This window comes from Saimiri boliviensis, chromosome 6 (assembly GCF_048565385.1).
Source record: "Saimiri boliviensis isolate mSaiBol1 chromosome 6, mSaiBol1.pri, whole genome shotgun sequence".
Classification (NCBI taxonomy): domain Eukaryota; kingdom Metazoa; phylum Chordata; class Mammalia; order Primates; family Cebidae; genus Saimiri; species Saimiri boliviensis.
The window spans coordinates 30,436,721-30,508,809 of NC_133454.1; the positions used below are offsets into that span (position 1 = coordinate 30,436,721).

General features: G+C 43.8%; 1 pseudogene; it reads right to left on the reverse strand.

Moving 5' to 3' along the window:
* Window positions 1-29,829: 29,829 nt before the first annotated feature.
* Window positions 29,830-38,394, reverse strand: LOC141584936 (serine/threonine-protein kinase PAK 4-like; annotated as a pseudogene).
* Between the last annotated feature and the right edge of the window lie 33,695 nt (window positions 38,395-72,089).

Consider the following 72,089-nt stretch of genomic DNA (forward strand, 5'->3'; position numbering starts at 1 on the left):
CATATAAGAAAACTTCCTGAAATTGTCATGACATTTGCAAACTGTCATGGCACTGGTGGAAGTGTCTCTTAGCATGCTAATAATGCATTATAATTAGCGTACAGTGAGCAGTGAGGATCACCAGAGGTCACTTTTATCGCCATCCTGATTTTGGTGAGATGTGGCAGCTTCTTTGCTTCATCCTGTTTTAACAGCAGGGACTTTCTGACCTGTATCTTGTGATACCTATCCTGCCAACCTCCTGTCTCATCCTGTGACTAAGAATGGCTGGGACAGTAGCAGTGGCTCATGTCTGTAATTTCAACACTTTAGGAAGCTGAGGTAGGCAGATCACTTGCGGTCAGGAGTTCGAGACCAGTCTGGCCAACATGGTGGAACCCCGTCTCTAAATACTAAAACTCGGTTGAGTGTGGTGGTGCATGCCTGTAGTCCCAGCTACTTGGAATGCTGAGGCAGGAGAATGGCTTGAACCCGGGAGGTGGAGAGTGCAATGAGCTGAGATTGTGCCACTGCACTCCAGCCTGGTGACAGAGTGAGATTATGTCTTAAAAAAAAAAAAAAAAGAATTTCTCACCTCCTGGAAATGTGGCCCAGCAGGATTCAGCCTCATTTTACCCAGACCCTATTCAAGATGGAGTTGCTCTGGTTCTAACCTCTCTGACAAAATTGCCTTTGCAAAATTGAGACAGTTGCAGAAATCAGAAATTTAGTTCATAGTTTAAATAATAAAGCCCTTCCCCATGTTACCCCTCTAAAACTAATAAAAGACTTACAAGTTAGGAGGGTGAGAGTGGCCTGAATTCATCCATTATTCCAGAGGTCACAAGATTTGCAACTTCCCCAATCACTCTGTAAGTAACATCACATTGCAGAACCTGAGATTGGCCTTTGGAGGTGTTTTTTCAGGCTTTTGCTTTTTTTTTTTTTTTTTTTTTTTTTTTTTGAGCCAGTGTCTTGCTCTGTCACCCAGGCTGGAATGCAGTGGCATCCTCTTGCCTCATTGAATCCTCAGAAAGTCAACACTGGGCCCAGAAGGGCCACTGGGAGGTACTGGCTTGGCCTAAAGAGGCCAGTGGGAGGCCGGGGCTGGGCCTGTGGATACAGGTTGCCACAAAGGCAATAGCTGGGCCTGACTCTGACCCTGACTCTGTCTTGGGTGCTAGGGACAAAGAGAAGAGTTGGGTGCACTCCTGGCCCTCAGAGAGACAACAGCAGGCAAAGGGCATCAAGTTCCCAATGTGTCGGCCAGGCATGGTGGCTCACACCTGTAATTCCAGCACTTTGGGAGGCTGAGGCAGGCAGATCACAAGGTCAGGAGTTTGAGACCAGCCTGACCAACACGGCGAAACCTCTTCTGTACTAAAGATACAAAAATTAGCTGGTTGTGGTGGTGTGCACCTGTAATCCCAGCTACTCAGGAGGCTAAGGCAGAAGAATTGCTTGAACTCAGGAGGTGGGGGTTGCAGTGAGCTGAGGCTTCTTGCACTCCAGCCTGGGCACAGAGCAAGACTCCGACTCTAAAAAAGTTCCCAATGTGTCGTAGAGAGGGAACCATCAGGGTACCCAGGCCTACCTGGCCGAGGCTGGGCACCCAAAGGCTTCCTGGAGGAGGTGACTCCCAACATGAGTCTCAAAGGACAATTAGAAATTTGTCCCTAAAATGTGAAAACTGTGCCAAGCAGAGGGCACAGCACAGGTAAAGCCAGGGAGGTGGGAAACAGTGGTTGTCATGTGGGACTTGCATGTGAGGTCAACAGAGGTTCTTCTGGGACCGATAGGTGGTTCCCTTTATGGGCAATCTGGTTTTTGTTTGTTTGTTTTTTTTTGTGTTTTTTTTTTTTTGAGGAGATCTCATTCTGTCACCCAGGCTAGAGTGCAGTGGTATCATAGCTCACTGCAGCCTCAACCTTCTGGGCTCAAGTAATTCTTCCCCCTCAGCCTCCAAGTAGCTAAGACCACAGGTGTGTGGTTAATTTTAAATTTGTGTGTGTGTGTGTGTGTGTGTGTTTGTGTGTGTGTGTGTGTGTGAAATGGTGTTTTGCTCTTATTGTCCAGGCTGGAGTGCAATGGCGCGAACTTAACTCACTGCACCCTCTGCCTCCTGGGTTCAAGAGATTCTCCTGCCTCAGCCCCCTGAGTAGCTGGGACTACAGGCACCCATCATCTCTCTCTCTCTCTCTCTCTCTCTGTGTCTCTCTCTCTCTTTCCCTCTTTCTCTCTTTCTTTCTTTCCTTCCTTCCTTTCTCTCTCTCTCTCTCTCTCCCTCTCTCTTTCTCTCTCTCTCTCTCTCTCTCTCTCGCTCTCTCTCTCGACAATCTCACTGCCATCAGGCTCTGGAGTACAGTGGTGGATCTCAGCTCACTGCAACCTCTGCCTCCTGGTTTCAAGTGACTCTCATGCCTCAGCCTCCTGAGTAGCTGGGATTACAGGCATGCACCTCTACACCTGGCTAATTTTTGTATTTTTAGTACAGAGAGGGTTTTGCTATGTTGGCCAGGCTGTTCTCAAACTCTGGACCTCAGGTGATCTGCCACCTCAGCCTCCCAAAGTGATAGGATTACAGGCATGAGCCACTGTGCATGGCCAAAAGTCCTTATTTCTTAAGGACTCAAACTCTGGACCTCAGGTGATCTGCCACCTCAGCCTCCCAAAGTGATGGGATTACAGGCATGAGCTACTGTGCATGGCCAAAAGTCCTTATTTCTTAAGGACTTCACTCTTTTGGAGGTTTATTTTCTTCTCTCTCTCTCTCTCTCTCTCTCTCTCTCTCTCTCTCTCTCTCTCTTTCTCTCTTTTTGAGAGGGTTATAGTTTCTATTCTTCTCTCTCTCTCATTTTGTTTTTTTTTTCTGTCACCCAGGCTGGAGTGCAGTGATGTAATCATACCTCATTGCAGCTTCAATCTCCTGGACCCAAGTGATCCTCCAGCCTCAGCCTCCCAAGTAGCTGGGACTACGGGTGCCTGCCACCACACTGGCTCACTTAAAAATCTTGTTAGCATCATTGCCTCACTATAATGCCCAGGATGGTTTTGAACTCCTGGTCTCAGGCCGTACTCCTGCCTTGGCCTCCGAAAATTTGCTGGGATTACAGGTATGAGCCACCGCACCCAGCCAGAGGTTTCTTTCATCTGCAGCTAAAAGCATCATACTTAAGCCAGTCTTTACCAGTTGTAAAGTCACCCATTTGTTTTTTACTCCAGGTCTATTTTATAATTCCCTTTTCAACTGCAGCTAAGGAGACTTCATCCAATTTTGACACCCAGAGCAAGACTCCAGGATTCCGAGTGTGCTACAATTCTCTATTTTGAGACAGGGTCTTGCCCTGTTCTGTCTAGGCTGGAGTGCAGGGGTGTAATCATAGCTCATTGCAGCCTCTAACTCCTGGGCTCAGACAATCTTCCTGCCTCAGCATCCTGAGTAGCTGGGACCAGAGTGTGTGTCTCCACACTTGGCTAAGTTTTTCTGTTTACTTTTTAGAGATAGGGTCTCACTATGTTGCCAGGCTGATCTCAAACTCCTGGCTTCAAGTGATCTTCTCACCTTAGGCTCCCAAAGTGCTGCATTATCGGAGTTAGCCACTGCACCCAGCTAATTTTACGTTTTATGCTGAGAGCTCCATCTTCCATCCCACCACTATTCTACTGTGATTTTAAAGAAGCGCAATATTCCCCAAAAATAGAAGTGATGGAAACAAAATGGAAAATTTAAAGAGAATAAAATATAAGTAATTCTTTTAAAAGCTATCCTCGCCAGGAGCGGTGGCCTGTAATCCCAGCACTTTGGGAGGCCGAGGCGGGTGGATCACAAGGTCGAGAGATCGAGACCATCCTAGTCAACATGATGAAACCCCGTCTCTACTAAAAATACAAAAAACTAGCTGGGTGTGGTGGCGCGTGCCTGTAATCCCAGCTACTCAGGAGGCTGAGGCAGGAGAATTGCCTGAACCCAGAAGGCGGAGGTTGCGGTGAGCCGAGATCGCGCCATTGCACTCCAGCCTGGAAAGAGCGAAACTCCATCTCAAAAAAAAAAAAAAAAAAAAGCTATCCTCTATATTTCTAAAACATCTTTGTTAGTTTAAAATATAAAAATGCATTATGGATTCTCTAATTTGGTTTTTTTTGTTTGTTTGTTTTTTGAGACGGAGTTTCGCTCTTGTTGCCCAGGCTGGAGTCCAATGGCACGGTCTCGGCTCACCGCAACCTCCGCCTCCTGAGTTCAGGCAATTCTCCTGCCTCAGCCTCCTGAGTAGCTGAGATTACAGGCACGCGCCACCATGCCCAGCTAATTTTTTGTATTTTTAGTAGAGACGGGGTTTCACCATGTTGACCAGGATGGTCTCGATCTCTTGACCTCGTAATCCACCCGCCTCGGCCTCCCAAAGTGCTGGGATTACAGGCTTGAGCCACTGCGCCCGGCCTCGGATTCTCTAATTTGTATGGGTCAAGATGAACTGGCCCTTTCTACTTCCAAGCTTTTAACAGATAATCATCATATTTGACAGAATTCCCAGAGTGAATTGCTTATGTTGTTAGTAACTTCATTACCCCCAGCTGGGATAAGTAAGCCGTATTGTTATGACAACTTTGCTGTTTCACCTACATAAGTCTTTTTATCAGAGGGCTCTATTCACAGTAAACACCAAGGTTTCCATGTCTTGAGGTCAGTTTCATTGTCTTTTGAAAAGTGCATACTTCATTGAACAATTCAATCAGCAGCAGATGGACTTTCAGTGACTTAAAATAAAATTTTGATTCCCCCCCAAAAAAAGTGGAAACGACTGACTAGAGAAAAAAGGGTTAGAAAATGCTATATACGGGCCGGGCACGGTGGCTCAAGCCTGTAATCACAGCACTTTGGGAGGCTGAGGCAGGTGGATCACGAGGTTGAGAGATCGAGACCATCCTGGTCAACATGGTGAAACCCCGTCTCTACTAAAAATACAAAAAATTAGCTGGGCATGGTGGCACATGCCTGTAATCCCAGCTACTCAGGAGGCTGAGCCAGGAGAATTGCCTGAACCCAGGAGGCAGAGGTTGCGGTGAGCCAAGATCACGCCATTGCACTCCAGCCGGGCTAACAAGAGCAAAACTCCGTCTCAAAAAAAAAAAAAAAAAAGAAAGAAAGAAAATGCTATATACAGGGCTGGGCATGGTGGCTCATGCCTGTAATCCAAGCACTTTGGAGGCCAAGGCAGGTGGATAACCTGAGTTTGGGAGTTCAAGACCAGGATGACCAACATGGTGAAACCCCATCTTTAAAAAAATATATTTAAAAAATGCATTATGGAGCCAGGCACAGTGGTGTGTGCCTGTAGTTCCAGCTCCTCGGGAGGCTGAGGCTGCTGTACCATCAACTGCTAGGTCTTAATCTTTCTTTCTATTATTTTGTACCCATGCAGTGAACATTTTCCTCGAAAGGGCATGTTGGTGCTCAAAATGTTTTCACATTTTGGGCTCGGTGCGATGGCTCACACCTGTAATCTCTGCATTTTGGGAGGCTGAGGTGGGCACATCACAAGATCAGGAGTTCAAGGCCAGTCTGGTCAACATGGTGAAACTCTGTCTCTACTAAAAATACAAAAATTAGCTGGGCATGGTGGCATGTGCCTGTAATCACAGCTACTTAAGAGGCTGAGGCAGGAGAATCTCTTGAACCAGGGAGTTGGAGATTGCAGTGAGCCAAGATGGTGCCACTGCACTCCAGCCTGGCAGCAGAGCAAGAATCTGTCTCAGAAAAAATAAAAAATGTTTTCACCTTTTGGTGCATTTCAGAGTTCAGATTTTCTTTTCATTAGTGATGTTCACTCTGTACTAAAATACCTGAGAAAGGTGTAAAAGAGCATCCTTGACCTACCTACCCTCCTTCCTTCCTTCCCTCCTTCCTTCCTTCCTCCCTCCCTCCCTCTGTCCCTCCTTTCCTTCCTTCCTTTTGAGACAGAGTCTTGCTCTGTTGCCCAGGATGCAGAGACTTGATCTTGGCTCACTACAACCTCTGCCTCCCAGGTTTGAGCAATTCTCCCATATCAGCCTCCCAAGTAGATGGGATTACGGGCACCCGTCATCACACCCAGCTGATTTTTTTTTTTTTTTTTTTGAGACGGAGTTTCGCTCTTGTTACCCAGGCTGGAGTGCAATGGCGCGATCTCGGCTCACCACAACCTCCGCCTCCCGGGTTCAGGCAATTCTCCTGCCTCAGCCTCCTGAGTAGCTGGGATTACAGGCACGCGCCACCATGCCCAGCTAATTTTTTGTATTTTTAGTAGAGATGGGGTTTCACCATGTTGACCAGGATGGTCTCGATCTCTCGACCTCGTGATCCACCTGCCTTGGCCTCCCAAAGTGCTGGGATTACAGACTTGAGCCACCGCGCCCGGCCTGATTTTTGTTTTTTTTTAGTAGACACGGGGTTTCACCATGTTGACCAGGCTGGTCTTGAACTCCTGACCTCAGGTGATCCACCCATATCGACCTCCCAAAGTGCTGGGATTATAGGCATGAGCCACCGTGCCTGGCTGTCCTTGACATTTAGCAGTAACTGCCAATTGGCAGGGCCGGGAGTAGTGGTTCTCTTGCATGTGACTGAATAGAAAGATTTCCGTGGATCTTGGAATAATGGTGGAGGAAGGCGATGGTATTTTCCTTGAGGGTAGGTGACAGACGAGGTGGGCTCTTAGCAAAGGAACAACTTGGTCGTAACAGGAATTGAAGAGAGGCCAACTCTTTCTTTTCTATTTTCCTGGAGTTGCAAGATGTGGAACGAGTAGCTTCTGGAAAAGGAGGGGATGTCTTTAAGAATAAAAGGCAAGTCTCTCCATTCATACAGATGATAGTAGTGGAAGGTGGTGGAGAGAGGTGAGCACTGAGGCCCAGGGGAAGGAGGAGTGGAGTTTCCTCAACACAGACGGGAGATTCTGGCCAGGTGTGGTGGCTCATGCCTAAAATACCAGCACTTTGGGAGGCCCAAGGTGAGCAGATTACCTGAGATCAGGAGTTCGAGACCAGCCTGACCAAAATGGAGGAAACCCCATCGCTACTAAAAATACAAAATTAGCAGGGCATCCTTGCAGGCACTGTAATCCCCGCTACTCAGGAGGCTAAGGCAGAGAATCGCCTCAGTCTGGGAGGTAGAGGTTGTAGTGAGCCAACATCATGCCCTTGCACTCCAGCATGGGCACCAAGAGCAAAACTCTGTCTCAGAAAAAAACAAAACCAAAACATAAGGGAGATTCCGAAGGGGGCAGGATGATGGTCTACCTCATCCCCGCAGAGAAGTGATCACTTAGGGCAGTTGTTCTCCACAGTAGGGTTTGGACATAGATGGAGGAATGGGGCAGACAGATGCCACTGTAGAAAATCTCACTAGCCTGCGAGTTTCAAGCGGAATATTCAGAAGATTGTTAGTGAAAAAGAGAGCAATAAACAAACAAACCAAAAAAGATTTCAGGTTGCGCCTCAGAGCTAGAAAAGTAATTACGTAGAAACCACATTCCCCGTGTGCTCCAATTAATCTAGCGGGTTTACTTAAAAAATAAGTCCTCTGATGAATTGAAATAAATCTTACTAGTGGAAGATTAATAAAATAAATAGCGTCCGGGCGCGGTGGCTCAAGCCTGTAATCCCAGCACTTTGGGAGGCCGAGGCGGGTGGATCACGAGGTCAAGAGATCGAGACCATCCTGGTCAACATGGTGAAACTCTGTCTCTACTAAAAATACAAAAAATTAGCTGGGCATGGTGGTGCGTGCCTATAATCCCAGCTACTCAGGAGGCTGAGGCAGGAGAATTGCCTGAACTCAGGAGGCGGAGGTTGCAGTGAGCCGAGATCGCGCCATTTCACTTCAGCCTGGGTAACAAGAGCGAAACTCCGTCTCAAAATAAATAAATAAATAAAATAAAAAAGAAAAATAAATAAATAAATAAATAAAATAAAAAAGAAAAAGAAATAGCGATTGATTAGTTTTAGAGAACTTCATTCAGAAAAGGTTAGATAAATGGGCTTGCCCAAGCCGTGGAGGTCGCTGGAGTGACACATTGGTTAAATCTGGTGACCGTTTTTTACCAGAACTTTATTGGAACTTAGCTCTAAAGACAGATGCTTATTTAGGGTCCATTTGAGTTATTATTATTATTTTAAAAACAGAAGTATTATTTGTTCTTCTTTTCCTAGCCTATGAATCGAGGCGGATTGGCCTTTTATTTATGCGCTGACAACATATACCTTTTTTGCAGCTTATGTGTTTTTTTTTTTTTTTTTTTTTTTTGAGACGGAGTTTCACTCTTGTTACCCAGGCTGGTGTGCAATGGCGCGATCTCGGCTCACCGCAACCTCTGCCTCCTGGGTTCAGGCAATTCTACTGCCTCAGCCTCCTGAGTAGCTGGGATTACAGGCACGTGCCACCGTGCCCAGCTAATTTTTTGTATTTTTAGTAGAGACGGGGTTTCACCATGTTGACCAGAATGGTCTCGATCTCTCGACCCCATGATCCACCTGCCTCGGCCTCCCAAAGTGCTGGGATTACAGGCTGAGCCACCGCACCCGGCCCTGATGTGTTTTTTAACTGGGTTCAGCATTGTCGGAAAGTTATTCACAGAGAGTTGGTGGTGAAGCCCACTCCACCCACTTCTGTTTCCTTTCTATTTTGGTGCCACTTGCAACAAAGGAAACTAAGTTTGTAAATTAGAGAAGGATTGAAGCTCTCACACATGCACTGCTTATCAGGTTGTGTAACGGATTAGACAGAGTGGGCTCACTCTTCCTGTGGCACATGAGACCCCAGGGAACATCCATAAAAACTCCATCAGGTGGCCCTGGCCAGGGGGCTCCCAGGTCTTCTGGCCAATCTGATTTAGCTGTGTTTAAACACAAACAGCTATGAAGATGTATATAGCTGTATGTCTGTAGGGTCTTATGTCCGTATATACACTTGTGTGTGTTTATATGTGCATGTATATACCTACGTATATTATATGTGTGTATAAAATTGCATTCTCAAACCAAGGGAGATCCAGTGGACAATACATCTAATTTGACTTTTGTTATCAGGGTCCCTGATGGTAATAGACGGCTTTTAATTCTCCTAGGCCTTAAGTGGACGAGAGGAGGGAGAGGAAGGCTAAGAGAACCCAGAGAGAGTAGTTGTGTGGAGAGAGCTGCCTGGCAGGTCAAAGAGGGAACCAGAACCAGAGAAATGAACACCCCATCTTCTCTGGCCTCCTGGGAAGAGAGCTCCCATTGGGTGGACAGAGAGCAGCCTTCCAGGACACAGAGCAGGGTGGGGCAGAGTGGGCAGAGCATCTGGAGAAGCAGATGAAAACCATCCAATGCATTTTGTTCTGGAAACAGCTATGCCAGGTAAGTCCCATAACTCACCGAGGTAACTCATGGGAGAGGTCAACGTGGAAAATGAATTGCTTTTCCACCAGATCTTCAGGGTGGCTACAGAGCTGATAGCTTTACAGCACTGGTTCTCAAAGAATGGTGCCCAGAATGGTAGCATCAATATCACCTGGGAACTTGCTAGAAATTCTCAGGCCCCACCTTGGACCTACGGGAGTGCAAAACTGGAGGAGGGGCCCGGCAATCTGTGTTTTACAACCCCCACTGGAGATTCTGGTGCTTGGTCAAGATGTCTGTGAGTTGCTAGAAACTCAGCATATGATGTCAGTTTGCTGTGAGGGCCTTTGTTGGCATGCTCAGAAATGCCCGCGATGAGCATGTTGTCCATATCAATCCACTGCTTGAAATTCTGCAGTTCCTCAATCCTCTCTTTTTAGGATAGACATTCTTCTATAGAAGTGGAATACTTGATTGTATTTGGGCCATGGAGGCCAATACTCAGTGCAGTTCATTTCTTTAATTTTTCAGTTCTCTCAGGCAAGTTTCAGGGCAGACTTTTGGAGGTTCTTTGTGAAAAGTAGATGCCAATGCTGTCTGTGCTGTTTTCCGGGTGCCTGGCAGGGTTTGGTAAACAACTTGATTGCTAGGTCTGGGCCTCAGGGACCCACAGCTGCTCTTTCCAGCTCCCTGCAGACTTTTGTAGGGAGCAGGGATTGCTTCAGGGAAAAATAAACAGGGGAGAACAAAACAGGAAAACATCACTTGTTTTGTTGCTGCCTCTACCTGTTTTCCTAGAGCTGTTTGGCAACCACAGGCCCTGGGATTTGGGTTCCTTTGCTTTACCAAGGCAGGCCCTGGTAGCATTCCACGCTTCTCTCTCCATGACTAGACTGTGGCATTTAGAGTAGCCACAGGACTTGGAAAGCATTGGAAAGGACCTAGTAGCCACTGCCAGAACGCATGCATGTTTAAATATGTAAATTGAAAAGGAAGAAAGCTTCATTCTTTCCAATGATCCCCAGGATGGTAATCCGGCTTTTCAAATCTCTAGGAAAACAGACTGAATATGGCACAGTCAATGTTTCAGCACTTCTAGGCTTTTCTCGGAAATATTTTAATGCACTTTTAGTTTCTTGCCCCTCTTGATTAGCAGGGTTGAGGCAGGGTTACTGCTGACTTCCTGGGCCAAGATACTCCTGGGGCTGTAGTTAAGAGGAAAGAACAAAGATTTGATAGTGTTCTTAGGTGGAGCCTCCCAGGGCTGGGCCTCTGGGGGTTCACTGAATAATTCCTTCCCCTAAAGTAGTCAGAGAGCAATGCAGTGTTCTTCAGATCTTTATCAGAGTTGTATCTGTTTGGTAGAACTGCGGATTCCTGGAACATATTTAAGAATCTCTTGACGAAGGCCGGGCGCAGTGGCTCACGCCTATAATCCCAGCACTTTGGGAGGCCGAGGTGGGTGAATCACGAGGTCAAGAGATCGAGACCATCCTGGTCAACATGGTGAAACCCCGTCTCTACTAAAAATACAAAAAATTAGCTGGGCATCGTGGCGCGTGCCTGTAGTCCCAGCTACTCAGGAGGCTGAGGCAGGAGAATTGCCTGAACCCAGGAGGCGGAGGTTGCGGTGAGCCGAGATCACGCCATTGCACTCCAGCCTGGGTAACAAGAGCGAAACTCCGTCTCAAAAAAAAAAAAAGAAAAGAAAAGAAAAAAAGAAAGGCAAATGGAAAGAGATTTTTTTTTTTTTTTTTTTTTTTGAGACAGAGTTTCGCTCTTGTTACCCAGGCTGGAGTGCAATGGTACGATCTCGGCTCACCGCAACCTCCGCCTCCTGGGTTCAGGCAATTCTCCTGCCTCAGCCTCCTGAGTAGCTGGGACTACAGGCACGCGCCACGATGCCCAGCTAATTTTTTGTATTTTTAGTAGAGACGGGGTTTCACCACATTGACCAGGATGGTCTCGATCTCTTGACCTCGTGATCCACCCACCTCAGCCTCCCAAAGTGCTGGGATTACAGGCTTGAGCCACCGCGCCCGGCAAGAGATTGTTTTGTTCGAACAAATGTTGTGCAGTTGGAGGTAGCCAAAATGATTTGCAACTACAAATATCTGATGCTACATGGTATGCATGTGGACAAGTTCAAGAACTCCGAGTATGGAGTGTAAAGGTACTCTTGACTGCAATTTAGCGGAATAATAGGATGTGTCTGATCCACAGCCTCATCCTACCCTTTTACACTGGATTATTCTACTCAAACCAGCTGGTTATCCGGCTCTTCTTCCAAGAGGTCCACTCTGTTCCAACTGAAGACCTTCACACTAACTTCTCATTTGCTTGTAGTATTCTTCCCCTAGATCTTTGCACTGATTGCTTAGTCATTTCATTCAGATTTCTGCTGAAATGTCACCAATGCGAAAAGGACTCCTCTCATCATCTTGTTACAAATAGCGACTTTTGGGGCTGGGCACGGTGGCTCACGCCTGTAATCCCAGCACCTTGGGAGGCCGAGGCGGGTGGATCACGAGGTCAAGAGATCGAGACCATCCTGGTCAACATGGTGAAACCCCGTCTCTACTAAAAATACAAAAATTAGCTGGGCATGGTGGCACGTGCCTGTAGTCCGAGCTACTCAGGAGGCTGACGCAGGAGAATTGCCTGAACCCAGGAGGCGGAGGTTGCGGTGAGCCGAGATCGCGCCATTGCACTCCAGCCTGGGTAACAAGAGCGAATCTCTGTCTCAAAAACAAAACAAAACAAAACAAAAAACAAATAGCGACTTTTGTTATTTTCTCTATTCCTTTACCGTACTTTACTAATCTAAATAGCACTTACCTCTAACCTGACGTCATGTTATGAGTGTACTTTTTGCTGTTTATAGTTTGTCTTCTCCCTTAGAATAGATGCTCTGTGAGGGCAGCAGCAAGTGTATTCCTTCTTCAGTTCTGTATCCCTAGTGCTTAGATTAGAGCTTGGCAGGTAGTGGGTATTTAATAAATATCTGTTTTATTTGTAAATAAGCCTCAGGGTCATAAGAGCTCATGTAGGTTAAATACTTGGTTTCTCTTTTAAGTACCTTTATCAAGTAAACCACAATGCTCTTAGATCTTCAGAAGCAAATATATAAAATTTCTATAGGACATCACTCTGAAGCTCAGGACCAACTTAGTGGCAGGTCAGATAGAAGAGTGCAATCTGCCCTGCGGAATACAGCATCTGTCTTTTTGTCCTTGAAGCCCATCATTTGCAGTTATTTCTTTTTTTTTTTTTTTTTTTTTTTTTTTTTTTTTTTTATTTGCAGTTATTTCTATTTAACAATTGCAGCATGCCGCAAGTTCATACAGAAAGATGGATTAAGCACTTTGGGAGGCCGAGGCGGGTGGATCACGAGGTCAAGAGATCGAGACCATCCTGGTCAACATGGTGAAACCCTGTCTCTACTAAAAATACAAAAAAATTAGCTTGGCATGGTGGCGCATTCCTGTAATCCCAGCTACTCAGGAGGCTGAGGCAGGAGAATTGCCAGAACCCAGGAGGCGGAGGTTGCGGTGAGCCGAGATCGCGCCATTGCACTCCAGCCTGGGTAACAAGAGCGAAACTCTGTCTCAAATAAATAAATAAATAAAATAAAATAAAATAAAAGTTATTGTCGGTTTTTTGGTAAAATCCCTTCTAGAAAGGATTATCAGCCCAATTTTGTGGAGAGAGAAAAATACAGTTTAACAAATAAGGCATGGAATTACAAGTCCAAGTAATTTATATACATATATAATTGCAACAATGTGATGAACAAACGCTGTGAGATTTTAGCCCAAAAAAAGTGATAGAAAGGTGGACTGATTAGGGCACATTTTAAACAGAAAAAGTCTAGCAATGTGGCCACATTACCCTGTCACTGGCATAGGTGTGCGTAAGAATCTATATGTTCTCATGGGTCTCTTGGTGAACAGATGCTCCCCTATGAATCAACTAGAGAGAGTTGATTACAAAAAGCATATAAAAATTCCCAAATATTCAACTCTGTGAAGCTAACATCAGAAAAATTCAGATATAAATATACGCTGGATTGAAATACTTTTAAAAAGCAAAACAAGTTGTGTTAAATTTTAGGTACTCCTCCCTATGCCCGTAATAAATCAACCTCTTTGAGAAGCCCTGAAGATTTTAACACATGGAATTCCATTTGTCTTTAGGAAAAGAGAATAGACTGATTATTTTGGACTACTATTTCCTGCTCATCACCTTTAGGAGCAGCATGTGCTGAGCCTTTTTGCAAACTTGGTCACATGTTGCCATGTTCTGGCAACACTAAGACACGCTCCTACGTGCTGTCCAAATGTCCACCTTTGTCCACGAGGTGGCAATAGGGGGAGAAAGAAGTAAACACTTTTTTTTTTCTTTTTCAATGTAAACCAGGCATGAGATATTACTCTTCAAGAGGGGACTTTTCTCTTGTTATAGACAGATTTTTTTTTTGCATTTAATACCTGAAAATTATTGTTACTTTTCTAGTGATAATGCAATCTTGTGAATCAAACTGCATTGTCAGGGCTATTATTTTTGCAAAGATTTTCAGGGCACTATGCTTTGAATATAACCTGAAATGTATGATTTTTATGCCCTTCAGGAAAACTTCTAACTACTTATTAATCTTGCTTCAGCAGATACACTTAACAAGTAAGCATGGCAGTGAAGGTACAAGGTATAATAGAGAAAACTAAATTGACTGAAGCAATGCAAAACACAACATTGGGCAATTCTAGTGTAGATAATGTTCTAGGCTTTCTCTAAGAGCTTTATCATCATATGCTTAGATTTTAGCTCCTGATGAGGTGGTAGAAGAAGGCAATGGGGAAATAATCTAATATTAGAAAAGAGAAGTATCTTGAGACATTTACTTAAGCTAATCTGTCCTTGATTTTTTTTTTTTTTTTTTTTTTTTGAGACGGAGTTTTGCTCTTGTTTCCCAGGCTAGAGTGCAATGGCGCGATCTCGGCTCACCGCAACCTCCGCCTCCTGGGTTCAGGCAATTCTCCTGCCTCAGCCTCCTGAGTAGCCGGGATTACAGGCACATGCCACCATGCCCAGCTAATTTTTGTATTTTTAGTAGAGACGGGGTTTCACCATGTTGACCAGGATGGTCTCAATCTCTTGACCTCGTGATCCACCCCCCTCGGCCTCCCAAAGTGCTGGGATTACAGGCTTGAGCCACCGCACCGGCCCGATATTTTTAATATATATGTAATTTGCTTTCGTTTTTGGCTGATTTTCCCTTTTAAAAGTTTTCTTTCAAAAAAGTGGAAAGCCATTTATACCTCTTTGATAAAAAGCGATTGATAAAAAGCCATTTATAAATATTTATATACAAAAATAAAAATATGTAAATATTTATATACGTAAATAAAACCATACATATTTATAAACATAAATACAAATATAGAAGTATATAAATTTATATACAGTATTTATATGTATTTGTGAAATATAAATATATTAGTATATAAATTTATATACGGTATATACTTATTGATAAGATATGTAAGTATGAAATATATATTTATATATAAATACAAGATATAAATAAAGAATTATATATATATTTATTTTATTAATAATGATTCTCCAGAGTTAGTTAACAGAAAGCACTGGAATTATAGTCTGTGCAAATTTATGTGTACATGGATTCGATACACAAAGTTTTCTGTTTCAAAAGTGGCACCATACACGTTGTTTCACTATTCAATTTTTTCACTTTACAACATTTTTTGGGACATTTTCTAAGTCAGTAAATTAAATTTTTCTGGTTATTTATTGCTGCATAACAAAAATTCATTCCAGAAGGAAGTTAGTTAACACAATAATTGATGACTGACTCTTGGAGTTATGTGGACTGAGAATTCAGATAGTGCATGGTGTCGGTGGCTGGTCCCTGCCCCACATAATCTGTGGACTCCTTTGGGAAGACACTCAACAGCAGGGGCTGGAATAGCTATGGACAGGTCCCTCAAAGCCTATCTTTCTCTTTCTCTCTCTTTTCCTCTTCGAAATCACACCTCTGCGCTTCATTCTGGACAACAGAGTGAGACTCTGTCTCGAAACAAACAAATACATAAATAAAAATTTAAAACAAAAAACTAGATTTTTTTTTTTTTTTTGAGACCGTATTTTGCTCTTGTTACCCAGGCTGGAGTGCAATGGCCTGATCTTGGCTCACCGCAACCTCCACCTCTTGGGTTCAGGCAATTCTCCTGCCTCAGCCTCTTGAGTAGCTGGGATTACAGGCATGCGCCACCATGCCCAGCTAAGTTTTTTTATTTTTAGTAGAGACGGGGTTTCACCATGTTGACCAGGATGGTCTCGATCTCTTGACCTCGTGATTCACCCGCCTTGGCCTCCCAAAGTGCTGGGATTACAGGTTTGAGCCACAGCACCCGGCCAAAAACTAGATCTTTCTTTATCTTTAGGCTCCTATGAAGCTGCTGAGTGAGGTACAGTGTCTTTAAATATGTAGAAGCTGCCAGGCATGGTGGCTGACATCAGTAATCCCAGAACTTTGGGAGGCTGAGGTGGGCAGATCACCTGAGGTCAGGAGTTGGAGAGAATAGAATGGCTAACTTGGTGAAACCCAGTTTCTACTAAAAATACAAAAAATCAGCCGGGCGTGGTGGCCTGTAATCCCAGCTACTCAGGAGGCAGAGACAGGAGAATCCCTTGAACTCAGGAGGCGGAGTTCGTAGTGAGCGGAGATGGTGCCACTGCACTCCCTCTTGGGCAAGAAGAGTGAAACTTCATCTCAAAAAAGATATGCGGAAATTCTCTTTGATATGTCCTTAAACATGTCTGAGGCCTCAGCAAAGGATGGTACAGCCCTATTCTTGAGGTCATCCTTCCCAGAGATCAGATTTTACTGCCCTAGATTTGAAGGTTTTGCATGGAGACACCAGAATGAGAAACAGCGGTCCGTTCTCACCCAGCAAATCCTGGGTCCTTGCTATTCCATCTTAATTCCACTGAGAAACCGGAATCGCTTCTTTAATTAATGTCTCTCTGCTTATCTTTGCTCATAGGCATCTTGAACAATCCAGCTGGCCTTTTCTATTTCCCACTCGGACATTGCCCTAGTCAGATCCAAGAGGTGATTAGGTATCCTAACCATCGGTAATATTGATTTCTTGTTTTTTGAAATCGAATCTCACTCTGTCACCCATGCTGGAGTGCAGTGGTGTGACCCCGGCTCACTGCAACCTCCGTCTCCTGGGTACAAGCGATTCTCCCGCCCCAGCCTCGTGAGTAGCTGAGATTATAGGCGCCTCCCACCAAGCCCAGGTGAGTTTTTGTAATGTTAGTAGAGAGATGGTTTTGCCCAGGGTAGTCACAAACTCCTGAACTCGAGTGGTCTGCCCGAGTCGGCCTCCCAAAGTGCTGGAATTTAGGCGTGAGCCACCGAGCCCAGCCCACCATTGGTCATATTGTTACAGGCAGCAATTTTGTATACCGTTCTGCTGGGACGTGACTCAGGTGTTCTCAGGTGTCAGTCTTTCTGCCACCAAGACGGGACAAGAAACTGGACACCAGGGAAAGGAGGGTGCTGTAAGGAAGGACTAGCCTGCTTCAGCCAGATTGTTCTTTTTCTTCTTTATTGGCACACCTTTGGGAGCAGCAGAGAGGGACTGGCAAACTCTAATCTGTCTACGGGACAGCCTGAGAGACCCACCTTGCTGCTTTGATTCTTTCTCGTTGTTTTTTTTTTTTTTTTTTTTTTTTTTTTTTTTTTTTGAGATGGAGTTTCGCTCTTGTTACCCAGGCTGGAGTGCAATGGCGCGATCTCGGCTCACCGCAACCTCCGCCTCCTGGGTTCAGGCAATTCTCCTGTCTCAGCCTCCTGAGTAGCTGGGATTACAGGCACGTGCCACCATGCCCAGCTAATTTTTTCTATTTTTAGTAGAGACGGGGTTTCACCTTGTTGACCAAGATGGTCTCGATCTCTTGACCTTGTGATCCACCCGCCTCGGCCTCCCAAAGTGCTGGGATTACAGGCTTGAGCCACCGCGCCCGGCCTCTTTCTCGTTTTTTTGCCAAGACAATCTTTGGTTGCACTGTGTGTTTCATCAGCTCCCAGGAGGCAGACAGACAGGGACTAGGAAAGGTGACTGCTCACTCCAAGCAAATGTGTTCCCCTTGAGACCCGGGGTAGGGGAGACAGGGGTCTGCCTGTGTGTAGACTCAGCAGAGGTCAGCACATGGCGGGCTGTGGACAGTCTGCGAATTTGTAGCTCACACCTGTGCCCAACCACCCTCTCCCTCATATCGAATCCATCTTATGACCTTGGAAGAAGTAGGTGCCACGCCACGTTATCAGGTCCTGGAGGAGAGAGATCGTGGTGGATGGCTGGTGCCCCGAGCCTGCCGTGCCTCCCCGGATGTCGCCAGGGGCAGTTGTGTTGAATCCTTCCCTCTCTCCACTGTTTCAGCGCTGGCTGTTCCCCTCGATGCCCTGCCTTCCTTCTGTACTGAGGTGTGATCCTGGCCCTGGGGTGGGGGCACTCAGGATGAAGTAATGAAGGCTGCAGGCGCTCCGGTGAGTTGTCCTGTGCCAAGGAGCACCAGTTTGCTGGAGTTATCTTGGGCAGCTTCCTTGGGAAGGAAAGGAAGGAGCACCGTTTGCCAAGCTCCTGCTCGCCTCCTCGCGTGTCTGCCTGTGTGCGCGGTGCATGTGCGTGTGTGCGTGTAGGCGCGCGCGAGTGTGAGTGCGCGTGCACCGAGGCGCTCCCCAGGTTGTGCAGCTGGAAACCGAGGAGTCATAGGAGACGTGAAGGGTGGTGTTGGGAACTCCCCGACCCTCGGCGGAGCCAGGAGGCAGGAGGTCGAGGTGAACCGAGAAGCCCTCCTCCTAAACTCGGGCGTGGGCAGAGCGGGAATGGGGCTGCGCAGGGCATCCAGGCTCCCGGGGCCCCTCGGAGAGGTGGCGAGGGGGATGAAGGGAGTTTCTAGCGCGCGAAACTCTGTTTGGCCTCGGCCACTGGGCTCCTGGGCGGGGCGAGGCAGCCGCGCAATGGGCGGATCTCACCGCGCGCTGAGAGTGGGTGGGGTCGAGGAGGGTGAGGTCCAGGGGTTGAGGGTCACTCCTCCCCAAAGAGGCGCGCACCCAGATCGCGCTTGGAGTTGACGAGGGTGCTGGCGCCGATCTGCCTGCTCCCTCCCTGCGGGCCTCGGTGATAGCATCCGGCACGGTGCAGAGGCAACTTGGTTGCAAAGCGGACCCAGCTCGAGGTAAGTGACGCCACTAGCTGCCCCGTACGCTCTCTCGGCTCCTCTTCAATGAGTCCTTGCCCTTCTCCAGGGTGCCGCAACGCCCTGGCTGTCGCGGGTCCCCGTTTTTGGAGTGGGCGAGTTATCAGCAGGCAATGCCTCCCGTACCTGCAGGCTCCAGCATCGGACACCCACCCGTCGGGCTGGGGGCCGCCCACCCCGGCCAACTTGCTCTCGGTGGAGCAGCTGGCTTGTGGCCACCTGCCTTGGGGGATGGTGTTAGGGAAGGGCTGCGGCTCACTCGGGTGTCCTGGCACAGTGCTGGCTGGAAACTGGGAACCAACCGTCTCTCCCCCAGGCACCGGTGGCTTTTAAAAATGCGCTCTTTGAATGATGAGACCCCCAAAAACAGGCTTTGTGTGAGCAACATGGCTTTATATTTACGTCGGTAGAGGTGGGCTAATGCAGAAAAGGGTGGAGGGATATCAGTCGGTTTTCTAGGTTGAGGCAAGTCTTTTGGGCCGGAGGCAGGGGTGATGTACAGGTTAAGTTCTGTAATGGTCGTGAGGCTAGGGGCAACAAATGTACATTACCATAAGTTCAGTTACAATGGCGGGTGGGTTAACATGTCAGAGTAGTTAAGACTGCAGGGTAGGGTGAGTAGAATTCACATTATCATAATAACAGTTAAGATGGCAAGGTGGGGTGAGGAGTATTCATATTACTATAATAATAGTTAAGATGGCAGGGTGGGGTGAGGGGACGCTTTTGTTCTGCTGGGAAATGAGCGATTCTGGCGAAGGCAGTACAGTGGCCACCAGGCTCTGCGCCCCTGGCCACAGGCTCCCGGGTGGTGGGGAGAGAAGGCAGGGATCCGGAACCCCACCGCAGCCCAGGTGGGAGCTCCTGGCAATAACCGGGTCTCTTGGGGAAGCCGGAGACATGGTGATTTGGGTAGGTGGGAGGCAGGGTTCTCTCCATCTCTGGCCTCAGTAGACTCCTCGCCTTCCTGGGCGCGCATGCTCCTCGCTGCCACCCACTGCGGGTCTGGGGGCCCTTGGCTGTGCAAGGGGTAAGCAGAGAGGCCTCTGCCGTCAGGCTGGGGCCTAGTGCCTGAGCTCCAAGCAACTGGATGGGTCTGGCGCCCAGGCAAACGTGGGCTCCCTCTTCCCCAGGCAGTCTCGGTTTACCGAGATTGGGGCTCCAGCCATTCTCAGGTCCTGGGCTAGTTTTCTGCAAAAACGAGACTTTCTTGGGCTCAGGGAATAGCAGCCTAGCGCTGGGTATGTGGCCAGGAAGCCTGTTTAGTGGTGATAATAACATTCTAAGGTGACCCACAGTAATTTCTGAGACAGAGTTGAGATGACCTTCCTAGAAAGAATGGGTAGATTTCTGCTCTGCGTGTGTTCAGAGAAATCCAACATTTTCGCACATATGAGAGGTCATGAGCTTCTAGGATTTTCAGATTCTGCCTCTTCAACAGCTGCCTTTTGCTAAAAAAGGAAAATTATTTTTCCATTTGGGCATCAGAGCTTTGGAAAAATAATTTAAAGCCATTTGATGTGAAATTATTTTAAGGCTAGAACTGGACGTTGGACGTTTTTCATAGAAGTTCGATTCCAGCTTGTAATCTCAGCACTTTGGGAGGCCAAGGTCAATGGATCACCCGACGATAGGAGTTTGGGAACAGCCTGGCCAACTTGGTTAAAACCATTCTCTACTAAAAATACAAAAATTAGCCGGGTGTGGTGGCAGATGCCTCTAATTGTAGCTACTGGGGAGACTGGGGCTGAAGCATCCCTTGAACCCAGGAAGCGAAGGTTGCGGTGAGTCAAGATTGCACCACTGCACTCCATCTTGGGTGACAAGAGTGAAACTCTGTCTCAGAAGAGAGAGTAACAGACAGAGAGAGAGAAATAAAAAATCATAATAAACAAAAATTAGAGCAGAAATAGATTTCATAGATATTTAAAAGACAAAAATCAGAAACAATTTACATATAAAAGCTATCCAGATTAAATGTTTTAAGAACAGTGATTTTCTTTTTTTTCTTTAAAGTTAATCAATAAAAACTCTCATTTTTATTTTCAATTTATGCTTAGAATAAGTAAGTCCAAATAATGTATTCTGAACTCGTGGACTTTGGATTTTCAGGAGGGTTTGTGTTTAGGTATCAGATGTTTGGCTTTGGGATCCTGAAACAGCATTTGTGGGGGGGAAAAAAAAAAGGCAGAATAAGAGGACTTGCTATGAAAAGCTCATAGGGCCAATCGCGGTGGCTCACTCCAGTAATACCAGCACTTTGCGTAGGCCAAGGTGGGTGGATCACCTGAAGTCAAACTTGAGACCAGCCTGGCCATCAAGGTGAAACCCCATCTCTACTAAAAATACAAAAATTAGCTGTGAGTGGTGGCACACGCCAGTAATCCCAGCTACTCGGGAGGCAGAGGCAAGAGAATCTCGAACTCGGGAGGCAGGGGGTTGCAATGAGGAGAGATCCTGCCACTGAATTCCAGCTGGGTAGCAAGAGTAAAACTTAGTCTGAAACAAACAGACAAGCAAACAAAGAAAAAACTTCTGGGTAGGGAAGAGTATACAGTTACTGGTCCAGGCAGGCGGGGTAGGTCTGACTTAGAAATGCGTGCATGCAGGCAGATGGGAGGGACGGATGACCAGGAAGCCTAGGCTAGTGGAAGAAACAGGTGACTGCTGCATATTCAAGATCGGGCTAAAAGTAAGCCGTGAATCCTCAGGGCACTTACATAGCCTGTTGGCAGAAAGCTCTAGAAGCGGAAGTTCTCGGCACGATCTCTGAAGGTGAAGCATTGTCATAGGAGGAGTGTAGCTACATCGCTGTCAGTGTGCACGTGTGTGGGTGTTCAGGAGTCACTGTACTGCAGCAGGTGAGGAGGGGAGACGCTCCTCAGGACTTCTTTCCTTGGAGTTCTCAGCTCCCTCTGCCGGTGAGACCTGGAACGACAGGACAGTTCACAGTGCAGCAGCGTGTGTGCAGGAGAGAATAGTCTCCATTCCCCCAAAGACACAGTCTCCCTCCAGCCAAGGCTGCTGTGATATCTTTGTTCTCACACCACATATAAGACGTTTGCTGAACACCAGCCAACTCTTCAACACCACTGGGTGTTGAACAACTCCATTCTCACACAATCCAGAGTCACCATAGACCCGACCACTACAGGACTCAGTTCCTCAATACCGTCCCCACTGCACAGGCCAGTGACAAGCATCAGAGGCCCCTCTATATCTCAGCCACTGTCTACACATCATGGGCTTTTATCAGTTTCTCTTTTAAGTGCAATAATTTGATAAAACTAATTACAGAACTTGGCCAAACGCTCCACCTATGTTTACCAGGTAAACATAAAGATCACGATTCAGGAAATGCCAACTGGCAAAAATGTATAGGGCACAGAAGTGGGAGAGAAAGACAGGGTGGGCAGTGAGTCCTGATGATTAGCTACAATTAAGAAAAGTCCCTAATGCTTTGTGTTCTGACAGTGATGTAGCTACACTCTTCCTACGACGACGCTTCACCTTCAGAAGTTGTGCCGAGAGAACTTCTGCTTCTAGAGTTTTCTGCCAACAGGCTATGTAGGAAGAGCTTGCTGTAAAGAAACACCCTTACCATTATGACCTATTTTAGACATGGCGTCTTTTAGATATCAGGGATTCACAGACTCTCCATTCCTATTGTTCTTCGTAAATAAATTTGTCTTCAGGGTTCAGAAGAAAACAGTTGTTAAGCAAACTTGGCTTAAGTTTCCTTCTCTCAGACTCCTGAACTCTGCTCCACATCCAGTGTGAGCAAACATACAACCCCCCTTCTTTTTTTTTTTTTGAGACGGAGTTTTGCTCTTGTTACCCAGGCTGGAGTGCAATGGGGCGATCTTGGCTCACCGCAACCTCTGCCTCCCGGGTTCAGGCAATTTAACTTTTCATCCAGCAGGCATTTGGAGTATATAAAGATCATTTTTGGCCAATCAGTTATTCAGATCATTTAAGACTGAACTTGATTCTTCAAAGACTTTTCTTTGTCCTTAATGCATGTAGTATTTCAAAGTCTTCAATGGAAACCCTGGGGTGCATATCAGTGCCCCTCGTCCCAGGGAGCTTATAGAATACAATTTCCCAAGAATTCTCCTTCTCTTTTTAGGGTGAATCCAAGCCTCCTATGAGCTGCTTGGATTCTTCCTTTTCCTTCCTTCCTTTCCCTGCCTCGCTCCCTCCCTCCCTTCTTTCTGTCATTTCTTCCTTCTCTTTTTCTTTCTTCATTTCTTTTTCTCTTTCTTTCTTTCATGTTCCCTTTCTTTCATTCCTTTCCTCTTTTTTGGGGGGGGCTGTTTTTCTTTCATTTTCTTCCTTCCCTCCATCCTATTTTCCTCCTTCCTTTCTCATTTACCTTTTTCTTTCCTTCTCTCTCTCTCTCTCTCCCCCTCTGTTTCTCTCTGTCTTACACACACAACGTTCACCATGTGTAGTTTCAAGACAAGTGAATGAATATCTGTAAGGGAAAATGGAGAAGAATGGTGCCGTCACTTTTCCAGGGTTTCCTTTTCCTTCTATGCCTGTGATACTCTGAAGATCTCTAAGATGTCACTGCCTTTTGGCATGGTGGGTTAATGCTACTTGGAAATTAGCTAACATTTAAGCGGAAAGCCAGCAGAGAAAGCAGGGTTATTCACTCAAATGCCTTTCCCTTCTCTGGTTTTCTGAGCGTATTTTTTTCTTTTCTTTTCTTTTTTTTTTTTGAGATGGAGTTTCGCTCTTGTTACCCAGGCTGGAGTGCAATGGCGCGATCTTTGCTCACCACAACCTCCGCCTCCTGGGTTTAGACAATTCTCCTGCCTCAGCCTCCCGAGTAGCTGGGATTACAGGCACGTGCCACCATGCCCAGCTAATTTTTTGTATTTTTAGTAGAGACGGGGTTTCACCATGTTGACCAGGATGGTCTCGATCTCTTGACCTCGTAATCCACCCTCCTCAGCCTCCCAAAGTGCTGGAATTACAGGCGTGAGCCACCGCGCCTGGCTTCTGAGCCTATTCTTGAAGTCATAACTTGTATTCCAGTTTTTTGGCTGGATAATGCATGCTTTTGAGAAATTTTTTTCAGACAAAACAGCCATTTACATTCGGACCTATTGCATTAGGAAAATAGCTTTCTCTTACTTTCATACTGAATATCCTAACTGAAAATATAATCCATTGCTGAATGAGACAATGTTATCCTCTAATAGTATTGATTTCTTTTGTGTGTGTGAGATCTAGTGTTTTTGAAGACAACCTTGATTTCTTTTCCCTTTGTTTATATGTTGGGTTTTTGTCTGATTTGAATTTTAGAAATTTGAAAGATTGTCAGCATATGTGTGAATATAATCTGTTTGCTAAAGATCCTGTAACAGAATAAAACCTTACTTGATTTCCTAAGGCAGTGACTGTGTTACTCTTTTTGTGAGCCTATATCACATAGTCATTGCTTTGAAAAAAAGTAAATGCAGAACATTTTTTTCATTAAAAATGAAGCAGATTTTTTTTATACATATATAAGTGGGCTTTCACCATGTTGTTCAGGCTGGTCTTGAACTCCTAACTTCAGATGGTTAACCCAGTTGGCTTCCCAAAATGCTGCCATTATAGGCAAGAGCCACTTTGCCCAGCCACCAACTTTAAATGTACTGAAAATTTTTCTGATTGGAAAATTCTTGGTATTTTTCTTTACTGTTTTTGTGAAACTTTTGGTTCAGGGGTACATGTGCAGGTTCATTATATAGGTAAGTTGAGTCTTGCAGGGGTTTACTGTACAGATTGTTTCACCACACATTAATGAACATAGTATCTGATAGCTAGTTTTTTGATCCTCAGCCTCCTCCCACACTCCACCCTCAAGTAGGACCTGGTGTGTGTTGCTCTCTTCTTTCTGTCTATGTGTACTCAGTGTTTAGCTGCCACTTATAAGTGAGAACATGTAGTATTTCATTTTCTGTCCTGCCTTAGATTGCTTAGGATAATGGCCTCCAGCTCTATTCATGTTGCTGCAGAAGACATGATCTCATTCCTTTTTTTCCAGTCTACCATTGCTGGTACTTAGGTTGATTCCATGTCTTTACTATTGTGAATAGTTTTGTGGTGGACATACGGATGCATGGGACTTTATGGCAGAAAGGTTCATATTCCTTTGGGAATATACCCAGTGGTTTGCTGGATAAAATGGTATTTCTGCTCTAAGTTCTTTGAGTAATCTCCAAACAGCTTTTCAGAGTTGAAGGATTCCCTTTTCAATCAATGTTGCTGGGATAAGTGGCTATCCAATGCAGAAGATTGAAACTGAGGCCGGGCACGGTGGCTCAAGCCTGTAATCCCAGCACTTTGGGAGGCCGAGGCGGGTGGATCACGAGGTCAAGAGATCGAGACCATCCTGGTCAACATGTGAAACCCTGTCTCTACTAAAAATACAAAAAAGTAGCTGGGCATGGAGGCCCGTGCCTGTAATCCGAGCTACTCAGGAGGCTGAGGCAGGAGAATTGCCTGAACCCAGGAAGCGGAGGTTGCGGTGAGCCGAGATCGCGCCATTGCACTCCAGCCTGGGTAATGAGCGAAACTCCGTCACATACAAAAAAAAGATTGAAACTGGACCCCTTCCCTTTACCATATGCAAAAATCAACTTAAGATGGATTCAAGGCTTAAACCTAAAACCCACAGTGTTCTTGGGGCTATAAAAACTAGTGAAGCAAACCTAGAAGATACCGTTGTGGACATAGGTCCCGCAAAGATTTCATGACAAAGATGCCCAAAGCAATGATAAGAAAAACATATTGACAGATGGGACCTAATTAAAAACTAAAGCGCGTCTGCAAAGTGAAAGGAACTAACAAAGTCAACAAACAACCTACAAAATGGGAGAAAATACTTGCAAACCATGCACCTATCAAAGATCCGATATTGAGAATCTATAGGGAACTTAGGTGAAGTCTTGCAGCAGCTGTTATTCTAGAGCTGGTTTCTTCCTGCTGCCAGGAAGGTGCCATCTGTGTGCTTGCTTGTACTCCCCAGGTGTTCAATGAGTTTTCTCACTCAGGATCCTCAGAACTTGTCTATGTTCCTGTTCTTTCTTACATCCAGAAATTGTTGGACTTACACCTCTCCACTAACTGCTCTCCTCCTAGCTGCATGAGATTGTGGTCTTTTTATGCACATCTTAGTTGTCAGCTAGGAACTTAAAGAAATCTTTATGAAAAATTGCTAGCTTTTTATCTGTATGCCCCTTGCCTCTCCAGTTCTCTGCCCCCCAAAATGTAGCTACCTAAGCCTCCATGAGCTCTGATCCCTCAATTACTGAGAACACTGTGTTCTGTTTGGTTTCCTTCTCCTTTACAGTGATGCTGAAAATATCTCCAGGTCGAAAGCTGGATAGTCTCAGGACACATGTAATTTATTCTCTTCTCACATGGATCACAGCCCTGTACTATCTGTTGTCCAATTACAGGAAACACTTATTTTGTACATTTGTTTAGTTTCCAATTGTTAATAGTGGGAGGGAAACTGACTTCTTATGTTGTTTGGTGCAAACATAATTGAGGTTTTTGAAATTACCTATTTTATTTTTTTTATTTTTTTTTATTTTTGAGGTGGAGTCTTGCTCTGTTGCCAGGGTGGAGTGATCTCAGCTCATGGCAACCTCCACCTCCCAGTTTTAAGCAAGTCTCCTGTCTCAGCCTGCCAAGTAGCTGGGATTACAGGCACCCGCCACCCATGCCTGGCCCATTTTTGCATTTTTAGTTAAGACAGAGTCTCAGCATGTTGGCCAGGGTGGTCTGAAACTCTTAACCTCTTGTTCCAAGCGATCCACTTGTTTTGGCCTCCTAAGTGCTGAGATTACAGGCACGAGTCACTGTGTTCTACTTCCATTACTTTCAGTGGCAAAAACTGGAATTACTTTTGCACCAACCTCACAACATGGAAGCAAAAATTGCTCAGTTTTGATTTTAGTGGGCATGTTCTCTGCATTCAGAATTTAGTGGATAGCTCTTTGATTTTAGTGCACCAAAGATGATGCCAATCATTGTAAGTTGTACTAGGTTTTTAAATTTTTGTTGACATGTTGTCTGTCAGGTGAATTATTCCTTTCAGAGATGTATGTGTGTATGAAAGAAAGGGGACCTGGCTGCTTTTAATATTTAGTCTTTGGGTTTAAGAAATGTAATGTTGGCTGGGTGCGGTGGCTCATACCTGTAATCCCAGCACTTTGGGAGGCCGCGGCGGGTGGATCACGAGGTCAAGAGATCGAGACCATCCTGGTCAACATGGTGAAACCCCGTCTGGATAGCTCACCTCACAACTGCCAGCGGCTCTTCTAGGCAGCACTGGCAAGGTCAGCCAGCAAGTCCGGAACTGCTTGTCAGAAAGGGGGCTGGGACTCTGAAAGGGGTTCCCAGCTAATTACAAACAATGCAGAGAGGACAGGGTGTAAAGCCTGTCACTTATCTGGGCTATTTTCTTTTTCTTTTTCCTTTTTTTTTTTTTTTTTTGAAAAAGTCTCACTCAGTGGCCAAGGTTGGAGTGCAGTGATGTGATCACAGCTCACTGCAGCCTCCAATGTCTGGGCTTCAGCAACCCGCCTGCCTCAGCCTCCTGAGTAGTTGGGACAATCGGCATGTGCCACCATACCTGGCTCATTTTCTTTCTTTGAGACAGAGTCTCACTCTGTTGCCTAGGCTGGAGTGCAATGGCATAATCTTGGCTCACTGCAACCTCCGCCTCTCGGGTTCAAGCAATTCTCCTGCCCCAGCCTCCCGAGTAGCTGGGATTACAGGCATCTACCACTACATACAGCTAATTTTTGTATTTTTAGTAGAGACTGGGTTTCACCATGTTGGCCAGGCTAATCTGGAACTCCTGACCTCAGGAGATTCACCCACCTTGGCTTCCCAAAGTGCTTGGATTACAGGCATGAGCCACTGCACCCGGCCAATTAGTTTTATTTTTTTGTAGAGACAGGGTCTCGCTATGTTGCCCAGGCTGGTCTTCAACCAGTCCTCCAGTTTCAGCCTCCCAAAGCATTGGGATTACAGGTGTGAGCCACCACGCCCAGCCTCTGAACCATTCTCATAAATCCAGGGAACAAAACCCTTAGTCAGATGTGCCTCCAAGGAGGCAGTAGACATGCAGAAGCACAGACAAACACAGCTCTGTAGGAGGGTTTGCAAGGTGAGTGACGGAGCCAATGCAGGGCACTGGAGGCGTGCAGATAACACAGCCCAACCTGTGCCCCTTAGTACCATGGTCTTTGGCCGCCGCTCCACGTCCACCATGTCAAGCAGGGGGAAGGCCATCTGCAGTTCATCCATGGTAAGAACATTCTGGAATCCCAGTCTGGAGCGAGCTCAGGGAAGTAATGCTGGACAGTTTTGGGGGAAGATGCCTTTCTGAATGCATCACATCAGAAGTGAAGGGAACACAACCCAGTCCTGATCAAGCCAGGCAGGAGGGCAGCAAGCAGAGCCCAGCAAGGATGGCACAAATCCTGCAGGTGCTGGCGAGCAGGCTGCAACTGCACAGGTAAAGAGGGCAGCTCCTGGGCAACCTACCAACAGTCACCAGGCACATGACAGGTACCAGGTCCTATGCCATACATGGCCCAGAGGGCAAAAGCACATAAAAATTTCTGTCCCCAGCTGAGTGCAGTGGCTCACACCTGAAATCCCAGCACTTTGGGAGGCTGAGGTGGGAGAATTGATGGAGTCCAGGAGTTCCAGGTCATTCTGGGCAACATAGTGAAACCCTGTCTCTACAAATAAAACAGTCAGCTACACATGGTGGCATATGCCTGTAGTCTACTCAGGAGGCTTCTCAAGAGGCTGGGGCAGGAGGATCAGTTGAGCCCGGGAGGTCAAGGCTACCATGAGCTACGATTGCACCACTGTACCCCAGCCTGGGCAACAGAGTGAGACCCTTTCTCAAAAAAAAAAAAAAGAAAAGAAAAGAAAAAAAAGAGAAAAAAACTGTCCCGAGGAGCCCAGCACATTCAGAGCCCATCAAAACCAGTGTTCTGAGAACAGTGCTGCCAGTCAGTGCTGAGTTCAGAAGAGACTCCTCAGTGGGCTGGGGAGTCCACCAGAGGGAGGAGGGCTGGAGCTAAAATCTTGTAAGATGAACGTGAATCAGCAAGGAAGAAGAGACCCTGGGGAGGACCAAGCCAGCTTCAGTCTATCTCCTCTAAGATCTGCCTCCATCTGCCTGTCCTCAATTCCAACTCGCAGTGTTAACTGGATGTGGTTTTGGATTAATCTCAAAATGAATTTTCCCCAAATCCTGATTCTATCAGATTGCCCCATCAGCAATAAAGCCTGCCCTGCCCTCCACTGCCCTGAGACTCCTCAAGTTCACTTGCAAGGTCCCAGACACCCTGGCACCACCCCTCCTGTTCTCATTCCTCTTCCTATCCCATTCCAATCTCCTATTTCCCCTGCCTGGGAAACCTTAGCTATATGCTGGGCTCCACTGTACCCCTCCAAGAAGCCAAGGCAATTCCTGACCCAGGGATACTCCACTGCCCCCCCCCAATACCTGTGGCACATTCCTGTGAGCTTATGAGCCTTTAATCATACGCCTTGGTAAACGCTCCTTTATTGCACATGGTGTTATTCTTGCCTCCTCAGGCACAAGTCCCTGATTCATTCGTAAGCCCTGCGCCTCATCCTGGTCCTTGTCCTGTTCAGTGTGTGGCACACTTCTGGTACAGAGGACAGGCTCAGCACGACCCAGCTGCTTGAGAACAGGGGCCTGGTATTCTGCAGGCTCCCAAAGACAAGCTCCCTGTAACTGCTTCACTACCACTGGCTAATAAGCTGACTGAGCACCCCAAGGAAGAGACTAGAGAAGGGGTTCCCAAACCTAGTTACAGAACCACTAGGAGAGGTATTTTGGTTTTTTAAAAATACAGATTCCTGAGTTTTACCCTAGACCTAGTCAACCAAGGCTCCAGCGCAGAGACCCTGGAATCTGCATTTTATGTTCCCCAAAGGATTCTGATGCAGGGGTAAGAAGACTGGCTTTTGGAAACCACCAGACATGAGGACCGACCACACTCAGGAGCTGTCCTCCCACCCCTCAGCCCGCAGCATCACCCATGCACCCCAGCACCCAGCATCCCTCACTACAGTCCCCACTCAGCTGAGGGAGGCAAGGCTCCAGCCCTGCCCCTTCCCTTCAGACAGAGTAAGACCAAAAGGTTACCCCCGGGCATTCTCCACCACAGGCCCCTGCCCAGACACCAGCCTCTGCTTCTCATGGTACTTTGAGAAGAGCTTCACGGGGCTGTGAGACAGAATAACCTGATCTGCATCCACCTGTGGGACAGCCAGGACAGGGGAGGGCAGAGGAAGACAGAACCATTGAGGGAAATAATGAGACAGGTGACAGGCCCTTTAGCCTAGGGAAGGGAAAACCCACTCAGAAAAAGAACAGACACAAAGCCCTCTCTAGCACCCAGCAGCACTTCTAAAGTGCACTTTTCCAGATGTGAGAAGAACCCGTCTCATTTGGTTCTTGCCACACAAAACAAGAGGCCAGAAATGTCACAGATGTGGGTTCCGGCCACTTGCCACCTCGTCAGGTGGAGTTATATTTCCCAGGCCCCCACCTGGAAGCCACAGGGCTCACCTGTGCTCCCTGTCACTGTCACAGAAATCGGTGTTTTACTTTCTATTTTCAGACATGATGTGCAGCCCAGAGGTCAGAGCTGGGCTCCAGAGCCAGACCACTGGGGAGCTCTACCACCTCCCAGTGGGGACTCCTGAGTGAGTCACCTCCCACAGGATCCCCCCATCTCCCACCCTCATGGCCTCTAGGGCTCTTGGGGGCAGTGGCCTGAGTACCGCAGACAGCAAAGGTCAGGCGGGACTGGGAACCGGTGGCCCTGAAAGCCTGTGCCCTGGGGCCCTGCTGCCCAGGAGCATTTGGGTTGGATTGGAGAGGAAGGCAGCCCTGCTCTGGGGCTGTGAGGGGCCACAGCCTACCTCTACAACAACCAGGCCCCCCACACCTTCTTAGGAACTGTAGACCCCTTTATGTTTTTTTTTTGTTTTTTTGTTTTTTGTTTTCCGGATAGAGTCTTGCTCTGTAGCCCAAGCTGGAGTGCAATGGTGCAATCTTGGCTCACTGCAGCCTCCACCTTCCAGGTTCAAGCAATTCTGCCTCAGCCTCCCAAGTAGCTGGGATTACAGATGACTGCCACCATGCCCAGCTAATTTTCTGTATTTTTACTAGAGACAGCGTTTCACTATGTTTGTCAGGTTGGTCTCGAACCCCTGTCCTCGTGATTCCCCCACCTCGGCCTCACAAAGTGCTGGGATTACAGGTGTAAACCACTACACCTGACCCACTTTCTGAATTTTGAGGATCTCTATGGGTCTTCTTGTCTCCAGTGAACCCTCCCCCCACAACCATGGGAGGACAATTTCAGGTGGCCTACAGTTGTCGCCCCCAAAATATATCTGCAGACATCCTGAGATTTCCACGGACTGTCAGTGAAACAGCTCTCTCTGCCTCTGCCTAGACTGACAGTGCAGTTTTATTTTCCTTGGGGGAAGGGATGGAGTCATCCAGTTCTGCAGAAATTTCGTTGGAGTCAAGGGCCCTTTCCTACAGAAAGTCATGTCCACCCTGCATTATCAGTGTCACAGCCTGGGGTTCAGAATCTCAGTCCAAAGAATGAGAGATAGGGCTGTGTTCATACCCCAACCTGGGTGCTGGGCAGGCAGTGGCTTTTCAGTGGAGGGAGAAGCCTGTGGTGAAAGCTGCGCTGTCTGCCCAGAACCCTGCCCCTGGGCCCAGCATCCAGTGCTAACGGAATAGCCCCCACCAGCCTGTGCCCTCCCACTTCACAGAGCCCTGACCAGCCTGTGTCCTCCCACTGCACAGAGCCCCCACCAGCCTGTGTCCTTCCACTGCAGAGCGCCCACCAGCCTGTTTTCTCCCACTGCAGAGCCCCCACCAGCCTGTGCCCTCCCACTGCACAGTCTCCACTGGCCTGTGTCCTCCCAGTGCAGAGTCCCCACCGGCCCGTGTCCTCCCACTGCAGAGCCCCCACCAGCCCGTGTCCTCCCAGTGCACAGAGCCTCCACCAACCTGTGTCCTGCCACTGCACAGAGCCTCCACTGGCCTGTGTTCTGCCACCGCAGAGCCCCCAGCATCCTGTGTCCTCCTACTGCACAAACCATCCACTATCCTGTGTCCTCCCCCTGCAGAGTCCCCACCGGCCTGTGTCCTCCCCCTGCTGAGCCACCACAGGCCTGTGTCCTCCCACTGCAAAGAGCCTTCACCGGCCTGTGTCTTCCCACTGCAGAGTCCCCATCAGCCTGTCCCCTCCCACTGCAGAGTCCCCACTGGCCTGTGTCCTTTCCCTGCAGAGACCCCTCCAGGTTGTAACCTCCCACTGCAGAGAGCCCCCACCAGCCTGTCCTCTCACTGCACAGAGCCCCCTCCAGCTTGTGACCTCCCACGAGCCTGCATCCTCCCACTACAGAGCCCCCAACAGCCTGTGCCCTCCCACTGCAGAGCACCCACCAGCCTGCGTCCTCCCACTACAGAGCCCCCACCAGCCTGTGCCCTCCCACTGCAGAGCCCCCAGCAGCCTGTGTCCTCCCACTGCACAGAGCCCCCAAAGTGCTGGATCCCAGCTCTGGGCTGCATCAGGGACGAAGTCCCGGATCTTCGACACAGCCCTAGAGGGTCAAGCCCACCTACCTTCAAAAGGGGTGGGGAGAGACAGGGAAGCCCCACCATGAGAACCCTGACCCCCCCACAGCCCATCACCTGTCCCCTCACCCTGCTGTCATGGGTTAGCAGGATTGAGTCACTCTTGATGTCCAGTTGGATGACATCCTGGTTGTGGAGCAGCAACAGGGCCTGGAGCACAGCCAGGCATGGCCAAGATCTGCTCCTCATTCATCCTGCGGGTGGGGGTGAGCAGGTGGGTGGACAGCTCCCCAGGGGCAGAGGGGAATGAAGCCCTGCCTTGGGCTGGGAGGAACCTGAGACAGCTTGACCCCACTCTGAAGCTGGAGGAATGGAAGACATGACCCCATGCCCAGGGGGTAAAGGGGGACACCGCACAGCTGGTTTGGAGATGTGGCCCCACCCCAAGTGGTCTGCAGGGGATCTGGTCATGTCACAGGAGGAGTCTGTGGCCCCAGCAGTACCTGGTGTGGGTGACAATGTTGGTGAGAGAGTCTCCTTCCAGAAACTCCATGACCATCCAGAGCTTGTCCCCCACCAGGCAGCTGTAGTACATCACCATGTTCTCATGCTCATAGTCCCACATGATCACCACCTGTGCAGGGGCCGGGGCAGCGGTGAAGGTGGCCAGAGTGGAGCAGAAAGGGGCAGGAGGGCTGCCCAGGCCTGCCTCACACCCAGCCACTGCCTCCCCTTGGGTCCCCTCACAGTAGTTCTACATCGAGCCTGTGCCCATGGGGCCACCTGGCCTGCCCTCCCCTAGTACTGCCCCAGCCACATGGCCCTCAGAGGCAGCCTAAAGCCCACACCTCCCTTCTGAGTGCTCCCCTGGGACAATGCCCATCTCAGGTCAGTCCTGGGTTGGTGCTGAAGGGAGGTGGGAAGAGCATTTGAACTCAGGGCTGAGACCCTGGACAAGCAAGTATTGGGCAAGGATGAAAGAAGAGGCGTGCACGTGAGGGCAAATGAGGAACCTAGGCTGGGGAGCTCCTGGTGCAGCTGGGTGCTGTGACACATGGCACGGTGAGAGGGGCCTCATACACCAGGCAAAATGGGTGCAGGCTTCCTCTTGTCAGGATGCTGCAGGCCACTGCCAGGGTCTAAGGTGGAATGGGGGTGGGGTGGGCCTGAATGTGAGAAACTTCCTTTTGGTGGTTGTGTGGGCTGTGCTGAGGACTTGGTGGTTGCGTGGAGCCTGGGGCGGGGCCTGGAGTGGGAGACAATGGACTGTGCAGACATAGGGAGAAGTTGCCGGCCCAGGACTGGGGTGGGACACGGGGAACCCAGGAGGGGCAGGTCTGGAGGACACTACCCTGGAGTCCAGGTGGGCCTCAATGGGTCTGAGGGGGCTGGACGACACTGGGTGGGTAGTCAGTGGGCCGAGGAACCCTGGGTCAGAGGTTCAGGGACAGCGATGTGGGTGAGGATGCTGTGAGGACAGGCAGGGACCTACCCGGGGTGGAGATGGCCTGGGGGTGGGAAGCAGTGAGGGGAGCAGGGGGGCCTGGCGCAGCACAGAGGAGTGCAGGGAGAGGAGGGAGGGCAGGGTGGGAGCACAGCAGGGAGAGGAGGTAGAGCGGGCGCAGGGGGAAGCAGGGAGGGAGGATGGCAGGAGAAAAGGAAGGGCAGGGCAGGAGGTTGGCAGGGAGAGGGTACAGCAGGGCAGCAGCTCTCGCACCTCTCTGAAGAGCAGCTCACGCATCTGCTGCTTGCACAAGTCCATCTCCTTGATGGTCAGCAGGTTGCCCGAGCTGCACACGGTGGCAATGCACATAATGACTGTGGAGCCGTCGCCTATTTTGAAGTTGTCCATGTAGGATCAGGGGTCGCCTGGGTCCACCACCAGCTGCAGGGCAGCCCGGAAATGCTCATGGGATATGTGCTGTGGCTCCCGCTGTGGCAAGCGGGTGCCAGGGGGCCCAGGAAGAGCAGGGGTGATGAGAGCGGCAGGGTCTCGGGCTGGAGGGACCAGCTGGGTCTCTGAGGCATGGGGGTCTAGCACTCCAGTGCTGGGGGTACCTTGGGCTCAGGCGGGAGGCCAGGAGGAGGAGGAGAAGTGCTGGTCGGCCAGGCCACCTGTTGATGGCCCATTAGGGGCCACGTCTTGAGGCTCTACATGAAACAGAAAACAGAGGTAACTGTCAGTGAAGGGTGCCTGGGCCAGCTCTGCTCCCTAAGTAGGGGGGAGGCCCAGTGATGAGACAGACACATTGGTGGTCAGGATTAGATGCACAATGGGTCTGGCAGGGCTGGAAGGTGGCGATGGGAGAGCAACAGTTAGGGGACCTTGGAGGCCCTGGGGTGGGGGATGGGTTACCCTTGCACCCCGGCATGGGTGGTTGGTGTCAGCCCTCTCATAGGTGTTTAAGGGCCAGCCAGCTGCCAATTTCACCCCACTGGCCAGACCAACAGGCTGAGGGGTGCCGATGTCATGCCCAGAGAAAGGGGGTCCCCTGAGCCCTCCCTGGAAGACTTGGACCTTTTCTCTGGCCCCGCTTGTCGCCTGTCACCACTATCGCCATCTGCCTCACTGTGACTGGTGATCCAGCCTAGACTGCCTGCCTTCCCCAGGACCACTCTGGCCGTGGTGGCCAGCTCCTCCATTATTCCATTTTCCTGGCGGGCACAGGCGGGCGCTGGAGGGCTGTCTCTCTGAAGAGAGTTGGAGCGTGTCACAGACATGTTCTCAAACTCGCCCAGAAGCAGCATGAGGGCCCCATTCTTGGTACCTTTGCTGCCCCACATGATGGTCTGGGGTCCCGGGCAATGGTGGGTGGGGGTGCAGCAAGAAGTCGGGGACACAGAATGGGCATCCAACACAGGGACATGATGGCATGACACACACAGAGATAAGAGAGAGACAAAATGAGATACTGTGGAGTAAGGATGGCATGGGCAGTGGCCCATCCCCCTCTGGGATGCCGCTGCAGGGTCAGAGGAGTATGGCTACGGCTAGGTGGGATCCCAGAGAGGCACCCCTTGTTTTTCTCCTGTTCCCCAGATGGGCGGCACAGTCGTGCCCTGTGGGGTGGAAGGGAAGGAGGGCAGAAGCTGACTCACCCCATAATCAGGCTGAAGGCTACAAATTACAGGATGCTGTGGCCAGGCCTGGGCTGGCACTTCCTCCCCTGTGGGAGCCAGTGTTCATGAGCCCCAAAACCACACTCTCTGCTCCCACAAAGGACAAGGGGTGGAGGACAGGGAGAGTCACAAAGGCCTGGCCCCAAAGTAGAGGTCAATGGGGTTCCAGGAGCCGGGTGCCAAATACAAACCCATGTGGAAACCAGGCAGGGCGTCCAGTGCATTCCAAGTCTCTACCGTCCCCACTCTCCATGGTCTGAGTTGTGTCATACACGCCCACTCTGCCCTTGCTCTATTCCCACGCACACACGTGTTCTTGCTGCTCCGCCCCCTCCTGCCCTGTTGGCTGCTCCTTCTGCTTGGAACATCAACTCCCAGGGTCCCTGTGGCTCTCTCCGTCCACTCTTTCAGGTCTTTGCTCAAGCTTCCACTGGCCACCCATCTAAAATGCCAGCCCCTGCCCTGCCTGTGTTCCACCTAGATCACCTGACAGCGGCTGACATGGAGCACGCAGGCATCTGTCTGCTCCTGCCTCTGTCCAGTGCATGCTCCTGGGGGCAGGGATTGTTTTTTACTGTCTCCTTCGGGTCCCACTATATCTCAGCACCTATAAGCATCTGGCGCACAGCAGGGGCTAAGTGAACTTTTGCTAAACCACGGATTGATGAGGTGGTTGTGCAAGGGCCACAGTGAGCTGAGAACAGTGGTCCTGCTGACAGGGACCTTCCCCAGGCTGCCAGGCATCTGTAGCTGGACGCCTGCCTCTAATATGCAGGAAACACTGATCCCCCAAAACCTGTGGCCTTCTGCTGCCCCGTCTCTCCTGGCCATGGCTGTCTGTTGGAACCCGGATCCTACCCAGCGGCCCCAGAAAAGCAAAGTGGACACAAGGCCAGACTTTGCTGTTAGAACAGGGGGTTGAGGCTGGGTACGATGGCTCAACCCTATAATCGCAACACCTCTGGGGGGCTGAGGTGAGAGGACCACCTGAAGTCAGGGTTCAAGACCATCCTGGCCAACATTGTGAAAAAGTCTCCACTAAAAATAGCTGGGCATGGTGGTGGGTACCTGTAATCCCAGCACTTTGGGAGGCCTAAGGCAGGAGGATCACCTGAGGTCAGCAGTTCCAGACCAGTCTGGCCAACATGATGAAACCCCTGTCTCCACTAAAAATACAAAAATTAGCTGGCCATGGTGGTAGGCACCTGTAATCCCTTGGGAGTTACTCCAGATGCTGAGCCAGGAAGGAGGCTGAGACAGCAGAATTGCCTGAACCTGGGAGGCGAAGGTTGCAGTGAGCTGACATCGCAGTGGCACCGCACTCCAGCCTGGGAGATAGAGCAGAACTCTGTCTTAAAATGAAACAAAACAAAAGCCAGGGGGTGGAGAGGGCCCTGGGAGACCTGGGTCCTGGCCAAGGGCAGCAAACACAAGCACCCATGGGGCTCCAGGTCAGCACTGGCCACGAGGCACTGTGTGTGAATTCAGGTGTCCTATTTCCTGGTGGACAGTCACAGCCAGGCCTCTCATCTGGCGAGCCAAGCAGGGGCTGGGATTTTGGAGACACATGCCAGTGGCCACAGAGCCAGGCAGGTCCTGGAGTAGAGGGGGTCGCGTGTGGCCTGTGGCCCACAAGAGCCAGGGCCACACCTGTGGAGGCAGCTGCCACTCAGCTCCAGCTGGTCTGTCACCAGAATCCAACAGCTTTGAAAAGTGAAGTCTGTCACTTTTTAAGTGGTGGCAAAGAAGTCAAGGCATTCAAAAGCGCCCTGCGTGGGCCACACGGGCCCTTCCATGGGCCTCCAAATCGAGGCTGTACTTGTGTCTATGGCCAACTTGTGGGTCTTGGCACTCCTCCCTGCCAGGCTGGGCTGGGCACCGGGAGAGGCGAGTCCAGGCACATCCATCTACACCCCCTGGAAACAAACCTGGCGAGCTCCCCCTGGCCTGCAACCCTTCCCAGTCCCCACCGACCATGGGAGAGAGTCCAGGCTGTGAGGCTGCTTTCCCGAGGTCCAGCACAGTTTCCTGCCAGGCCAGCCTCATGCCGCCCACAGCCAGACACTGGCTTTGCAACTCTTATAATTTCACATGGAGGCAGGAGAGGGATTAAGAGCATGGGGCTTGGAAACAGAAGTTGGTTCAAATCCCAACCTTGCCATTTTGCTCTAGATGGCAGGAAAAAAAAAAACCAAAACCAAAAAGTCCGCAGTGTTCCGCAGGGGTGATTTCCTACATGAAAGCTCAGCTTCCCCTCAATCTGCTGCCATTCCGCCTCCTCCTCCTCCTCCTCCTCCTCCTCAGCCACTGTGTCCCCTCCTCCCAGAAGCTTGCCTGGACCCCTGGTCTGGTTCAGTTACCTCCTCCAGGCTCCTCGATCCAAGTCCTCAGCACTAGGGACTGTCACCCTGTGGGAATGGGTCCGTTCGCCACTGCCAGGAGCTCTGGGAAGGCTCAAGGGTGGGATGGGTGTGGTCCAGGGACAGGAGCATACTGCCCAGGGTATGAGGCTCAGGTTGGAGGCTGGTGTGGGGACTGTCAGACAGGTCAGGGAAGCCTCAGGTTGGGTGGCATGGGGTTCTCAGAACTTGGAGGCAGTGGGTGGAGGGTTGGAGAAGGGCCAGCCTGGGACCCAGGATCAGGGTGGAAGCTGGGATTACATCTCCGTTTCCATGTAATTGAGAAGGTGTTGGTTATAGGGTCGAGTGTGGGGTGAGGGCCAGGCCACTCGGGGTGGGGGGCGAGATGGGGGAGGTGGTGGTGGGTGCCACATACCCTGGGGGCCATGGGCTGGATGGAGGTGATGCAGGTAGGGTTGATGAGGTGCTTGGGCTGGCGAGCCGACTCCTCCATCAGCCTCTGCCACTGGCGTGCAGCCCAGTGAGCTTCTGCTCATGGTGATCGAAGCCCATGTGCACGCAGTGCTCAAAGTTGGATGGTGCACAGATTGCCACCTGCTTCTTCCTCTTCTGAAACATGGTTCCCGGGTCTCAGTGCGGACTGCACGAGAGAATCATGGTGGCTGGGTGGCAGCAGTGAGCCTGCCCACATCTTCCTCCTCTGCCCCTAACCTGTCCCTTCCACTCTCATGTTCCGCCGGGATCCACAGGAGACAGCAGCCTCCTTCCGGTCTCCCTGCTCACCCCCTACCCCATCTGCATGGCAGACGCAGCCAGAGGGCACTTTTGATGGCAGACGCAGTGAGAGGGGCCATGTCCCCTTCCTCAGAACATTACTGCCTGTGTCTTACGGGCCCACAAAGCTCCATCGCCTCTCTGTTCACATCCCCTGGAGGCCTCAGGGCCTTTGCAGGGACTGGTCCCTCTGCCTGGAGGTCACTTTCTAGTGTCTGCACAGGGCTGCCCCTCCCCTCCTTCAGGTCTCAGAGCAGCAAGGACTCCTTTCCTGACCACCCAAACTTCGAGACCAGCGTGGTCAGCATGGTGAAACCCTAGCTCTACTAAAAATATAAAAATTAGCGGGGTATGATGGGATGCACCTGTAATCCCAGCTACCTGGGAGGCTGAGGCAGGGAAATTGCTTGAACTGGGGAAGTGGAGGTTGCAGTGAGCTGAGATTGAGCCACTGCACACTCCAGCCTGGGCGACATAGTGACTCCATCTCAAAACAAAACACAAAGGGGCGAAGGGGAGATATGCTGGTCGAGGCGTCACACAGAGAGCCGGGAGAAAGATGGGACGGGGAGCCAGGCAGCCAGAGTTTCACTCTCCACCACATGCTACCGTGACCTTGGGCAAGTAACCACCTCTCTGTGCTGTGGATGAACCACCACAGGGCTGCTGTGAGGGGTAGTGGGTGACTGGGAGCAAAGAACTCAGGGTGAAGCTGGGCATATGTGGGGGGCCTGTCTGTGGGGGCCGCTGTGATGGCTGGGGCGGTCCGCGCAGTGCCTGTGGAGGAGGGGCCCCGGTCCTGCTCTCCTGGAAACCCCCATCCCAGCTGTTCCAGGCCTGGGCTCTGGGGTTGCACATACCTGGTCTGATGCTGGTGAGATAGAAGTGCCCTCAGGCAGGTGACCTCTTCTCTGGGGGTGTCAGGTTACTTATCTGTAAAATGAGAAGAATGCATCTATTCACTCATTCGTTCATTCATTCAGTAATCAGTCAGCAATGGGCTTCCTCTGTGGCCACTGTAGTCACCCAGCCAGCCTTTGACCTCATGGGAAGTTCTCGTGGGGCACAGACCTGTCCCCATGCAGCAGTAGCCCAGAGTGGTCAGGGCTGAGTGGTGGGAGCATGGGACCCTGGAGGGATGTCAGGGTGGGCAGCAGGGAGGCTTCCTGGATGAGGGGAAGCGTGGACAGCGATGGATGAGGGCATACGCAGATGTAGTTTCTGTGTTGTTCTCAGCTGGCTACCCCGCACCTGGCATGGCACCCAGCCCTATGCCTCTAGTGAGAGGATGGAGGATGTGCAGATCCATGTGGCCCCTCCACACCTGCTCCTTCTCCTGGCTCAGGCTGCTTTCCTGGTAGCAGCTGGGAAGGTGAGGCCCTGAGAAAGGACCATCGATGGGAGCCAGCCAGGGGAACTGGTTTGGCAGCGGGAGCCCCAATGGAGGCAGGTGGGGACCCAGCAGCCAACCTGTCTCAATTGGTCCCAAGTGACCAGTGGGTGGTCAGAGCCAGGCCTGACCAGGGCCCCTGGGGTTGGCCCAGTTTCCCTGCTTCTCCTGGGGCTTGGGATGGAGGGTAGGCAGGGGGGAGGGGCTCCTTTGTCTCCGCCCAGCCTTTTCTCTGAGCCCAATGCCAGTGCCCTCACAGTCTTCTAGGTGTGCCCACACCCTGGTGGCCCTAACCTATTCTCTTACTATTTTCCAGGCCCAGCTCCTAGGGTCATCCACACACCCCGAGTGTCCCCATCTCTCCACTCTGCCTGCTGTCACTCCAGATCTGCATCCTCTGTCCTCCGGCCACTCTGTCCTCCCATAGGTCTCTCCACTCCCTTTGTCCCCCATGACCTTCATCATGAACTTGTGGCCGTGCCCATCCTGCTCCCTCCTCCACTTTGGGGCACTAGGCAGTTCCCATAGCCACAGGAACAGGATCAGCCTTGTGACCCTTCAATAAACCCATAGGGTGGAGAGTGGGGCAGATCCAGAGGCTCAGGATGCCTGGGACTGATGGGAGCAGCTTGGAGGGTGGGCGGCCAACCCAGTAAGCAGCACAGGTGCCCGGGATGTCCTCTGAAGCTTGGGCTCCTGCCCTCCCACCCATATACCCCCAAGGGAAGGGGGCAAGGGACACACTTCCGGATGTTTGCCTGGCGCCACCCCTTCCCTCTGGGCACTGCACAGAGGGGAGGATAAATAGAGGAACTGACTGTGTTTATTAATGACCAGGCAGGGGTCCCACCCCGGCCCCTTCTGGGCAGCTCCGAGCCCTGCTAGCTCCCCCAGCAGGCGCTCCCTTCCTACCCTAAGCTCCTGACCTCCCGTGGGCCCACAGAGGCAGTGCTGGGCCTGGGAGGAGCAAGAAGAGCTGAGTAGAAAGGCTGTAAAACAAAAACAAGGCTATATCTAGCAGAATGGTTGTCAATGTGTGCATTCAACTTGCAGAGTTAAACTGATGTGTGTTTGCAGCAGTTCAGAAACCCTTTCTTGGAGAATGTAGAAACAGCCATTTCCAGCCCTATAGTGGCATATAAGAGTTAGCAGTAAGAATGCATTTAAAACACAGAAGACCCGCGTCTTAACAAACTGATCTGCTGTGTGTTGGTTCCTTTTAGGAAGTTGCATCTATGTTTAGATTCAGCGAGTGAGAAACATGTTTCTTCCAAAAGCTGTGTTTGGACATTCCAGAGTGGATGGGAGTACAGGCTGTAATGAGAAATATGTGGCTGTAAAACAAAAACAAAGCCATCTAGCAGAATGGTTGTCAATGTGTGCATTCAACTTACAGAGTTAAACTGATGTGTGTTTGCAGCAGTTCAGAAACCCTTTCTTTGGAGAATGTAGAAACAGTCATTTCCAGTCCTAAAGAGGCATATAAGAGTTAGCAGTAAGAATGCGTTTGAAACACGGAAGACCCGCTTCTTGCAAACTGATCTCCTGTGTGTTGGTTCCTTTTAGGAAGTTGCATTTATGTTTAGATTCAGCGAGTTAGCAAAACGTTTCTTCTAAAAGCTGCGTTTGGACATTCCAGAGTGAATGGGACTATAGGCTGTAATGAGAAATATCTGGCTCTAAAACAAAAACGGAGCTATCTAGCATGATTGATTTTCAAAGTTTACATTCAACTTACAGAGTTAAACTGATATGTGTTTGAAGCGTTTCAGAAACTCTTTCTTTGGATAGTCTAGAAATAGATGTTTCCAGTCGTATACTGCCATATGAGAATTAGCAGTAAGACTTCGTTTTACACATAGAGGAAAAGTTTCTCTCAAATTGCACTGCTGTGAGTTCGTTCACCTTCGAGATCTGCATCTGTGTTTAGATTCAGTGAGTTAGTAACACATTTCTTCTAAAAGCTGCATTTGGATATTCAAGAGTGAATGGGACTATAGGCTGTAATGAGAAATAACTTGCTCCAAAACAAAAACGGAGCTGTCTAGCAGATTGGTTTTCAAAGTCTACATTCAACTTACAGAGTTAAACTGATGTGTGTATGAAGTGTTTCAGAAACCCTTTCTTTGGAGAGTCTAGAAATAGATGTTTCTAGTCGTATACTGCCACATGAGAATTAGCAGTAAGACTGCCTTTTAAACACAGAGGAAACGTTTTTCTCAAATAGCTCCACTGTGAGTTCATTCACCTTAGGAAGCTGGATCTATGTTTAGATTCGGTGAGTTAGTAACACGTTTCTTTCAAAAGCTGCGTTTGGATGTTCCAGAGTGAATGGGACTCTAGGCAGTAATGAGAAGTATCTGGGTGAAAAAAAAAAAAAAAACGGAGCTATCTAGCAGATAGGTTGTCAAAGTGTACATTCAACTTACAGAGTAATGCTTCATACACTGAAGTGTGTATGAAGCGTTTCAGAAACCCTTTCTTTGAAGAGTCTAGAAATAGATGTTTCCAGCCGTATACTGCCGTATGAGAATTAGCAGTAAGACTGTGTTTTAAACACAGAGAAAACGTTTCTCTGAAATTGCTCTGCTGTGATTTCGTTCACGTTAGGAAGCTGCATCTATGTTTAGATTCAGTGAGTTAGTCACACGTTTCTTCTAAAAGCTGCGTTTGGATATTCCAGAGTGAATGGGACTGTAGGCTGTAATGAGAACTATCTGGCTCCAAAACAAAAACGGAGCTATCTAGCAGATTGCTTGTCAAAGTGTACATTCAACTTACAGAGTTAGACTGATGTGCGTATGAAGCATTTCAGAAACCCTTTCTTTGAAGATTGTAGAAATAGATGTTTCCAGCCATATACTGCCATATGAGAATTAGCAGTAAGACTGCGTTTTAAACACAGAGGAAAACTTTCTCTCAAATTGCTCTGCTGTGAGTTCGTTCACCTTAGGAAGCTGCATCTATGTTTAGATTCAGTGAGTTAGTAACATGTTTCTTTTAAAAACTGTGTTTATATATTTCAGAGTGAATGGGACTATAGGCTCTAATGAGAAATATCTGGCTCTAAAACAAAAACGAATCTATCTAGCAGATTGGTTGTCAAAATGTACATTCAACTTACAGAGTTAAACTGATGTGTGTATGAAGCGTTTCAGAAACCCTTTCGTTGGAGAGTCTAGAAACAGATGTTTGCAGCCGTATACTGCCATATGAGAATTAGCAGTAAGTCTGTGTTTTAAACACCGAGGAAACATTTCTCTCAAATTGCTCTGCTGTGAGTTCATTCACCTTAGGAAGCTGCATGTATGTTGAGATTCAGTGAGTTAGTAACACGTTTCTTCTAAAAGTTGCGTTTGGATATTCCAGAGTGAAAAGGACTATAGGCTGTAATGAGAAATATCTTGCTCTAAAACAAAAACGGAGCTATCTATCAGATTGGTTGTCAAAGTGTATATTCAACTTACAGAGTTTAACTGATGTGTGTATGAAGCATTTCAGAAACCCTTTCTTTGTAGAGTCTAGAAATAGATGTTTCCAGCCGTATACTGCTATATGAGAATTAGCAGTAAGACTGCGTTTTAAACACAGAGGAAATGTTTCTCTCAAATTGCTCTGCTGTGAGTTCGTTCAACTTCAGAAGCTGCGTTTTGTTTAGATTCAGTGAGTTAGTAACACATTTCTTCTAAAAGCTGCGTTTGGATATTACAGAGTGAATGGGACTATAGGCTGTAATGAGAAATATCTGGCTCTAAAACAAAAACGGAGCTGTCTAGCAGATTGGTTGTCAAAACATACATTCAATTTATAGAGTTAAACTGATGTGTGTGTGAAGCGTTTCAGAAACATTTTCTTTGGAGAGTCTAGAAATAGGTTTTTTCAGCCGTATACTACCATGTGCGAATTAGCAGTAAGACTGTGTTTTAAGCACAGAGGAAACATTTCTTCTAAAAGCTGCGTTTGCATATTCCAGAGTGAATGGGATTATGGGCTGTAATGAGAAATATCTGGCTCTAAAACAAAAAGGGATGTATCTAACAGAATGGTTGTCAATGTGTACATTTAAATTAAATAGTTACGCTGATGTGTGTATGAAGCGTTTCAGACACCATTTCATTGGAGTGTCTAGAAATAGGTGTTTGTAGCCATATACACTCGTGTCAGAATGAGCAGGAAGAATGCATTTAAAAAACAGAAGAAACGTTTCTCTCAAATGGCTCTGCTGTGAGTTCATTCACATTAGGAAGCTGCATCTATGTTTAGATAATGCGAGTTTAGTAATACGTTTCTTCTAAAAGCTGTGTTTGGATATTCCAGAGTGAATGGGACTATAGGCTGTAAAGAGAAATATCTGGGTCTAAAACAAAAAGGGAGCTGTATAACAGAATAGTTGTCAAAGTGTACATTGAATGTAAAGAGTTACACTGATGTGTGTTTGAAGCGTTTCAGAAACCCTTTCATTGGAGAGTCTAGAAATAGTTGTTTGCAGCTGTATATAGCCATATGAGAATTAGCAGTAAGAATGCGCTTAAAACCCAGAAGAAATGTTACTCTCAAATGGTTCTACTGTGAGTTCGTGCACTTTGGAAGCTGCATCTAAGTGTAGATTCAGCGACTTAGTAACACATTTCTTCTGAAAGCTACATTTGAATATTCTAGAGTGAAGGGGACTATAGGCTATAATGAGAAATATCTGGCTCTAAAACAAAAACTGAGCTATCTAGCAGAATGGTTGTCAAAGTGTACATTGAACTTACAGAGTTAAACTGATGTGTGTTTGAAGCTTTTGAGAAACTCTTTCTTTGGAAAGTCTAGAAATAGATGTTTCCAGATGCATTGAGTCATATGAGAATTAGCAGCAAGACTGCATTTAAAACAGAGAAGAAAGGTTTCTCTCTAATTACTCCCCTGTGATTTCGTTCACCTTAGGAAGCTGCATCTATATTTACATAAAGCGAATTAGGTATACGATTCTTCTAAAGGCTGCGTTTGGATATTCCAGGGTGAATGAGACTACAGGCTGTAAAGAGAAATATCTGGCTCTAAAAAAAAAAAAAAACAACAACAACAGAGCTAACTAACAGAATAGTTGTCAAAGTGTACATTGAACTTGCAGTGCTAAACAAACTTTTGTATGAAGTGTTTCAGAAACCCTTTCTTTGGAGAGTCTAGAAATAGATGTTTCCAGCCATATACAGCCGTATGAGAATTTGTGGTAAGACTGCGTTGAAAACACAGAAGAAACGTTTCTCTCAAATTGCTCTGCTGTGAGTTCGTTCACCTAAGGAAGCTGCATCTATGTTTAGATAAAGTGAATTAGTAATATGATTCATCTAAAAGCTGCTTTTGGATATTCCAGAGTCAATTGGACTACAGAGTGTAATGAGAAATATCTGGCTCTAAAACAAAAATGCAGCTATCTAACAGAATTGTTGTCAAAGTATACATGGAACTTACAGAGTTAAACTGATTTGTGGATGAAGCTTTTCAGAAACCCTTTCTTTGGAGAGTCCAGAAATAGATGTTTACAGCCGATAACAGTCATATAAGATTTAGTAGTAACACTGAGTTTAAAACAAAGAAACGTTTCTCTCAAATTGCTCTGCTGTCAATTCGTTCACATGAGGAAGCTGCATTTATGTTTAGATTCAGCGAGTTACTAACATGTCTCTTCTAAAAGCTGACTTTAGATATTCCAGAGTGAGTGCAACTATAGGCTTCAATGAGCAATATTTTATTCTAAAACAAAACGGAGGTCTCTAAGATTGTCAAAGCGTTGTCAAAGTGTACATTCAATGTAGAGTGTTAAACTGATGTGTGGATGAAGCGTTTCAGAAACCCTTTCTTTGGAAAGAGTAGAAATAGATGTTTGCAGCTGTAAAAAGCCATATGAGAATTACCAGTAAGACTTTGGTTAAAACACAGAAAAACCTTTTCTCTTAAATTGCTCTGCTGTGAGTTTATTCACCTTAGGAAGCTGCACCTTTGTTTAGATTCTGCGAGTTAGTAACACGTTTCTTCTAAAAGGTGCATTTGGATATTACGGAGTGAATGCGACTACAGGTTGTAATGAGAAATATCTGGCTCTAAAACAAAAATGGAGCTATCTAGCAGAATGGATGTCAAAGTATACATTCAACTTACAGAGATAAACTGATGTGTGTATCAAGTGTTTCAGAAACCCTTTCTTTGTAGAGTCAAGAAATAGATGTTTCCAGCCCTATACGTCCAGAAGAGAATTAGCAGTAAGACTGCATTGATAACACAGAAAAAACGTTTCTCTCAAATTACTCTGCTGTGAGGTCGATCACCTTAGGAAGTTGCACCTATGTTTAGATTCAGCGAGTTAGTAACACGTTTCTTCTAAAAGCTGCGTTTGGTTCTCCAGAGTGAATGGGACTATAGGCTGTAATGAGAAATATCTGACTCTAAAATAAAAACGGAGCTCTCTAGCAGAATGGTTCTCAACGGGTAGGTACATTCAACTTACAGAGTTAAACTGATGTGTGTATGAAGCATTTCAGAAACCCTTTCTTTGGAGAATCTAGAAATAGATGATTGCAGCTGTATACAGCCAGATGAGAATTAGCAGTAAGACTGCTTCTTAAACACAGAAGAAACGATTCTCTCAAATTGCTCTGCTGTGAATTCCTTCACCTTAGTAGGCTGCATCTATGTTTAGATTCAGGAGTTAGTAACACGTTTCTTCTAAAAGCTGCATTTGGATATTCCCGAGTCAATGGGACTATAGGCGGTAATGAAAATTCTCTGGCTCTAAAACAATAACGGAGCTACCTAGCTGAATGGTTGTCAAAGAGTACACTCAACCTACAAAGGTAAACTGATATGTGTATGAAGAGATTTAAAATCCCTCTCTTCGGAAAGTCTACAAATGGATGTTTCCAGTCCTATACAGCAATATGAAAGTTAGCAGAAAGAATCCGTTTAAAACACAGAAGAAATGTTTCACTGAAATAGCACTGTTCTGAGGTCGGTCACCTTAGGAAGCTGCATCTGTGTTTAGATTCAGCGAGTTAGGAACTAGTTTCTCCTAAAAGCTGCGTTTGGATATTCCAGAGTGAATGGTACTACAGGCTGTAGTGAGAAATATCTGGCTCTAAAACAAAAACGGAATTATCTAGCAGAATGATTATCAAAGCGTACATTGAACTTACAAAGTTGAACTGATGTTTATATTAAGCATTTCACAAACCCTTTCTTTGGACAGTCTAGAAATAGATGTTTCCAGCCGCTTAGAGTCATATGACAGTTAGCAGCAAGACTGCATTTAAAACACCGAAGAAAAGTTTCTCTCAAAATGCTCTGCTGTGAGTTCGTATGCTTTAGGAAGCTGCATCTAAGTTTAGATTCAGCGAGTTAGTTACAAGTTTCTTCTAAAAGCTTCGTTCATATATTCCAGAGTGAATGGGACTATAGGCTGTAAAGAGAAACATGTGGCTCTAAAACAAAAGGGAGTTATATAACAGAATGTTTGTCAAAGTGTACATTGAACTTACAGAGTTAAACAGATGTTTGTATAAAGCTTTTCAGAAACCCTTTCTTTGGAGAGTCTAGTAATAGAGGTTTCCAGCCATATGCAGCCATAGGAGAATTAGTAGTAAATCTACTTTTAAAACACAGAATAATCGTTTCTCTCAAATTGCTCTGCTGTGAGTTCATTCACATTAGGAAGAAACATATATGTTTAGATTCAGGACTTAGTAACACGTTTCTTCTAAAAGCTGGGTTTGGATATTCCAGAGTGAATGCAACTATAGGATGTAAGGAGAAATATCTGGCTCTAACACAAAAACAGAGCTATCTGGCAGAATGGTTGTCAAAACATACATTCAACCTAGAGAGTTACACTGATGTGTGTTTGAAGCATTTCAGAAACCCTTTCGTTGGAGAGTCTAGAAATAGGTGTTTGCAGCCGTATACAGCCATATGAGAATTAGCAGTAAGACTGCGTTTAAAACCCAGAAGAAACGTTTCTCTCAAATTGCTCTGCGGTGAGTTCGTTGACTTTGGAAGCTGCATCTATGTTTAGTTTCAACGAGTTAGTAACACGTTCCTTCTAAAAGCTGCATTTGAGTATTCCAGAATTAATGGGACTATAGGCTGTAATGAGAAATATCTGGCTCTTAAACAAAAACGGAGCTATCTCGCAGAATTGTTTTTAAAGTGTGCATTCAACTTACAGAGTAACACTGATGTGTGTATGAAGCATTGCAGATACCCTTTCTTTGGAGAGTCTAGAAATAGATGTTTTCAAGCGTATACAGGCATATGGGAATTACCAGTAAGACTTCGATTAAAACACAGACGAAAACTTTCTCTTAAATTGCGCTGCTGTGAGTTCGTTCACCTTGGGAAGCTGCATCTATGTTTAGATTCAGCGAGTTAGTGACACGTTTTTCTAAATGATGCGTTTGGATACTCCAGAGTAAATTGGACTATAGAATGTAACGAGAAATATCTGGCTCTAAAACAGAAATGCAGCTATCTAACAGAAAGGTTCTCAAAGTATACATGGAACTTACAGAATTAGACTGATTTGTGTATGAAGCTTTTCTGAAACCTTTTCTTTGGAGAGTTCAGAAATAGATGTTTACAGTCAACAACAGTCATATGAGATTTAGCAGTAACACTGAGTTTAAAACAAAGAAATGTTTCTCTCAAATTGCTCTGCTGTCACATCGTTCACGTTAGGAAGCTGCCTTTATGTTTAGATTCAGCGAGTTACTAAGATGTCTCTTCTAAAAGCTGACTTTAGATATTCCAGAGTGAAAGCAACTATAGGCTTCAATGAGAAATATTTTGCTCTAAAACAAAAACGGAGCTCTCTATGGTTGTCAAAAGGGTTGTCAAATTGTACATTCAACGTAGAGTGTTAAACTGATGTGTGTATGAAGCTTTCAGAAACCCTTTCTTTGGAAAGGGTATAAATAGATGTTTGCAGCCATAAAAAGCCATATGAGAATTAGCAGTAAGACTGCGGTTAAAACACAGAAAAAACTTTTCTCTTTAATTGCTCTGCTGTGAGTTTGTTCACCTTAGGAAGCTGCACCTTTGTTTAATTCTGCAAGTTAGTAAAACATTTCTTCTAAAAGTTGCATTTGGATATTCCAGAGTGAATGGGACTATAGGTTGTAATGAGAAATATTTGGCTCTAAAACAAAAACGGAGCTATCTAGCAGAATGGATGTCAAAGTATACATTCAACTTACAGAGTTAAACTGATGTGTGTATGAAGTGTTTCAGAAATCCTTTCTTCGTAGAGTCGAGAAATAGATGTTTCCAGTCGTATACAGTCAGATGAGAATTAGCAGTAAGACTGCGTTGATAACACAGAAAAAAACGTTTCTCTCAAATTACTCTGCTGTGAGGTCAATCACCTTAGGAAGTTGCACTTATGTTTAGATTCAGCAAGTTAGTAACACGTTTCTTCTAAAAGCTGTGTTTGGTTCTCCAGAGTGAATGGGACTATAGGCTGTAATGAGAAATATCTGGCTCTAAAACAAAAACGGAGCTATGTAGCAGAATGGTTGTCAAAGGTGTATATTCAACGTACAGAGTTTAACCGATGTTTGTAGGAAGGGTTTCAGAAACTCTGACTTTGGAGAGTCTAGAAATAGATGTTTCCAGCCATATATAGTCATTTGAAAATTAGCAGTAAGACTGCGTTGAAAACACCAAAGAAGTGTTTACCTCAGATTGTTCTGCTGTGAGTTTGTTCACCTTAAAAAGCTGCATCTATATGTAGATGAAGCGAGTTACCAATACTTTTCTAGTAAAAGCTGCGTTTGGATATTCCAGAGTGAATCGGACTATAGCCTGTAAGTAGAAATATCTGGCTCTAAAACAAAAATGGAGCTATCTAGCAGAATGGTTGTCAAAACGTATATTCAACTTACAGAGTTAAACTAATATTTGTATGAAGCGTTTCAGAAACCCTTTCTTTAGCAAGTCTAGAAATAGATGTTTCCAGCCATATGCAGCCATATGAGAATTAGCAGTGACACTAGGTTTAAAACACAGAAGAAACGTTTCTCAAATTTCTCTGCTGTGAGTTCAGTCACCTTAGGAAGCTGTATCTATGTTTAGAGTCAGCAGGTTAGTAACACGTTTCTTCTAAAAGCTTCGTATGGATATTCCAGAGTGAATGGGATTATTGGCTGTAAGGAGAAATATCTGGCTCTAAAGCAAAAAGGGAGCTATATAGCAAAATGGTTGTCAAAGTGTACATTCATCCTACAGAGATAAACTGATGTGTATATGAAGCATTTCAGAAACCCTTTCTTTGGAGAGTCTAGAAATAGATGTTTTCAGCCTTATACAGCCATATGAGTATTAGCAGTTACACTGCGTTGAAAACAAAGAAGAAACGTTTCTCTCAAATTGCTGTGCGGTGAGAATGATCACCTTAGGATGCTGCACCTATGTTTTAATTCAGCTAGTTAATAACACATTTCTTCTAAAAGCTACATTTGGATATTCCAGAGTGAATGGGACTATAGGCTCTAATGAGAAATATCTGGCTCTAAAATAAAAACGGAGCTCTCTAGCAGAATGGTTCTCAATGAGTAGGTACATTCAACTTACAGAGTTAAACTGATGTGTGTATGAAGCGTTTCAGAAACCCTTTCTTTGGAGAACCTAGAAATAGATGATTGCAGCCATATACAGCCAGATGAGAATTAGCAGTAAGACTGTGTATTAAACACAGAAGAAACGATTCTCTCAAATTGCTCTGCTGTGAGTTCCTTCACCTTAGTAGGCTGCATCTATGTTTAGATTCAGCGAGTTAGTAACACGTTTCTTCTAAAAGCTGCGTTTGGATATTCCAGAGTGAATGGGACCATAGGCTGTAATGAAAATTATCTGGCTCTAAAACAAAAATGGAGCTACCTAGCAGAATGGTTGTCAAAGAGTACATTCAACCTACAAAAGTAAACTGATATGTGTATGAAGAGATTTAAAATCCCTCTCTTTGGAGAGTCTACAAATAGATGTTTCCAGCCCTATATAGCAATATGAAAATTAGCAGAAATAATCCGTTTAAAAGGCAGAAAAAATGTTTCACTGAAATAGCACAGCTCTGAGGTCCCTCACCTTAGAAAGCTGCATCTATGTTTAGATTCAGTGAGTTAGTAATACGTTTCTTCTAAAAGCTGCGTTTGGATATATCAGAGTGAATGGTACTAACGGCTGTAGTGAGAAATAGCTGGCACTAAAACAAAAACGGAGTTATCTAGCAGAATGATTATCAAAGCGTACATTGAACTTACAAATTTAAACTGATGTGTATATTAAGCATTTCATAAACCCTTTCTTTGGACAGTCTAGAAACTGATGTTTCCAGCCACTTAGAGTTATATGAGAGTTAGCAGCAAGACCGCATTTAAAACACTGAAGAAAGGTTTCTCTCCAAATGCTCTGCTGTGAGTTCGTTCACTTTAGGAAGCTGCATCTATATGAGATAAAGCGAGTTAGTAATAGGTTTCTTCTAAAAGCTGTGTTTGGATATTCCAGAGTCACTGGGACTACAGGCTGTAAAGAGAAACATCTGGCTCTAAAACAAAAGGGATCATATAACAGAATGTTTGTCAAAGTGTACATTGAACTTACAAGTTAAACGGGTATTTGTATAAAGCTTTTCAGGAACTCTTTCTTTGGAGAGTCTAGTAATAGATGTTGCCAGTCGTATGCAGCCATAGGAGAATTAGTAGTAAATCTACTCTTAAAACACAGAAGAAACGTTTCTCTCAAATTGCTCTGCTGTGAGTTCGTTCACATTAGGAAGCAGCATGTATATTTAGATTCAGGTTGTGTGTTTGAAGCATTTCAGAAACCCTTTCATTGGAGAGTCTAGAAATAGGTGTTTGCAGCTGTATACAGCCATATGAGAATTAGCAGTAAGACTGCGTTTAAAACCCAGAAGAAACATTTCTCTCAAATTGCTTTGCTGTGAGTTCGTTGACTTTGGAAGCTGCATCTATGTTTAGTTTCAGCGACTTAGTAACACGTTCCTTCTAAAAGCTGCATTTGGATATTCCAGAATTAATGGGACTATAAGCTGTAATGAGAAATATCTGGCTCTTAAACAAACGGAGCTATCTAGCGGAATTGTTTTTAAAGTGTACATTCAACTTACAGAGTAAAACTGATGTGTGTATGAAGCATTGCAGATACCCTTTCTTTGGAGAGTCTAGAAATAGTTGTTTCCAGCCGTATACAGCCATAAGGGAATTATCAGCAAGACTCCGATTAAAACACAGAAGAAAAGTTTCTCTTAAATTGTGCTGCTGTGAGTTCGTTCATCTTGGGAAGCTGCATCTATGTTTAGATTTAGCGAGTTAGTGACACCTTTTTCTAAAAGATGCGTTTGGATATTCCATAGTGAATGGGTCTTTAGGCTGTAATGTGAAATATCTGGCTCTAAAACAAAAACGGAGCTGTGTAGCAGAATAGTTGTCAAAGAGTACATTCAACTTACTGAGTTAAGCTAATGTGTGTATGAAGCGTTTTAGAAATCCTTTTTTTGGAGAGTCTAGGAATAAATATTTCCAGGCGTATACAGTCATATGACAATTAATAGTAAGATTGCATTTAAATCACAAAAGAAACGTTTATCTCAAATTGCTCTGCAGTCAAGTCGATCACCTTAGGAAGCTGCATCTAAGTTTAGATTCAGCAAGTTAGTAACAAGTTTCTTCTAAAAGCTGCGTTCGGATATTCCAGAGTGAATTGGACTATAAGGTGTAATGGGAAATGTCTGGCTCTAAAACAAAAACGAAGCTATCTAGCAGAGTGCTTGTCAAAGCGTACATTCAACTTACAGAGCAAAACTGATGTGTATGAAGCATTGCTAAAACTCTTCCTTTGGAGAGTCCAGAAATAGATGTTTAAATCCGCATACAGCCATATGAGAATTAGTAGGAAGAATGCATTTAAAACACAGAAGAAACGATTCTCTCATATTGCTCTGCTGTGAGTTTGTTCACATTAGGAAGCTGCATCTATATTTAGATAAAGCGAGTTAGTAATACGTTTCTTCTAAAAGCTGCGTTTGGACATTCTAGAGTGAATGAAATTATGTGCTGTAATGAGAGATATCTGGCTCTAAAACAAAAAGGGAACTATCTAACAGAATTGTTGTCAAAGTGTACATTCAACGTAGAGTGTTAAACTGATATTTGTATGAAGCGCTTCAGAAACCCTTTCTTTGGAGAGGTTAGAATTAGATGTTTGCAGCCCTATACAGTCATATGAGAATTAGCAGTAAGACTGCGGTTAAAACACAGAGAAAACTTTTCTCTTAAATTGCTCTGCTGTGAGTTTGGTCACCTTAGAAAGCTGCACCTTTGTTTAAATTCTCCGAGTTAGTAAAACATTTCTTCTAAAAGCAGCATTTGGATATCACAGAGTGAATGGGACTATAGGTTGTAATGAGAAACATCTGGCTCTAAAACAAAAACGGAGCCATCTAGCAGAATGGTTTTCATAGTGTACATTCAACGTACTGATGTGTGTATGAAGGATTTCAGAAACCCTTTCTTTTGAGAGTCTAATAATAAATGTTGCCAGCGGTATACAGTCAGATGAGAATAACCAGTAAGACTGCGTTTACATGTTCTCACTCATAGGCAGATGTTGAACAATGAGAACACATGGATACAGGGAGGGGAGCACTACACACTAGGGTCCATTGAGGGAAAATGGGGAAGGGACAGGGTGGTGGGAAGTGATAGCATGGGGAGAAATGACAGCTGCAGGTTAGGGAAAGGAAGGCCGCAAAGCACACCGCCATGTGTGTACCTATGCAACAATCTTGCATATTCTTCACATATACCCCAAAGCCTGAAATGCAATTAAAAAAAAAAAAAGACTGCGTTTAAAACACAGAAGAAACGTTTCTCTCAAATTGCTCTGCTGTGAGTTCATTCACCTTAGGAAGCTGCATCTGTGTTTAGATAAAGTGAGTTAGTAATAGGATTCTTCTAAAAGCTGCGTTTGGATACTTCAGAGCAAATGGGGCCACAGGCTGTAATGAGAAATATCTGGCTCTAAAACAAAAACTAAGCTACCTAACAGAATGGTTGTCAAAGTGTACTTTGAACCTACAGAGTTAAACGGATGTGAGTATGAGGCTTTTCAGAAACCCTTTCTTTGGAAAGTCTAGAAATAGATATTTCCAGACACATGCAGCCATATGAGAATCAGCAGTAAGACTGCGTTAAAACACAGAAGAAACGTTTCCCTCAAATTGCTCTGCAGTGAGTTCGTTCACATTAGAAAGCAGGATTTATGTTTAGATTCAGCGAGATAGTTACACTTTTCATCTAAAACCTACGTTTGGATATTCCGGGTGATATTCCAGCACTATAGGCTGTAATGAGAAATATCTGGTTCTAAAATAAAAACGGAGCTATCTAGCAGAATGGTTGTCAATGTGTACATTGAACTTACAGAGTTAAACTGATGTGTGTATGAAGCGTTTCAGACACCCTTTCTTTGGAGAGTCTAGAAATAGAAGTTTCAAGCTGTACATTGCCGTATGAGAATTAGCAGGAAGAATGCATTTAAAACACAGAAGAAACGTTTCTCTCAAATGGCTCTGCTGTGAGTTTGTTCACTTTAGGAAGCTGCATCTATGTTTAGATTCAGCGAGTTAGTAACATGTTTCTTCTAAAAGCCGAGTTTGGATATTCCAGAGTGAATGGGATTATGGGCTGTAATGAAAAATATATGGCTCTAAAACAAAAAGGGAACTATCTAACAGAATGGTTGTCAAAGTGTTCATTCAATGTACAGTGTTAAACTGATGTGTGTATGTTGAGTTTCAGAAACCCTTTCCTTGGAGAGTCTAGAAATAGGTGTTTGCAGCCGTATACAGCCATATGAGAATTAGCAGTAAGAATGCATTTAAAACCCAGAAGAAATGTGACTCTCAAATTGGTCTTTGGTGAGTTCCTTCACTTTGGAAGCTGCATCGAAGTTTAGATTCAGCGAGTTAGTAACACGTTTCTTCTTAAAGCTGCGTTTGGATATTCTAGAGTGAAGAGGACTATAGGCTGTGATGAGAAATATCTGGCTCTAAGACAAAAACGGAGCTATCTAGCAGAATGGTTACCAAAGTGTACATTGAACTTACAGAGTTAAACTGATTTGTGTATGAAGCGTTTCAGAAACTCTTGATAGTCTAGGAATAGTTGTTTCCGGACGCATTGAGCCATATGAGAATTAGCAGCAAGACTGCATTTAAAACAGAGAAGAAATGATTCTCTCAAATTGCTCTGCTGTGATTTCATTCACGTTAGGAAGCTGTATCTATGTTTAGATAAAGCGAGTTACTAATATGATTTTTCTAAAAGCTGCGTTCGGATATTCCATAGTGAATGGGACTACAGGTGGTAATGAGAAATATCTGGCTCTAAAAAAAAAAAACAAAAACAAAAACGGAGCTATCTAACAGAATAGTTGTCAAAGTGTACATTGAACTTACAGTGTTAAACAAACTTGTGTATGAAGCTTTTCAAAATCTCTTTCTTTGGAGAGTCTAGAAATAGATGTTTCCAGCCGTATACAGCCTTATGAGAATTAGTGGTAAGACTGCATTTAAAACACAGAAGAAACGTTTCTCTCAAACTGCTGTGCTGTGAATTCGTTCACTTTAGGAAGCTGCATCTCTATTTTGATAAAGCAAGTTAGTAATACGATTCATCTAAAAGCTGCGTTTGAATATTCCAGAGTGAATTGGAGTATAGAGTGTAGTGATAAATATCTGGCTCTAATACAACAACGCAGCTATCTATCAGAATGGTTGTCAAAGTATACATTGAACTTACAGAGTTAAACTGATTTGTATATGAAGCTTTTCAGAAACCCTTTCTTTGGAGAGTCTAGAAATAGATGTTTACAGCCGAGAAAAGCCATATGAGATTTACCAGTAACACTGCGTTTAAAACACAGAAGTAACTTTTCTCTCAAATTGCTCTGCTGTCACTTCATTCACATTAGGAAGCTGCATTTATGTTTTGATTCAGTGAGTTACTAACATGTCTCTTCTAAAAGCTGAGTTTGGATATTCCAAAGTCAACGGGACTATAGGCTGTAATGAGAAATATTTTGCTCTAAAACAAAAATGGAGTTCTCTAGCAGAATGGTTGTCAAAGTGTACATTCAACGTAGAGTTTTAAAGTGATATTTGTATGAAGCGTTTCAGAAACCCTTACTTTGGAGATGGTAGAAATAGATGTTTGCAGCCGTATATAGCCGTATTAGAATTAGCAGTAAGACTGCAGTTAAAACACAGAAAAAACTTTTCTCTTAAATTGCTCTGCTGTGAGTTTGTTCACCTTAGGAAGCTGCACCTTTGTTTAGATTCTGCGAGTTAGTAATACATTTTTTCTAAAAGCTGCATTTGGATATTCCAGATAGAATGTGAGTATTTGTTGTAATGAGAAATATCTGGCTGTAAAACAAAAACGGAGCTATCTAGCAGAATGGCTTTCAAAGTGTCCATTCATTCACCTTCCAGAGTTAAACTGATATGTGTATGAAGCATTCCAGAAACTCTTCCTTTGGAGATTCTAGAAATAGATGTTTCCAGCCGTCTACGGCCATATGAGAATTAGCAGTAAGCCTGCGTTTAAAACACAGAAGAAACGTTCCTCTCAAATTGCTCTCCTGTTAGTTCGCTCATCTTAGGAAGCTGCATCTACTTTTAGATTCAGCAAGTTAGTAACACCTTTCTTCTAAAAGCTGCATTTGGATATTCCAGAGTGAAGGGTGGTATAGGCTGTAATGAGAAATATTTCACTCTAAAACAAAAATGGAGCTATCTAGCAAAATGCTTGTCAAAGTGCACATTCAACTTCCAGAGTTAAACTGATGTGTGTATGAAGCATTTCAGAAAACCTTTCTTTGGAGATTATAGAAATAGATATTTCCAGCCATATACAGCAATATTGGAATTAGCATTAAGAGTGCGTTTAAAACACAGGATAAACGTTACTCTCAAATTGCTCTGCAGTGAGTTCGTTCAACTTAGGAAGCTACATCTTTGTTTAGATTCAGCGAGTTAGTAACATGTTTCATATAAAAGCTGCGTTTGGATATTCCAGAGTGAATGGGAGTATAGGCTGCCATGAGAAATATCTGGCTCTTAAACAAAAACGGAGCTATCTAGCCGAATGGTTGTCAAAGTGTGCATTCAAGTTACAGAGTTAAACTGATGTATGTATGAAGCATTTTAGAAACCCTTTCTTTGCAGAGTCTGGAAAAAGAAGTTTCCAGTTTTATACACCCATATGAGAATTAGCAGTAAGACTGTGTTTAAAACACAGAAAGTGTGGCAATTCCTCAATGACCTAAAAATAGAAATCCCATTTGACCCAGCAATCCTATTTCTGGGTATATATCCAAAGGATTATAAATCATTGTACTGTAAGTACACATGCACACAAGTGTTCATTGTAGCATTGTTCACAATAGCAAAGACCTGGAACCAATCCAAATGCCCATCGATGATTGAATGGATAGGGAAAATGTGGTACACATACACCATGGAATATTACACAGCCATCAGAAATGGTGAGTTAGTGTCCTTTGTAGGGACATGGATGAACCTGGAAACCATCATTCTCAGCAAACTGACACAAGAGCAGAAAATCGAACACCGCATGTTCTCACTCATAGGCAGGTGTTTAATAAGGAGAACAGATGGACAGGGTGGGGAGCACTACACACTGGGTCCATGGGGGGAAAATGTGGGAGGGAAGGGAGGTAGGGAGGTGGGAGGAGATGGCATTGGGAGAAATGACAGATACAGGTGAGGGGAAGCAAGGCAGCAAACCACACTGCCATGTGTGTACCTACGTAACAATATTGCATGTTCGTCACATGTACCCCAAAACATAAAATGCAATAAAAAAAAAATAAACAAAAGGAAAGGACTAAATTTTATAATCCCTCAATTCTATGAATTCGAAAACCATAAAATGTCTGAATTCAAGAATACGAGGATGTCCATATTCTAGAATTCTAGAATTATAAGCTATATTAATTCTGAAATCCTAAAATGTGTTAGTTCTAGAATTGTAGAAAGTCCTAGTTTTAGAATCCAATGCTATCTGAATTCTAGAACTTTAGAATGACTGAATTCTAGAATCAAGGATTTCTGAATTGTACATTCCTAGAATGTATGCATTCTGGAATCCTATAATGCATACATTCTAGAAACCTAAAAATGTCTGAATTCTAGAATGCTAGAATATATTAATTCTAAAATCTAAAAATGTCTATATAACAGAATCCTAGAATGTATAAATTTTAGAATCCTAAAAAGGTCTGAGTTACAGAATCCTAGAATGAATGAAACCTAGAATCATAAAATGTCTCAATTCTAGAATCCTAAAATGTATGAATTCTAGAATCATATAATGTTTAAATTCTAGAATCTAAGCATGTCCAAATTCTAGAATTGTAGAATCAAAAAAGTCTCAATTCTAGAATCTTAGAATGTATGAATTCTAGATAACTAAAAAGTTTCAATTCTAGAAACCTAGAATGAATGAATTAATGAAAGTCTGAATTCTAGAATTCCAGAATGTATGAATTCTAGAATCCTAGAATGTATGATTTCAAAATCCTAAAACGTATGAATACTAGATGCCTAGAATGTATGAATTCTAAAATCCTAAAAAGGTCTGAAATCTAGAATCTTCGAATGTATGAATTCTAGAAGCATAAAATGTTAGAATTCTAGAATCTCTGGATGTCTAAATTCTAGAATTGTAGAATCATAAAGCGTCTGAATTCTAGAATCTAAAAATGTATGTGTTCTGGAATTGTAGAAAGTTAAAATTCTAGAATCCAATGATGTCTGAATTCTAGAATTTTCGTATATGTGAATTCCAGAATCTTGGAATGTATGCATTCTAGAATCTTAAGGAGGTCTGTATTCTACAATGTTAAAATGTCAAAATCCTAGAACCATAAAATGTCTGAGTTATAGATTCCTAGAACATAAGAATTCTAGAATCTTAAAATAGTGTGAATTCTAGAACCATAAGATGTCTGAATGTGAGAATCATATAATATCTGAATGCCAGACTCCTAAAATGTGTGTTGTAGAATGTCTCAATTGTAGAATCCAATGACGTCTGAATTCTTTAATTTTAGAATGTCCGAATTCTAGAAACAAATATCTGAATCCAAAAATCATAGAACGTGTATATTCTAGTATCCTATAATGTATAAATTCTAGAATCCTAACAAGATCTGAATTCTAGAATTTTAGAATGTATGAATTCCAGAATATTAAATATGTCTAAATCTCAGAATCCTAGAATGTATGAATTCTAGAATTTTAAAAATGTCTGCATTTTTGAATCCTGGAAAGAATGGATTCTATAATGTTAAAAAGGTTTGTATTCTAGAATTCTAGAATGTATGAATTCCAGAATGCAAAAATGTATGAATTCTAGAATCCTAAATAGGTCTGAATTCTAGAATCTTAGAATGTATGAATTCTAGAATCATAAAATATTTGAATTCTAGAATCATAAAATATCTGAATTCTAGAATCATAAAATGTTTTAATTATAGATTCATAAACTATTTTAATTCGAGAATCTAAGGATGCCAATATCTAGAATTGTAGAATCATAAAATTCCTGAATTCTAGAATCCTAGAATGTGTGAGTTCCAGAATTGTAGAAAGTTAAATTTCTAGAATCCAATGATGTCTGAATTCTAGAATTTTAGAATGTCTGAATTCTAGAATCATAGAATGTATAAGTTCTCAAATCTTAAACAGGCCTGAATTCTATGATTTTAGAGTGTATGAACTCTAAGAATCATAGAATGTCTGAATTCTCAAATGTCAGAATATATGAATTCAGTAATCGTAGGGTGTATGAATTCTAGAATCTTAAAAAGGTCTCAATTCTAGAATCTTTAAATGTATGAATTCTAGAGTACTAAAAAAGTCTGAATTCTAGAATCCTGGAATGAAAGAATTCCAGGATCCTATAAAGGTCTGAATTCTAGAATTCCAGAATGTCTGAATTCTAGAATCCTAGAATGTATGATTTCCAGAATCCTAAAATGTATGAATTCTAGATTCCTAGAACGTATGCATTCTACAATCCTAAAAAGGTCTGAATTCTAGAATCTTAGAATGTATGAATTCTAGAATCCTAAATAGATCTGAATTCTAGAATCTTTGAATGCATGAATTCTAGAATGATAAAAAGTCTCAATTCTAGAATCCTAAATAGGTCTGAATTCTAGAATCCTAGAATGTATGAATTCTAGAGTCATAAAAATGTCTCAATTTTAGAATCATAAAATGTCTGAATTCTAGAATTTTAAAATGTATAAATTTTAGAATCTAAAAACGGTCTCAATTCTAGAATAGTAGAATGTAACAATTGTGGAATCATAAATTATCTGAATTCTAAAACATGAAAATATCCAAGTCCTAGAATTGTAGAATCATGTGTTTAAATTCTAGAATACTAAAATGTGTGAGTTCTAGAATTTTAGAATGTTTGAAGTCCAGAGTCCAAGGATGTCTGAATTCTACAATTGTAGAATGTCAGAATTCCAGCACCAGAAAATGTCTGTACTTTAGAATGATAGAATGTCTGAATTCTAGACTCCAAAATGTATGAGTTCTAGAATTTTCAAAAGGTTTACATTCTAGAATCCTAAAATATATGAATTCTAACATCATAAAGTGTCTGAATGCTAGAATCATAGGATATCTGAATTTGAGAATCTTAAAATGTATTAATTCTAGAATTTTTAAAAGGTCTGAATTCTAGAATGCTAGAATGTATGAATTTCTAGGATTCTAAAATGTCTGATATCTAGTATCTAAAAATGTCCACATTCTAGAATTGTAGAATCATAAAATGTCTGAATTTTAGAATTTAAAAATGTGTGAATTCTAGAAATGTAGAAAATCTGAATTCCAGAATGCAAGCATGTCGGAATTCTAGAATTGTAGTAGGTCTGATTTCTAGAACCATAAAATGTCTGAATTCTAGAATCCTGGAAGTATGAATTTCAGAATTCTAGAGTGTATGAATTTTAGACTCTTGAAAAGGTATAAATTCTAGAATCCAAGAATGTATGAATTGAAGAATCCCAAAAAAGTCTGAATTTTAGAATCCTAGAATGAATGAATCAATTATAGAATCATTAAATGTCTCAATTCTGGAAACCTAAAATGCATGAATTCTAGAATCGTAAAATATTTAAATTCTAGAATCTAAAAATGTCCAAATTCTAGAATCGTAGAATCATAAAAGGTCTGAATTCTAGAAACCTAGAATGTATGAATTCTAGAATCATAAAGGATGTTTAAATTCCAGAAGTCCAGAATCATAAAATGTCTGCATTTTAGAATTTTTAAATGTGTGAGTTCTAGAATTGGAGAAAGTCTGAATTCTAGAATCCAAGCATGTCTGAATACTAGAATTGAAGTATGTCTCAATTCTAGAACCATACAATATCTGAATTGTAGAATCCTAGAATGTATGAATTCTAGAATTTTTCAGTGTATGAATTCTAGAATATTAAACTGATCTAAATTCAAGAATCTTAGAATGTATGAGTTCCAGAATCCTAAAAATGTCTCAATTCTAGAATGCTAGACTGTATGAATTCTAGAACACTAAAGACGTCAGAATACTAGAATCCTAGAATGTATGAATTCAAGAATCCCAAAAAAGTATGAATTTTAGAATCCTAGAACAGAATAATTCTAGAATCATTAAATGTCTCAAATCTAGAATCCTAAAATGTATGAATTCTAGAATCGTAAAATGTTTAAATTCTAGAATCTAAGGATGTCCAAATTCTAGAATTGTACAATCATAAAAGGTCTGAATTCTAGAAACCTAGAATGTGTGAATTATAGAATCCTAAAATGTCTGAATTCTAGTATCTTAGGATGTTTAAGTTCCAGTAGTACAGAATCATAAAATGCCTCAATTTTAGAATTTTAAAATGTGTGAATTCTAGAATTGGAGAAAGTCTGAATTCTAGAATACAAGCATGTTTGCATTATAGAATTGTAGTATGTTTCAATTCTAGAACCATGAAATGTCTGAATTGTAGAATCCTAGAATGTATGAATTCTAGAATTTTTGAGTGTATGAATTCCAGAATATTAAACCGGTATAAATTCCAGAATCTTAAAATGTATGAGTTCTAGAATTTTTAAAATGTCTGAATTCTATAATCTTAGAATGTATGAATTCTAGAACCCTAAATAGGTATGATTTCTAGAATCCCAGAATGTATGAATTCAAGGATCCAAAAAAAAGTGTGAATTTTAGAATCCTGGACTAGATCAATTCTAGAATCATTAAAGGTCCCAATTTTAGGATCCTAAAATGTATGAATTCTAGAATCGTAAAATGTTTAAATTCTAGAATCTAAGGATGTCCAAGTTCTAGAATTGTACAATCATAAAAGGTCTGAATTCTAGAAACCTAGAATGTATGAATTCTAGAATCATAAAATATCTGAATACTAGTATCTGAGGATGTTTAAATTCCAGAAGTCCAGAATCATAAAATGTCTGAATTTTAGAATTTTAAAATGTGTGGATTCTAGAATTAGAGAAAGTCTGAATTCTAGAATCCAAGCATGTCTGAATTCTAGAATTGTAGTATGTCTGAATTCTAGAACCATAAAATGTCTGAATTGTAGAATCCTAGGATGTATGAATTCTAGAATTTTAGAGTCTATGAATTCTTGAATCTTAAATTGTCTAAATTCCAGAATCTTAGAATGTATGAGTTCTAGAATCCTAAAAATGTCTGAATTCTAGAATCCTAGAATGTATGGATTCTAGAACCCTCAAAAGGTCTGAATTCTAGAATCCTAGAAGGTATGAATTCAAAAGTTCCAAAAAAGTCTGAATTTTAGAATCCTAGAATACATGAATTCTAGAATCCTTATAGTTGAATTCTTGAATCCTAGAATGTATGCATTCTAGAATGATAAAAAGGTCTGACTTCTTGAATCCTATAATGTAGGAATTCTAGAATCCTACAATAGATGAATTCTGGAATCCTAGAATGTATGCATTCTAGAATCCTTAAAAAGGTCTGAATTATAGAATCATAGAATATATGAACTTTAGAATCATAAGGCCTATGAATGCAAGAATGATAGAATGTCTGAATTCTAGAATCCTAAAATGTATGAATTCTAGAATCTTAAAAAGGTCTGAAATATATAATCCTCAATTGTATGAATTCTAAAACCATAAAATGTCTGAATTCTAGAATGTGTGGATGTCCAAATTCTAGAATTCTTGAATTATAAAACGTCTAAATTCTAAAACCCTAAAATGTGTTATTTCTAGAATTGTAGAAAGTCTTAATTTTAGAATCCAACGATGTCTGAATTCTAGAACTTTAGAATGACTGAATTCTAGAATCAAAGAATGCCTGAATTGTAGAATATTAGAATGTGTGAATTCTGGAATCCTATAATGATAAATTCTAGAATCCTAAAAATGTCTGAATTCCAGAATCTTAGAATGTAAAAATTCTAGAATCTTAAAAAGGTCTAAACTCTAGAATCCTAGAATGTATAAATTTTAGAATCCTACAAAGGTCTGAATTCTAGAATCCTAGAATGTATGAATTCTGGAATCATAACATGTCTCAATTTTAGAATCCTAAAATGTGTGAATTCTAGAATCAGAAAATGTTTAAATCATAGAATCTAAGCATGTCCAAATTCTAGAACTGTAGAATCAAAAAAGGTCTCAATTCTAGAATCTTAGAATGTATGAATTCTAGAATACTAAAATAGTCTGAATTCTAGAATCCTAGAATGAATGAATTCCAGGATTCTATAAAGGTCTGAATACTAGAATTCCAGAATGTATGAACTTTAGAATCCTAGAATGTATGATTTCCAGAATCCTAAAATGTATGAATTCTAGATTCCTAGAATGTATCAATTTGACAATCCTAAAAAGGTCTGAATTCTAGAATCTTCGAATGTATGAATTCTAGAAGCATAAAATGTTAGAATTCCATGATCTCCGGATGTCTAAATTCTAGAGTTGTAGAATCATAAAACGTCTGAATTCTAGAATCTTAAAATACGTGAGTTCTAGAATTGTAGAAAGTTAAAACTCTAGAATCCAACGATGTCTGAATTCCAGAATTTTTGTACATATGAATTCTAGAATCTTGGAATGTATGCATTCTAGAATCTTAAAGAGGTCTGAATTCTACAATTTTAAAATGTAGAAATCCTAGAACCATAAAATGTTTGAGTTACAGATTCCTAGAAAGTAAGGATTCTAGAATCTTAAAATAGTGTGAATTCTTAGAATCCTAAGAATGTATGAATTCTGGAATCATAAGATGTCTGAATGCGGGAATCATATAATGCCTGAATGCAAGACTCCTAAAATGTGTGTTGTAGAATGTCTCAATTGTAGAATCCAATGATGTCTGAATTCTAGAAACATAAAATATCCGAATTCTGGAATCATAGAATGTGTGAATTCTGGTAACTTATAGTGTATAAATTCTAGAATCCTAACAAGATCTGAGTTCTAGAATTTTTGAATGTATGAATTCTAGAATATTAAATATGTCTAAACCCCAGAATCCTAGAATATATAAATTTTGGAATTTTAAAAATGTCTGAATTTTAGAATCCTGGAAAGAATGGATTCTATAATGTTAAAAAGGTTTGTATTCTAGAATTCTAGAATGTATGTATTTTAGAATTTTTGAATGTATGAATTACAGAATGCAAAATGTATGAATTCTAGAATCCTAAATAGGTCTGAATTCTAGAATCTTAAAATATATGGATTCTAGAATCCTAAATAGATCTGAATTCTAAAATCTTCGACGGTATGAATTCTAGAATAATAAAATGTCTGAATTCTAGAATCATAAAATGTTTTAATTATAGATTCATAAACTATTTTAATTTGAGAATTTAAAGACGTCAAAATCTAGAATTGTAGAATCATAAAATCTCTGAATTCTAGAATCCTAGGATGTGTGAGTTTCAGAATTATAGAAAGTTAAATTTCCAGAATCCAATGATGTCTGAATTCTAGAATTTTAGAATGTGTGAATTCTAGAATCATAGAATGTATGAGTCCTCAAATCTTAAACAGGTCTTAGTTCTACGATTTTAGAGTGTATGAACTCTAGAATAATGGAAGGTCAGAATTATTGACTCTTATTATGTATGAATTCTAGAATCCTTAAAAGGTCTGAGTTCTAGAATTTTTAAATGTATGAATTCTAGAATCCTAAAATACATGAAATCTAGAATCCTAGAACATATGAATTCCATAATCATAAAATGAATGGATTTTAAACTATGAGCATGTCCAAATTTTAGAATTGTAGAATCATAAAATGTCTGAATTTCAGAATCCTAAAATGTGTGTATTCTAGAATTTTAGAAAGTCTGAATTCTAGAATCCAAGCATATCCGTATTCTAGAATTGTAGTGTGTCTGAATCCTTGAACCACAAAATATCTGAATTCTAGAATCCTAGAATGTATAAATTCTAGAATTCTAGAGTGTATGAATTCTAGAATCTTAGAAAGTCTAAATTCCAGAATCTTAGAATGTATGAATTCTAGTATCCCAAAAAGATCTGAATTATAGAATTTTAGAAAGAATGAATTCTTGAATCCTAAAACAGTCTTAATTCTAGATTCTAGATTGTATGAATTTTAGAATCCTAGAATGTATGAATTCTAGAATCCTAAAAAGGTGTGAATTCTAGAATCCTAGAATGAATGCATTCTACAATTCTAAAATGCATGAATTCTAGAATTTTAAATAGGTCTGAATTCTAGAATCTTTGAATGTATGAAATCTGGAATCATAAATTATCTGCATTCTAGAATTTATTATGTATGAATTCTAAAATTATAAAATGTTTGAATTCTATAATGTTAAAATGTGTGACTTCTAGAATTGTAGGGATTTAAAATTCTAGAATCCCACAATGTTTGAATTCTAGAATATTAGAATGTCAGAATTCTAGGATCATGGAATGTATGAATTCTGGAATCTTCAACAAGTCTGAAGTCTACGATTTTAAAATGTCTTAATTCTAGAATCATAAAATGTCTGAATTATAGATTTTTAGAATGTATGAATTCTACAGCTGCTTTTGGGTATTCCTCAGTGAATGGGTGTATATGTTGTAATTAGAAATATCCGGCTCTGGGAATGCTGGGAAGATGGCCGCCTAAGAACAGCTCAGGACTTCAGCTCCCAGTGAAAGTGCAGAGGGTGAGTGGATGCCGCATTTCCAGATGAACTCTTATTGCCCACAGACCAGGAGATACCCAGGCAGAGGGGTCGCCAGCAACGCAGTCCCAGCCGGTGCGGCTGTTTTGGCCCCTGCGGGGCTGATTCCGCCCGTGCGGCTGCTATGACCACGCCCTGTTGCTGCGGTTCTCCGTACAAAAGCCACTGGTCTGGGAGCCCTCTTAGCTGGCTAGCAGAGCCCTGAGATGGCAGAATAGCCCATTCATCTGAAATAGCGAGTCAGGCCAGGAGATTCCTAGGCAAAAAATCTACCAGGAGCCGGCGCCGTGGTTCGAGCCGACTCTGTGAGTCGCAGCACGGGAGATCCCGGCGCCTTTTCAACAAGCGACTGGAACGCGGGGTCGTTCAACTTAAAAGAAAAGACTCTGAGTCAGGGAGCCAGGTGATCAGGCTCGGTTGGTCCCACCCCTCCACCCCCAACAACAACCAAAACAAAAACAGTAATTGGAAACCCTCTGGGTTGAGCCCTTCAAACCAAGCACAGCTGAACCTGGACAGTCCGGCTCCGTGGGGGAGGGGCTTCCGCCATTACTGAGACTCTCCACCTCTACGGAGGCAGGCTGCCGTTGCTGAGGCAACCTGCCACAACAGAGAGAGTCCACCATAACAGAGGCGGGGCCACCATTGCCCAAACAGTTCTAACTACGCCCATATAAAAAGGACTACAGGGAAGAGCTCAGGGCAGCTGGGCGGAGCCCACAGCAGCTCAGCAAAGCCCCTGCGGGCAGGCAGAGGCTAGGCCTGCTGCTAGCTGGGTGGGTCCGACCTGAAAGAAAAATCAAAAAAGGCAGTAGTTCAACGGAAACTCATAAAGCTCCAACTCCATGGGACAGAGACAGACAACAGGTGGATAAACCCACAAAAATGGGAAGAAACCAGTGTAAAAAGGATGAAAACTCCTGAAACCAGAACACCTCTCCTCCTAAAAGTGATCACAACTCCTCACCAGCAAGGGAACCAGACCGGATGGAGAAGGAGGGTGATGAAATGACACAATCAGACTTCAGAAAGTGGGTAGTAAGAAACTACAATGAGCTAAAAGAACATGTTCTAACCCATCGCAAAGAAAATAGGAACCTTGAAAAAAGATTGAACAAACTGCTGACGAGAATGGACAGCATAGAGAGGAGAATAAGTGAATTGATGGAGCTGAAAAACGCAACACGAGAACTTCGTGAAGCATGCACAAGCTTCAACAGCCGAATTGACCAAGCAGAAGAAAGGATATCAGAGGTCGAAGATCAACTCAATGAAATAAAAAGAGAAGGCAAGAACAGAGACAAAAGCGCAAAAAGGAATGAACAAAATCTTCAAGAAATGTGGGACTATGTGAAAAGACCTAATCTATGTCTGGTAGGTGTACCTGAATGTGATGAAGAGAATGAATCCAAGCTGGAAAATACTCTTCAGGATATTATCCAGGAAAACTTCCCCAACCTAGCAAGGCAGACCAATATTCAAATCCAGGAAATACAGAGAACACCACAAAGATATTCCTCAAGAAGAGCAACCCCAAGGCACATAATCGTCAGATTCACCAGGGTTGAAATGAAAGAGAAAATGCTAAGGGCAGCCAGAGAGAAAGGTCGGGTTACCCACAAAGGGAAGCCCATTAGACTCACAGCAGATCTCTCAGCAGAAACCCTACAAGCCAGAAGAGATTGGGGGCCAATATTCAACATCCTTAAAGAAAAGAACTTTCAACCCAGAATCTCCTATCCAGCCAAACTAAGCTTCATAAGTGAAGGAAAAATAAAATCCTTTGTGAACAAGCAAGCACTCAGAGATTTCATCATCACCAAACCTGCTCTACAAGAACTCCTGAAAGAGGCTCTACACATATAAAGGAACAACCAGTACCAGCCACTCCAAAAACACACCAAATGGTAAAAGAGCATCAACACAATCAAGAATCTGCATCAACTAACCAACAAAACAGCCAGGTAGCATCAAAATGACAGCATCAAATTCACACATAACAATACTATCCCTAAATGTCAATGGACTAAATGCCCCAATCAAAAGACACAGACTGGAAAATTGGATAAAAAGCCAAAACCCATCAGTGTGCTGTATCCAGGAAACCCATCTTACATGCAAGGATACACAAAGGCTCAAAATAAAGGGATGGAGGAAGATCTACCAAGCAAATGGAGAGCAAAAAAAGGCAGGAGTTGCAATTCTCATCTCTGATAAAATAGACTTTAAAGCAACAAAGATCAAAAGAGACAAAGAAGGACATCACATAATGGTAAAAGGATCACTGCAACAAGAAGAGCTAACGATCCTAAATATATATGCACCCAATACAGGAGCACCCAGATACATAAGGCAAGTTCTTAATGACTTACAAAGAGACTTAGACTTTCACACAATAATAGTGGGAGACTTTAACACCCCATTGTCAATATTAGACAGATAAACCAGACAGAAAATCAACAAGGATATCCAGGACCTGAATACAGACCTGGAACAAGCAAACCTAATAGACATTTACAGAACTCTCCACCCCAATTCCACAGAATATACATTCTTCTCAGCACCACATCACACCTACTCTAAAATTGACCACCTAATTGGCAATAAATCACTCCTCAGCAAATGCAAAAGAACAGAAATCATAACAAACAATCTCTCAGACCACAGTGCAATTGAGTTAGAACTCAGAATGCAGAAACTAACTCAGAACCGCACAGCTTCATGGAAACTGAACAATTTGCTCTTGAATGTTGACTGGATAAACAATGAAATGAAGGCAGAAATAAAGATGTTCTTTGAAACCAATGAGAACGAAGACACAACATACCAGAATCTCTGAAACACATTTAAAGCAGTCTCTAGAGGAAAATATATAGCAATGAGTGCCCACATGAGAAGAAAGGAGAGATCTAAAATTGACACCCTATCATAAAAATTGAAAGAGCTAGAGGAGCAAGATCAAGAAAACTCAAAACCTAGCAGAAGACAGGAAATAACTAAGATCAGAGCAGAACTGAAGGAAATAGAGACACAAAAAAACTCTTCAAAAAATCAATAAACCCAGGAGCTGGTTTTTTGAAAAGATCAACAAAATAGACAGACCACTAGCCAGATTAATAAAAAAGAAAAGAGAGGATAACCAAATTGATGCAATAAAAAACGATAAAGGGGATATCACCACAGATTCCACAGAAATACAAACCATCATCAGAGATTATTACAAACAACTCTATGCACATAAACTAGTAAACCTGGAAGAAATGGATAAATTCCTGGACACCTGCAACCTCCCAAGCCTAAACCTGGAAGAAGCCGAAACCCTGAATAGACCAATAACATGGTCTGAAGTCGAGGCAGCAATAAAGAGCCTACCACCCAAAAAAAGCCCAGGTCCAGATGGGTTCACAGCTGAATTCTACCAGACATACAAGGAGGAGCTGATACCATTCCTTCTGAAACTATTCCAGACAATCCAAAAAGAGGGAATCCTTCCCAAATCATTTTACAAGACAAACATCATCCTGATTCCAAAACCTGGCAGAGACTCAACAAGAAAAGAAAATTTCAGGCCAATATCCATGATGAACATAGATGCAAAAATCTTCAATAAAATACTGGCAAACCGATTGCAACAGCATATCAAAAAGCTCATCCACCATGATCAAGTAGGATTCATCCCGGGGATGCAAGGCTGGTTCAACATACACAAGTCCATAAACGTAATTCACCAGATAAACAGAACCAAAGACAAAAACCACATGATTATCTCGATTGATGCAGAGAAGGCTTTTGACAAAATTCAACAACGCTTTATGCTAAAAACCCTCAATAAACTAGGTATTGACGGAACGTATCTCAAAACAATAAAAGCTATTTACGACAAACCAACAGCCAATATCATACTGAATGGGCAAAAACTGGAAGCATTCCCTTTGAAATCTGGCACTAGACAAGGATGCCCTCTCTCACCACTCCTATTCAATATAGTACTGGAAGTTCTAGCCGAGCAATCAGGCAAGAAAAAGAAATAAAGGGTATCCAAATTGGAAAGGAGTAAATCAAATTGTCTCTATTTGCAGATGACATGATTGTATATCTGGAAGACCCCATCATCTCAGCCCAAAATCTCCTGAAACTGATAAACAACTTCAGAAAAGTCTCAGGATACAAAATCAACGTGCAAAAATCACAAGCATTCCTATACACCAGTAATAGACTTCAAGAGAGCCAAATCAAGAACGAACTGCCATTCACAATTGCTACAAAGAGAATAAAGTACCTAGGAATACAACTAACAAGGAACGTAAAGGACCTCTTCAAGGAGAACTACAAGCCATTGCTCAATGAAATAAGAGAGGATACAAACAGATGGAGAAATATTCCATGTTCATGGTTAGGAAGAATCAACATCGTGAAAATGGCCATACTGCCCAAAGTAATTTACAGATTCAATGCTATTCCCATCAAGCTACCAATGACCTTCTTCACAGAACTGGAAAAAAACACCTTCAACTTCATATGGAACCAAAAGAGAGCCCGCATAGCCAAGTCAATTCTAAGCAAAAAGAACAAAGCAAGAGGCATCACGCTACCGGACTTCAAACTATACTACAAGGCTACAGTAATCAAAACAGCATGGTACTGGTACTAAAACAGAGATATAGACCAATGGAACAGAACAGAGGCCTCAGAGGAAATACAACATACCCACAACCATCTGATCTTCGACAAACCTGACAAAAACAAGCAATGGGGAAAGGACTCCCTGTTTAATAAGTGGTGTTGGGAAAACTGGCTAGCCATGTGCAGAAAGCAGAAACAGAACCCCTTCCTGACACCTTACACCAAAATTAACTCCAGATGGATTAAAGACTTAAACATCAGACCTAATACCATAAAAACCTTAGAAGAAAATCTAGGGAAAACCATTCAGGACATAGGTGTAGGCAAGGACTTCATGACCAAAACACCAAAAGCAATGGCAACAAAAGCCAATATAGACAAATGGGACCTAATCAAACTCCACAGCTTCTGCATGGCAAAAGAAACAGTCAGTAGAGTTAATCGGCAACCAACAGAATGGGAAAAAATTTTTGCAGTCTACCCATCTGACAAGGGGCTGATATCCAGAATTTACAAAGAACTAAAGTAGATCTACAAGAAAAAAACAAACAAGCCCATTCAAAAATGGGCGAAGGATATGAACAGATACTTTACAAAAGAAGACATACAGGAGGCCAACAAACATATGAAAAAATGCTCATCACTGGTCATCAGAGATGCAAATCAAAACCACATTGAGATACCATCTCACACCAGTTAGAATGGCGATCATTAAAAAATCGGGAAACAACAGATGCTGGAGAGGATGTGGAGAAATAGGAACACTTTTACACTGTTGGTAGGAATGTAAATTAATTCAACCATTGTGGAAGACAGTGTGGCGATTCCTCAAGGACCTAAAAATAGAAATCCCATTTGACCCAGCAATCCCATTACTGGGTATATATCCAAAGGATTATAAATCATTCTACTACAAGGACACGTGCACACGAATGTTCATTGCAGCACTGTTTACAATAGCAAAGACCTGGAACCAACCCAAATGCCCAACGATGATAGACTGGATAGGGGAAAATGTGGTACATATACACCATGGAATATTATGCAGCCATCAAAAACGATGAGTTCACGTCCTTTGTAGGGACATGGATGAACCTGGAAACCATCATTCTCAGCAAACTGACACAAGAGCAGAAAATCAAACACCGTATATTCTCGCTCATAGGCGGGTGTTGAACAATGA